Source organism: Phocoena sinus, chromosome 3 (assembly GCF_008692025.1).
Source record: "Phocoena sinus isolate mPhoSin1 chromosome 3, mPhoSin1.pri, whole genome shotgun sequence".
Lineage (NCBI taxonomy): Eukaryota > Metazoa > Chordata > Mammalia > Artiodactyla > Phocoenidae > Phocoena > Phocoena sinus.
Genome location: NC_045765.1, coordinates 16,430,039 through 16,502,127, shown reverse-complemented (window position 1 = coordinate 16,502,127; position 72,089 = coordinate 16,430,039). Strand labels below are relative to the sequence as shown.

The 72,089-nt window shown below is 38.5% G+C and overlaps 1 protein-coding gene across 2 annotated transcripts; it reads right to left on the bottom strand.

Annotated features, from left to right (window-relative positions):
* Window positions 1-28,757: 28,757 nt before the first annotated feature.
* Window positions 28,758-61,907, bottom strand: LOC116750856 (zinc finger protein 354B). Of its 2 annotated transcripts, none has more exons than XM_032626151.1 (5): window positions 61,694-61,907; window positions 60,564-60,776; window positions 57,242-57,368; window positions 56,404-56,499; window positions 28,758-33,889 (listed from the first exon to the last, which is right to left on the bottom strand). In XM_032626151.1, exons 2-5 carry the CDS (start codon window positions 60,594-60,596, stop codon window positions 32,304-32,306), a joined length of 1,842 nt encoding a protein of 613 aa, XP_032482042.1. In that variant the 5' UTR covers window positions 60,597-60,776; window positions 61,694-61,907; the 3' UTR covers window positions 28,758-32,303. The 2 variants fall into 2 exon arrangements, with proteins under 2 accessions (XP_032482042.1, XP_032482043.1); XM_032626152.1 differs by having other exon boundaries at window positions 60,564-60,651; window positions 61,694-61,886.
* Window positions 61,908-72,089: the final 10,182 nt, after the last annotated feature.

Genomic DNA, 72,089 nt, shown 5'->3' with positions numbered 1-72,089 from the left:
GCCTGTTTATGCTGTTTTCCCAGCCTGTTCACTGTTGCTTGTTTTCCTTGTTTATCAGAAAAGTCTCATTTCTATTTTTGCTGCAACAAATTCCCCACTGCTAGTTCATTCCCTCCATATCAATGGAGGAAGGGAAACGGCGCCCTTCTTGTCTGACTGAGGACAAAACTTCAGTTTTGCTCCATTTGACAAACACCAGCTGTCCAGCCCAGAGGCCAATCTATCTTCCATTTCAAATCCCCCCTGAGACATGAACCCCAAGAAATCTTTATTGGGAGGATGAGGGACTACGGTCTGTCTTCTGTAGCTTCATCAGGCTGGCAAGGGGCTCATAGACCCCACCTAGTTGGGGTCATGGAGCTCTTGCCCTGTTTTATAAAGGGGCCCCACGGTGACTTCTGCTGTTATTTTGGCAGGATCTGTTCTTAGAAATAGCTGGAATCTTTGCATCATCATCTTGATGTGAACCTGTTGTACTCTGGAGGAGACAGAATTTAACAAGTAGTTCAAAAAAAAAAAAAGAGGCCAAAGATTAGTAAAAGAATTATTGTAACCAGGGGCCCAAGCAAGAGTAAGAGCCATGTTTCGTTTGGTAGTAATTTTGATCCTAGTCCAGATAAAGTCAGCACTTGGGTTACCCTGTCCAAAGGAATGGAGCCATTTGGCATGATCATGTACATTTTTTTTTTTTGTGGTACGCAGGCCTCTCACTGTTGTGGCCTCTCCCATTGCGGAGCATAGGCTCCGGACGCACAGGCCCAGCGACCCCATGGGGCCCAGCCGCTCCGCGGCACGTGGGATCTTCCCGGACCGGGGCACAAACACATGTCCACTGCGCCATCAGGGAAGCCCAATTTTTGATGTCCTTTTTATTAACCCAGTGTGACTGATGTCGGTGTAACAGACTCAGAAGTAGTTGGAGGAGTGACAACCTGAACATTTATAGACAAAATAGATCTTATCTCTTTTTAGGAGAATAAGCCTGAATCCCAGTCGAGACTTGGTACTTTGAGAACTGTAAGCAGGTAGCCAGTTGGCTAGGTTTATCCAAGTAGGTTTTAATCTTTGATGTGGTATTAACACAAAAAACAAAGCAGTTGTCACCATTAACAATTTTTTATGCTTCCCTAGGTATGAGAAGATGCAAGATTTGGGGCTCATAAAATCTTTTCCTGAAAATATCTAACCATCTGAAGGACTGTTCTGTTTTTCCCAGAGCACAGAGTGCCTCATTCCTGATCTCCACCCTGAATTCTTTTGAAGGAATCAGTGCTGGTCAATAAAACAGCACTGATTTTGAACAGGGGGTGTTGAAGGTCACCAGCTACAGCAGCTCATGATTTAAACCTTGTAGAAGTAGATGGCAAGTGTCAGTTTTTAGTCAGCAGGGCCCCTTTATGGTCATAAGCTCAACCATGGTTTGGTGCATTTCATGACCAGTTTTTGTCCCATGGTTCTAGGAATGCTTGTTCCCAGGTCTGGCAAAGATTTGATAGGGCACTCCATGTGCTATTACTGGACTAGGCCTTTACTGTATCCAAAAGTCTCTGGACCTGTCTTCCTAGTCTTTCATGGTCCAGGAAAATAATCCCTCTTGTTGCTTTTCCCCATATCTAGAGTTAGACTACTGCAATCATTGATCTCATATGGAACTATATATCACCATTTTATCAGAGGATCAGTCACACATTTGGTAACATAAGAAACAACAATTTTCTTTTGAAATAGGCAAAATACAAACAACATAGCTAGCAGGATTAGTAAAGTCATAAGTAAGAATTAAGCCAAGAACTTCCATTAGGTGCAGCCCAGTATATCCCACGTCATCTAACTTATTAGTGTCTTCTGTACCAATCCTTATCTTTCAGGGAAACTACATATTAGCACTGTCCATAAGGCATCCAGTCCAGTTTCGTAGCGTTACTAGACTGATTATCTTTAGTATGATTTATTTGTTCCTAGCATAGAGGAGTCTTTAAACTTAGGTTACCATAGCCTGGTGTTAATTACATAAATCCATCCCATAATTGTGGGAGGTTTTATTCCTTGGCTGAAATTTTGCTTGTTGTTCTGATTGAACTTTGAGTAACAGAGGAAAATTCATACTTATGGTCAGCATCAGAACAGGTACTATTAACTGATCAGGTGAGGGGATCTCATCTAGTAATATCAATAGTGGCCTGAACATGACTATAATTTTCCTTTCAAGATAAATTTCCTAAGAGTCAACCAATTATAGCCTTGGAGTAGAGAAATCCACTCAGGTAACCCGGAAGTACTAGACATAGGTAATTGGCCACAAATCAACAATTGGATTGACTTTTAAAACTAGCATAGGGGCTTCCCTGGTGGTGCAGTGGTTGGGAGTCCGCCTGCCGATGCAGGGGACACGGGTTCGTGCCCTGGTCGGGGAGGATCCCACATGCCGCAGAGCGGCTGGGCCCGTGAGCCGTGGCAGCTGAGCCTGCGCGTCCCGAGCCTGTGCTCCGCAGCGGGAAAGGCCACGGCAGTGAGAGGGCCGCGTACCGCAAAAAAAAAAAAAAAAAAAAAAAAAAACTAGCATAGGATCGTGCCTATGATAGAAAAACATTTGATTCATATACAAAGGTCCAAGAAGACAAGAAAACATTATAAATGGTCATACAAGTTAGGTCCAGGATCATGGGTAAGCTGTCTACTTTTGATGTCTTCTTCTCATCCTGGTGTGAGTGTAGTTTCTCCTCTGTTTGAGCGTTTTTTGTTTGTTTGTTTTTTGGCGGTACGTGAGCCTCTCACTGTTGTGGCCTCTCCCGTTGCGGAGCACAGGTTCCGGACGCGCAGGCTCAGCAGCCATGGCTCACGGGCCCAGCCGTTCCACGGCATGTGGGATCTTCCCGGACCGGGGCACAAACCCGTGTCCCCTGCATCGGCAGGCGGACTCTCAACCACTGCGCCACCAGGGAAGCCCTTGAGCATTGTTTTAAGGTGATTTTGAGGTCAGCCATTCTCTCTGATAAGGGTCCTTTCATCCAGGTTGGAGATAGTCCTTTAAATTGTGTCTTTTCCAGTATGTATAATCCCCTGGTTGTAAGTCATAGGGCATCGATCTTCATCTAAAGATAGACTACTGAGATAAGCTTTACAAACAAACTTAAGAGTTTCCTTTAATAACCTAATTAAACTTTTAGCAATATAACATAACAGCAAGGAACTATCTGGGAAGTGAGTCTTGGTAAACACAGACCTTAATGAACAAAACTAGAATTTAATATTTAGTGAAACATAATTTTTTTTCCATTGTGAGGGCATTAATCTTGTAGCCAGGGAAGGCTTTATCCTATCAAATAAAATGAGATTTATCAGGGAGACAGAAAAAGCCAAGTGGCCATCTTGGATTTTCCACAGCACTGACTGTTTAATTTACAGCTATTGTTTACCCATTTTAAACTTTCTGACTTAGGAACAGACCGTTGCCATGCTACAAAGACATCAGGATAGCAAAAGTCTGACAATGAGGGGTTAATTTGTGTAGAAGCCAAATGAACTTTATCTACGTGTGTCAAAATCTTCATAGATCATTGTGAAATAATACTTATTTACTTAACCAAAATAACGAGAGATTTTAAAAGCACATACAAATCACTTGAAGGCAAAGAAATTTACATAGTCTGTTATTAAAAGCAGCACTCCAAGAAAACTTTGTTCTCTTAACAGAGAGAGAGAACCAAATTTCAGTCTGGTCTCAACAAACTTGGCCTGATGATTTATATAACTGTAATTGATCATATAGGCTTTTTTGCTTGCTGTAATTTTTATAAGGGGTCTCAGAGTGAACTTTTAAAAGACCTCTCAGGAAAGTCACACCAAGGGCTTGTCACAGATTTTGCTTACCAGATCTAGGTGAATTCCTCCCTTTTCAAGTTCTCCGAAATACCTTGAGGTTTCTGTACCTGTGAGATAGCTTTCCTAATTTATCTGATAAAGCGGCTGGGGACCTAAGAGTTTCCAATCTCTGGAGGGAGCAGATAGAGAGAAAAGATAAATGCTTTAATTTTACACACAGATGTAAATTACCAAATTATTGTAAATCATAAGTAGCTTGAGGAGAAGAGCTTCTTTATATCCAGTTTATCGTTATGGTCTGAAAGTTAGAAACTTGTGTTTATCCAAAAGTCCTTTTTATAAATCTTCTTGAAGAGGAAGCATTTTTGCAAAGGCATCAGAGTAAAACCGTGTAAGTGTCTATAATGACAAAAGACTTAAGGCACGTTTAAAATCTGATTACAATGTAATTAACAAGGTAACTTGGTTACTGTTGTGACATATGACACTTACGATAATAACTAGAATTATAACTGATAACATTTTACCACGACATATCAGAATTTTTTGAAATTCCATATATAATTTCTAGAATATCTGTATTAGTAACAATTACCATACAATATAACCTAAGAAGATTTATTACACATTTGACAATACTTCCCATGTACTTTTAAAATACCAAATGAACCTAATTAGTGTAATATCTCTCTTTGGGATGTTTCAGTGGCCCTTTGAAGCATCCCAAAGTTAGCTAGAGGTCAAAGAAACTCCACTACAGTTTGGTTTGGGAAGTTTTATCAAAAAAACAAAAGGGTTTAGAACACTCAGTCAGATAAGATCATATGTCACTGTGAAACAACAGTTATTCACTTAGCCAAAGTAACAGTAAAAGATTTTAAAGGCAAACATAGACCTGATCACTTAAAAGGTAAAGAATTAAAATCTGTCATCCAAGGCAGTTCAACACCTTAAGAAAACTTGTACCATGCACAAAACTTTTTTCTTGGGGTCCACTTTCCACAAACTTTTTTTATCACTTTCTGTATCCATCACTTTATTTTCCCATTCAGAAACAGCCACCTGTAAGTTAGTCCTACTTCCTTTTTCCTTAATAAAATGCAATTCCATTCCTCATACCTTTTTTAAAAATAAATTTATTTATTTTTGGCTACATTGGGTCTTCGTTGCTGCACTCGGGCTTTCTCTAGTTGTGGCGAACTGGAGGGTTGCAGTAAGCAGGCTTCTCATTGCGGTGGCTTCTCTTGTTGCAGAACACGGGCTCTAGGCGCGCGGGCTTCAGTAGTTGTAGCTCGCTGGCTTCAGTAGTTGTAGCTCACGGGCTTCAGTAGTTGTGGATTGCGGGCTCTAGAGCGCAGGCTCAGTACTTGTGGCGCACGGGCTTAGTTGCTCCGCGGCATGTGGGATCTTCCCGGACCAGGGCTCGAACCCGTGTCACCTTCATTGGTAGCGGATTCTTTTTTTTTTTTTTTTTTTACATTTTATTTATTTATTTATATATATATTTTTTGGTAGCGGATTCTTAACCACTGTGCCACCAGGGAAGCCCCCTCATACCTTTTTTACTAAAAACATACATCCTACTTTCCTTAAGCAACCATGAACTATCCTTTAAATCAGCACTCTGTAGGTTGGTAAATATACATCCAAATAATAATTTTTGAAGAATGTGCTTTCTTATAGAAAACATCTCAGTGTGGCACCAAACACATTTTTTAATAGTTCTAAACCTTTTGTTTCTCTGTAAAAGGAAGCCAATGTTCAGTAATTACAGTTTCAGTATCTTATTTTATTTGGAAATGGACTAGTTATTTAATAAACTTCCATCCTTTAACTTAATTTAGCACAACTCTAAATGTTTTAAGTTGTCGAATATCTAGAGAGATTATTCTTAAGTAGACGTTCCTAAAGCATAATTATTCCTAAAAAGTTCACCCAAGGCTCTTATCTTATTTGCATTTTTTTGTCTTGGAAGTTTCTTCACATCGAGTTATTTTCATTGTTGACAAATTTGTAACAGATATAATAAGATCTTATTTAGTTTATATTAAACCTAGGCACAATAAAAGTATTATACTTAATGTTGCTGGCTCTAAAGACATGTCTATATTGATTAGATCAACAAACTTAAACATTAATACCAGGTATTAATATAATATTGAATATTTCCCAGGTCACATGAACCTGAAATTTATTTAGCCTAATTTTTCTTGTATTTAGAATTGTTTACTTTTCTTTTAAGCCAATTAAATAGAGCTCATTTACAAATTAACCAAAGACAAAAACACATACTGAGACATACACATATATTCAGACAGAGAGAGCTCTCATAGTTTTCGCTTGAGATTTAAAATGTCTCTTTGCCTCTTTTTTTTTTTCTTCTTGGCTTGAAGTTCTAATTAACCCAAGGCTGAAGTCTCAGGTAAGTGGGCTGTGTTTGTAGCTCAAGGACATGATAAGAGTTAACTTCAAGCTTTGTCCTAGGTATATTTTTGTTCTCTCAGGGTCAGAATTTTGAAGAGAAGTAGTTTAACAAGGTAGCTTTTTCTAATTGCACATGCCAAAAGGACTGGTTTTTGCAATTTTAAGAAAAAATTTATTTTAACCAATTTTCTCTGGAGTCTAAACAGTATTGTGGCCATACTGTCGAAAATCATCTTTCTCTTTCTGTGGTCATGGTTTCATAGCTAAAAGTTAAACCAGATAGTGCTCAAATTGGCTCTGATAACAGGGGCAGACTGGCTGATAAAATGTCCCAGCAGGGATTGTCCCTCTGGGGAGGTGGGGTCTTAGTTTGATCAGAAGAATCTGAAGGAGTAAGGGAACTTGTAGGAGTGGGGGAAGCTTGGTTCCCCCATCCTGAGAGTTGGGAGAAGTTACAAGGGAATCATTTAGAATGTCAGGAGAGTTGGGTTTTTTTCCCTCAGGCTTTTGATTATGCAGCCACCCAGAGCAGGATTATAATAAAAGGGACATAAATTCCTGAACATAAGGGAACCTCAGTCCATTTTCCCATCCTGTGGCAATAGAGATTTAATTGTAGGAGACCCATTTTCAGGTCATTTTTCTTTGTCATTGGATCATAGCTATAGGTCGACCAGTCATTTAAAATTTTCCCCAAGGGTTCCCACGTTAGGGTGGAACCTTAGGGGAAGCGCTTCTTGTTTTGGCTCGAGCAGTTGGTAACAGACGTTAGATGTTAGCGCGCTCAAATCAAAACATAAACCTTCACCTCGTCAGCTGGAAGTCGCACATAAAACATAAACCGTAAAAGGAAACAGCAAAGGGATGCTCAAAAAGAAAAAGGAGAAACATATGGCGGAGACGCACCCAAACGTGACTTCCGAGTCCCACTCAACCTGGACCGTTGCCCCAAAGCGGCGCCTTACATCAGAATCTCCCTTTGCAAGGAGAATTCCACATCAGAATTTTCCCTTTGCAGGGAGAATTCCACATCAGAATTTTCCCTTTGCAGGGAGAATTCCACATCAGAATTTTCCCTTTGCAGGGAGAATTCCACATCAGAATTTTCCCTTTGCAGGGAGAATTCCACATCAGAATTTTCCCTTTGCAGGGAGAATTCCACATAAGGATTTCCCCTTGCAGGGAAATTCCCAAATTGGAACCGAACCGAAGTTCCCGTACGGGGACAGTCAAAGGTCATGGAGTGCACTCCGGGAGACTCACCGCAGGTGCTGACAGGTGCGTCTCGACTTCCAAACGCCCTCTTTCTGATCCTCCAATATTTAGTGTGTTCTTGGAGTGGAAGTCCAGGCCGACGCGGGCATGAGAAGAGAAGGTGTCCTCAAGGCAAAAGGAGCCTCGGCAGCTGCTAGGTTAGCCTCTCCCCCATTCTATGCCGCGGCCTCGGAGTTCCACAGCCGAGTCGGCGGGCGGGGTGTGACCCGGGCACAGCCCTGTGGCAGGGAGTCCCTGGCAATCTGGACTCAGAGATATTCTCCCACCCTCTGCTCTCCTGAAGGAGGCTGGCGTAGAGAGAGATCCCCGAGATTCCGATCAAGCCCAGCGGCCCTGTGGGGCAACCTGCCCGTGAGCAGATCCCCATGTTACCGTGTCCGAGCTCGCTCTGCTCGCTGCACGACAGGCCAATGAATCGGAGAGGAGGTGATGAGGCAAGGAATACGACTTAATGCGGAATGCCGGCAGACCGAGAAGATAGCAGATTACTGTCTCTGAAAAACCGTCTTCTCAGGGTTTGGATGCCAGTTTCCTTTATAGCACAGAGAGGGGGAGGAGATGAGGAAGTAAAGTAAAAAGGCCATAAGTTTTGCAAATATCTCCTGGAGTGGCCAGCCTCGTTGAGGGGATGTGTAAATTTCTTCTTTCTTGCAGCCATCCACAGGTGGGCGGGGTCAGATTGTCTTCCGGTGAGCTGAACAGAGGCACTTTAGTTTAACATTCAGGCAGAGGGGCAGGGTTCCCTGAGGCCGGCCATTATGTATGATTATAATAACAAAAGCAACGAAAAGCAAAGGTTAAAGTCAAAGAAACAGATCACATAGAGTACAATTTAGCTCTTCCCTGTTACAATTCCCCACTGTCAATGTCCAATCCACAATCTTGTGGAAAAAGGGGTGACAACGCTTTAACTGCTCAGTAAGATGGATCTTTCCAGGAGTGTCTGCCATCGGTGTCAGAGTTCCAAATGTTGAGATTTGTCTTTTGTTCCGCTTTGGAAGAGTCTACTTTACACCTGTAGACTTAAAAATATTTACAGCCTAAAAGTTGAGAGTTAACAGGAATTTTGAGGGCTTCTAGCTTAGGAGGCCACATCTCAAGTTAAGGAATTTAGCATTTTTCTATGTATGGGAAGATGCAAGAGTCTGGGCTCAATGAAATCATTCACAGCTATCTGGGGCCTGTATCCTGTATTTTCATATCCTGAGTTTCCTCAGGACTCACCATAGGGAGTGGTTGCAGTCTGATGGCTGCTAGATGGCAGGTATTCTTCTCCTTCCTGAGTTTTCTCAGGCTTCACTGGCTCACGTTGGAGGGCTGCAATCCCTGATGATTGATCTTCTCCTCTTGGTCAGGAATTTGACCAATATTTGGGAGACATTTTATGACCAAATTTTGTCCCACAGTGCCGGGAGGCTTATCCGAGGTCAGGTGAAAATTCTTGATATGCTACTCCAGGTGCTAATTTTCGGATTAGGCCCTATTGATAATTAAAGAGTCTCTGGATCCTCTGTCTAATTATGATCCAGAAGACATTTTCCCTTGTTGCTTTTTCCCATACCTAGAATCACATTATTACAATTATTTTATGTTATAAATGTGATCTATTTCCTTAAGATGTTTAGCCATAGAAGAAGTTTTGTTGGAGGCCTGGTTACACACTAGGTACTACAAGAGGCAACAATCTTATAAAATAGACAGGATACAAGTAATGTAGCTGGTAATATTGACAAAGACATAGCGCAGCAGGGAGACACAAAGCACAAACAATTTGGAAACAAAGAACAAATTAAAACAATAATTAGCGTAATATTAAGTCCACAGGAGAGCCAGCTAGAGACAACAAATTTTGGCAGGATCAAGTGGAGAGAAAAAAAAGGTTTCATCTTTGTTTACAAAGGTATACTTTATCAACTTGTTGTAGGTCATAGCATAAGAGAAAAGGTTTTTCCGAAAAACAAAGATTAAAGCCAGTATATTTCCCAAAGTCATAAAGTTATAAATCATATTTACCGGTTCATTCAGTGCCATGTAATTAATTCCCGTTGATCTGGATGAAATAATCAGGTTTCCCATTAGTCTTGTCATTTGTTACCCAGTCCAGTGATATTATCTAAAGGCTAACAGAAACTTATATTTGTTTAAAAGTTCATTTTTTATCAGCCTTCTTGAAAATCTTCATTTTGTAAAAGCATCAGGACAAAACTTAAAATAGCATAGTTAAAGATTGGAGTACAATGCAATTAGCAGGAAACTTGGGTATACCATTTTAGAATAACTAGTATTATGATTGATAACATATCAGGACATATCAGATGTTAGGGATTCCATATAAATTTTGGAATATCTATATAAATGACATTTATCCATACACTATAACCTAAGATTCATCTCCAATCACTTGACAATGTTTTTGAAGTAGTTTAACATACCAAATAAACCTAGTTTGACATTTCTCTCTGAGATGTCTCAGAGATGTTCTTTCGAAGTATCCCATAGTCAGCTGGAGGCTAAAAAGCTTAGATTTGATATTTGGGAAATTTGTTAAAAATATCAAAACAGCTTTAAAACACAACAGGTCACTGTGAAACAATACTTATTCATTTAACTAAAGTCACAAAATGATTAAAAGAAAACAAATATGCATCACCTAAGGGCACAGAAACTTATCTAATCTGTTATCAAAAAGAGCACGTCTAACAGAGAGAAATCAAATTCCAGTCTTATATTAGCTTACTTAAAAAAAAATCCACTTACTTAGTTAACTTCAATTTAAATGTAGTTAATCCTGACCAGGTACAAAACTTTCTCAGCAAAATGTAATTCCATTTCTCATACCATCTTAATGGAAAACACACATTCTACCATACTGAAATGTTTTATTATTTTCAGTAGCTTTAATTATGTATTTAAATTAGAATCCCCTACTCTTAAAAACCTTGATTTCTAGTGACAACCAAGAGGCAAGAAATAGTTACTAAAATCTATGTCCATTGATTTTAGTGTTTTTCTAGATATGAGAAGATGCAAGAAATTGGGCTCATAAAATCTTCTCCTGAAAATATCTAACTATCTGAAGGCTTGTTCTGCCGGTTTTTTCCCAGAGCACAGAGTGACTCATTCCTGATCTCCACCCTGAACTCTTTTCAGAGTGTATTGAAGGTCAGTGACTGCAGTGGCTAATGACCTAATTCTTGTAGAGGCAGATGGCAAGTGACAATTTTTAGCTGGCACCACCATACGTTCAAATTAGAATTTTCTGTTTATCAAAAGATAGTTAAGGTAATTCAAATGCAAGACACACAATGGGAAGAGATATTTGTAGCACACTTAACTGACAAAGGACACATCCAGAATATATGAAAAGCTCCTAAAAATAAATGAGAAAAAAAAGCAGAAAATCCAATTTAAAAAGAACAAGTAATTTGAACAGAAAGATATCAAAATGGCCAATAAACTTTTTTAATTATCAGGGAAATGCAAATTTAAATCACAACACATTATTACTACATCCCCAGCAGAATGAGAAACATTAAAAGACTGACAATATCTAGTGTTCATGAGGATGTGCAGTAGCTGGCTGGATACAAAATGTGTATTGTACAGCTTCTTTGGAAAACTCTTTAGCTGTAACTACTCAAATTGAACATTTACATCCTTATGAGCCAGCAATTCCATTAAGATGTCCATAAGACTCTTTGATTTTTAATAGTTTGAGTCTGTCACCAAGGGTATGCTCATTTTTGTTTGCCCTCAGAAAGTCAGTTTGTGAATCTGAAAGAGAACTGGACTCAAATCTGGAAGTGCAGTTAGAAGCTGCCTCTAAGAAGGGCCTTCAACAACAACTAGCATCCCTTCACCAGAAGTCCTCCAAAAGGTAACCTAATTAGTACTTGAGGAAGTGGGCAGACAACTAAGATAATGAGAGGCAGGCAGTTGAGTGGGAGAAGATATTTGTAATACTTAAATATCTACAAAGACTTGAATTCATGAAATATAAAGGACTCCTAGAAATCAGTAAAAAACAGACAACCCAATAGAAAGATGGGCATGAAACATGAACACACAAGAAGGATATCAAAATGGAAAAAAAAAGTAGGATATCCAAATAACCAATAAACATAGGGAAAGATGCTCAACTTGATTAGACACCAGGAAATCATAAAATAAAATCACAATGAGGTACCAATACGCACTCACCAGATCCATTACAATAATAGATAGGCAACACCTTGTTTGCAATGATAAGGGAAATATAAATTGGTACAATCACATTATAAAATTGTTTGGCAGTATTTATTAAATATTAAAGCTGACACATGTCTACCCTACTATTCAGCAATTTCACTCCTATTTCCAACAGATATGGATACCTATACTCTCCAAAACACATGCAGAAAAGTGTTTTGTAGATCTAGTCCTTTTATTTTCTAGGAGGATAGTAATTAATCCTCAGTTAACATCAATTGATATTGGGCTTTGATAAATACTAATGCATGTGGTGCATTTCTAGGCTAATCACTAGAATAAAAATGACAGCGTGAGTAACTTCTGCTTGGAAGAGAGAAAAAAGATAGAATGATTAAAAGTTATTAATCCAAAAGAATCAAGGATGGGGCTTCCCTGGTGGCGCAGTGGTTGAGAGTCTGCCTGCCAATGTAGGGGACACGGGTTCGTGCCCCGGTCCGGGAAGATCCCACATGCCACGGAGTGGCTGGGCCCGTGAGCCATGGCTGCTGAGCCTGCGCGTCTGGAGCCTGTGCTCCGCAATGGGAGAGGCCACAACAGTGAGGGGCCCGTGTACCGCAAAACAAAAAAAAAAGAATTCAAGGATGGAGAAAAGAGAGGGAACACAGAACAGATGGAACAAATGGAAAGCACAAAGTAATATGGCCTATTTAAATATAAACGTATCAGTACTTATGTTCAATGTAAGTGTGTAAGTGGACCAAATCTTCCAGTTAAATGACTTATTAGAGTGGAAGAAGTAAACAATATTTAATTATATGCATTTTATAAGCAAAACATCTAAAACAAGAAATACTGAAAGGTTGAAGTTGAAAAGAGATTTGAGGGACTTCCCTGGTGGCACAGCAGTTAAGTATCCACCTGCCAATGCAGGGGACACGGGTTTGAGCCCTGGTCTGGGAAGATCTCACATCCCACGGAGCAACTAAGCCTGTGTGCCACAACTACTGAGCCTGTGCTCTAGAGCCCGCAAGCCACAACTACTGAGCCCGTGTGCCACAACTACTGAAGCCCACATGCCTAGAGCTCATGCTCCACAACAAGAGAAGCCACCGCAGTGAGAAGCCCGCATGCTGCAACAAAGAATAGCCACCGCTCATCACAACTAGAGAAAGCCCACATGCAGCAACAAAAACCCAATGCAGTCAAAAATAAATTAATTAATTAATTTTTAAAAAAAGAAAAGAGATTTGACTGAAACATTAACAACAACACATAAAGCTTGTGTATCTAAATGAATAGACTCGGAATACCAATTCTGGAACCAGCTGCCTTTGCTGGGTTCCCCAAAGCCAGCAGGAAGACGGCAGGAACATTGGGTGTGTGCCCTGTGGCTGCAGGGGTTGCTGTGCCTAAGACCACTCTGGCCCTGACTCTGACACCAGTGTGGACCTTGAACTTTTAAGATTTCTGTCCTATGCTCTTGCATTTGCCACCAGCTCTCCTAGCAGCCACTCTTCTCTACACAGTGGGGACTTATGCCCGAGTTGGAGCACAGTCTCTATAGGTGATGGCTTTGATGCTCATCAGCTGCAATTATTTGTGATTATAAAAAATAAAACCTTTAAACAACAAACAGTATCAATAACAAAAATTTCCACTAAGAGAACATTGCCTGTCCTCTGGGCAATAGAATAGGCCTTGAAGATGCAGAGAAAAGAAATACAGACTGCTGTCCAGAATTTCGGTGTTAAGTGCAGCTGAAATCTCAGCAATAAAGGAGGTAAAATAGAGCTATCTACTTACTCTGCTTATGGCAGGTCACTGGCTTATGTGTCTTTCAGTTATTTCATATGTATTTATACAGCCCTGAAATATCTTCTATGTTTTTTTTTTTTTTTTTTTGCGGTATGCGGGCCTCTCACTGTTGTGGCCTCTGCTGTTGCAGAGTACAGGCTCTGGACACGCAGGCTCAGCGGCCACGGCTCACGGGCCCAGCCGCTCCGCGGCATGTGGGATCTTCCCAGACCGGGGCACGAACCCGTGTCCCCTGCATCGGCAGGAGGCCTCTCAACCACTACGCCACCAGGGAAGCCCCATCTTCTATGTTTATAACAAATATTAAGTCACTTGTTTTCATAGAAACTTACAAGGAAGGTATTATTACAATCCCTATTTTCCAAAATAGAAAACTAAGGTCCAGCATGTTTTCCTCACTGGAGCAGGACTCCACAGTTGTAATTTTCAGAGCTGGGACTAGAACTTGCCACTTGGCCCTGGAGTGCATGACCTTAACCACTGTGCTATGCTACCATTCTAATTTTAATGAGAATGTGAAGGTGCTTTGATTTTTCAGCTCAGTTTATGTCTTTCACATCTCAGTTATTTATGTAATACTTATTTTCAAGTCCTTGTCTACTAATTCTTTTATAAGTATCACTTATGGGTTTGTTTCTATTGATTGGTATCTCTCCTTGTCATGAATTGGATTTCTTGCATACCTTGTAATTTGGGCCTGGAGGCTAGACATCATTAATTTTATGTTGGTGGTTGGTAGACTGTATATATGTGTGTGTGTGTGTGTGTGTGTGTGTGTGTGTGTGTGTGTATTTGTATTAGGGTTTTCCAGAGGACCTATTATATGTAATATACATATATCCCATTGTTTCTGTAACCAATATTATATTATATATAAAAAGAGATTTGTTATAGGAATTGGCTCACACAGTTTTGGAGGCCAAGAAGTCTCATGATCTACTGTCTGCAAGCTGGAGAACCAGAAAAGCTGGTGGTATAATGCAGTCCAAGTCCAAAGGCCTGGGAAGCAGGAGCTTGGATGTTCAAGGGCAGGAGAAGATGAATGTCCCAGGTCAAGGAGGGAGAAAGAAAATTCACACCTCCTCCACATTTTTTTTGTGCTATTTCGGCCCTCAACAGATTGAATGATGCTCGCCCACATTGGTGAGGGTGGATCTCCTTCGCTGAGTCTACCATACAAATGCTAATCTCTTCTGGAAGCATCCTCACAGAGACACCCAGAAATAATGTTTGACCAGCTATCTGGGCATCACTTCACCCAAACAAGTTGACACATAAAATTAACCATCACAGAATTATTTTAAATATTTTTAGACTATTTAAAATGATGCAGTTGCTTTAAAGAGCTTGGTCTTTTGAGGATACTATAAAAGCTTTGTAAGGCAGGACCAGGATAGGCTAATGTGGCTTTGCTAGTGGGGCAATACATTTCTAAGGACTCTATAGCATGACCCACCAGGTAGGAGGTTTTACATTCTGACTTCTGCGGACACAGAATGACCCACTTGAGTGACCCCAGGGATTGTTCAGCTTGCTCCCCTATCCATGGTTCTTATCCAGCCTGGATAGTTTCCTCATGTGCATATACTCATTAGTGCCTGTGCAAAGAGTTCAGCAAACATCCATGAAGATTTCCAGAGTTCTCTGTGCGCAGGAACCTTCTTTTTATACTGTGGCCCTAGATTTATAGCTGCCTTTCCCTCCTCAAAATTTTATTCCTGTTTCCTTAACTTAATTCACTCTCTGCCTGGATCTCCTCATCACTGTATCCTGGAAGCTCTGCAGGCTCTGAGCTGGGGCAGCTTTGGGCCTCCCCTCACTTGCTACCTGCCTCTAGACCACTGTCCTGCGCTCTTCTCATCCAGTGTCTGAAATATTTCCTTTATATAGTTCATCTGGCTTTTTACTCATTTGATGTTGGAAGGAAGTCTGGATCTTATTATTTCATTACAGGCAGAAGGGGAGGCTCTGAAAGGATTTTGAAATAAATTCTTGATTATTAACCTGGGACTGAGAATCTTTGTTACTTTTTTAAAAAAAATAAATTTATTTTATTTATTTTTGGCTGCACTGGGTCTTTGTTGCTGCATGCAGGAATTCTTTAGTTGTGGCAAATGGGGGCTACTCTTTGTTGGGGTGCGTGGGCTTCTCATTGCTGTGGCTTCTCTTGTTGCAGAGCATGGGCTCTGAGCATGGGCTCAGTAGTTGTGGTTCGAGGGCTCTAGAGCACAGGCTCAGTAGTTGTGGTACATGGGCTCAGTTGCTCTGTGGCATGTGGGATCTTCCCGGACCAGGGCTCGAACCCGTGTCCCCTGCACTGGCAGGTGGATTCTTAAACACTGCGCCACCAGGGAAGTCCTGTTACTTTTATATAATGTAATTCTAGCTTACTTCTTAGTGTTAAGAATGTTAGATTTTTATTTTCAATAGTGTGATTTTCCATATTTTAACAGATTCACAAGCAAGGATTGTGAATTAATAGTGATTACCTCATGTTAAAATATCTTCATTTTTAAAAATTAGGTGACGACTGAAATATTAAAAATTTTAAGTCATTAAGAAAGAAAAGGAAACTCAGGGACAAGAGAAGTTTTCTGGTTACAACATTCTATCAGTCACTTTTCTTTCTCTCTAAACTTTCTGTCTCAGCCTCAGGACCTGCACCAGCTCTAAATTCCCCTCCCAGGCCCACAGGGGCATCTCTGAGGCTGACAGGGCCTGTGGCTTCCTGTACCTACAGCTCCATCTTTGTCTACAGAGTGGTAAGCAGAGGGTAATCAAGGCCCCTTCTGAGGATAGATTACATTCCTGAAACAAAGGATGAGCCCTTTCAGGCAGTGAACTACTTAATCAAAGTCCTTGTGTTCTGTGAGTTTTCAGATTTCGTTATTCATTAGTGAACTTGAACAATACCCAGGCACACCGATGCTTCCTGACAAGCCCTTGAGTACAGGGATTGGATATTACTTTTCCCAATGATGCTGGGTTCTGACCTTCTTGTTAATGTTTTATCCTCTCCCACTGACAGACACAAAGGCATGTGTGGGCCTTGTCAGTGTAGGGGGAGGGTCTCTGAAAACCACTCGAATATACAGAGTGAGTCATGCCAAGGTGCATCCACATTTCTCTGTCCCTTCCTGGCCAGTCCTTGCTGTAAGAATGGGGAATCCTTTGGAAGTTTCATCTTGGGTCAAGGAAGACGAATAATGTACAGCAAAGACAACTGCCCAGAGTCTCAAGCCCAGGGCCACAAAGAAGAACTGGAAACAATGTCTCCAGATTAGTTTGTAAGACTTGAATATTCAAGAGGCCAAGTGAACACTGGCCCGTCATTATGGAGAAGCCCTACAGCAGAACCTGGGCCAGACTGGGAGGAACATATCCCCTCAGGTGTATGTCTCTTCTATATTCCACTTCATGATCCTTAGGTGACCAACATGGGCTGGCCTAGCTCATCACACTGCCCGGAGCAGAGTAGAGAATTATGAGACCAGCCTCTGCCCATGGTCCTGTCTTCACAAGACTGGAAAGGACTTCACACACTGAGCTTGCCCTGCCTCTCTCTCCTAGCTGCTCCTCAACAACTGAGGCCCAAAGCAACAATGCTGAGGGAATCATCTGGGGATATTGTGTAGAATGTTCATGGCCCCTGAGAAAGGCAGGTTCAGAGGCAGAGAGCCAAGGAGTAGGTCTGGGCCACCTAATCCAGCCCTGATGGTGTTTGTTCCAGCCAGCTCTTTCCTGTGCACATGGCCACCTCCCACTTCCCAGGACCAGCTCCAGGCTTGGTCCATCCACATTTCTGAGGGTCAGAGCTCTGGATCTGCCCCCTCAAAAGTGAACTATATTGAGACACTCGAGTACTGTTATGGGTTCTGTGAACCTTGGGTCCTGTCTGGTAATCTCGACACCCATTTCCTGGTCTTCTGTTGACAGACCTCAGGCCCAGCAGCAGTGGTAGACTCCATCAGATTCTGAACCAGATCCTGGTCTTAAAGACAGGACTTAAAGTCACGTAAATCTGGATCCCAATTCTGTTTGAGAGACAAGTGTTGCATCCATTGAATTGTATAATATCAGAAGGTTAACACCGTGAGTGGGGTGTGTGTGTGTGTGTGTGTGTATGTGTGTGTGTGGGGGGGTAGAGTTTGCTAAAATAATCCAGCCAGTCATTAACAGTATAAATATGAACATAAAAGTAATGATCTACAGGTATTAGAAATACTCCAAAAATACAACAAAAGATATTCCAAAATACAACAAAAGATATGAGACACACAAAAAAATAGAAAAGCATGGCCCATATGCTGGAAAATAAGCAGGTACCAGAAACTGCCTGTGAATAGATGTCAGATGAAACAGAAAAATACTTCAAAATAGCTGAAAAAGTACAATCAAGATGAAAAACTTGCTAGAGTGTCTCAATAGGTTTGAACTAGTAGAAGAAACAATTAGCAAACTTGAATGTAGGTAATAAAAATTATGTAATCTGAAAAAGAGAGCGAAGAGAGAATGAAGAAAAATGCAAGGAGACTCACATAAATGTTGGCCATGGTTAAGTACACCAATGAATGTATAATGGGAGTATCAGAAGGATAGGAGAGAAGGGAGCAGAAAATTATTTTGAGGAAACAATAACTGAAAATAACGCAAATTTATTTAAAAAACACAATAACCTACACATTCAGGAAACTCAACGAACTCCAAGTAAAATAAATGCAAAGAGAGCCACAATTATATACATCACACTAAAAATACTGAAAGCCAAAACAAAAACATAATCTTGAAGACAGCAAGAGAATAACCCCTTGTCACTTATAAGGGAAACCTAATAAGAATAACAGCTAACTTCTTATCAGAAACAATGGAGTCTAGAAAGCAGTGGGATATTCAAAAAGCTAAAGGAAAAAAAAAAAAACCAACCTGTCAACCAAGAATCATATATTCAGCAAAGCTATCTTTTAAAAATGATGACAAAATAAAGACATCCCCAGATAAACAAAAACAAAAATTTGTTTCTACCAGACCCACCTAGCAAGAAACTTAAAAGGAAATTCTTCAGATTGTAGTTCAAATCCAAATGAAAAAAACAAAGCACTGGAAAAGGTGATTATGTAATTCTAATAGATAATATATATACATATTTCTTATTTGTCTCAACTGATTTTAAAAAGTAGCTGAATAAAACAGTAATCATGTAATGTACTGTCAAGCCTAACATTTAGAAAGGTATTATATTTGTCAATTATAGTACAAAAAAGGTGGGTGGAAACAAAGCTGTACTGGGATAAGAAGATAATTCCAGATGGTAATCCATAGGAACAAATGATGAGAACCAGAAATGATAAATAATGAGGTTAATATAACAAAAGCTACAAACATTTACTTGTACTCCTTTCTTTTCTCAGCTTCTTAAAAGTCAAAACATTACATAAGATAATCATTATAACAATGTACTGTTGCGTTTGTTATATTTATAGATGTAATATGTATAACAATAATACTGCAAAAGGGGGGGAAGGAGAATATAATTATATAGAAGTAATGTTTCTATACATCACTGGAATTAAGTTAAAATAAATTTGAAGCTTATTTTGATAAGTTAAGATGTGTAAGGTAAGCCCTAGAGAAAGCATGAAGGAAACAACTTTAAAAATTATAATGAAAAAAAAAAAAAAATTATAATGAAAAAAATCATAGAAATTAAAATGCTATTATGGAAAATATCCACTTTAATGTAAAAGACAGCAGTGTAAGAGGAATAGAGGAACATAAAATACCTGAGACATAGAAATCCAAAAGTAAAATGTAGTTTGTAAATAAAATATTTTACATATGAGTAGATTACACAAAACATAATAAAAAGGCAGAGATCATCAGTCTAGATAAAAAAACAAGATCTATCTATATACTACCCATAGGAGACAAATGTTAGATTCAAAGCTACAAAAAGATTAAAAGTAAAAGGATGAAAAATATATTTCATGCAAAGAACAAAGATAATTGCTGGAGTGGCTATACTAAAACCAGACAAGGTAAACTTCAAAACAATAAAGTTAGTAGAGATGAAGAGGACATTTATAGTGATAAAAGAGCCAATCCACTGAGAAGATAAAATAATTCAAGGTGCGTGAACGATTTTTAACCCCTCAGCTGTGTGAGTGTTCTATTGTACTATATCCTTGTCCGCACTTGGTATTATCAGTTTTTAACATTTAAGGCATTCTGGTGTGTGCGTGGTGGTGTCTCATTGTGGTTTTAATTTGCATTTCTCCAAACTTGCCTCCTTAGCAAAGTAGGCACCGTATCAGTCTCATAATTTTCATTTCTCCAATAACTATTTTTGAATAGCTTTTCATGTACTTAATTGACATTTATGTATCTTCTTTGGTAAAGGGTTCAAATAGTTTTTTAGGGGTTATTTGCCTTCTTATTTAACTGTGAATGTCCTTTATATATTCTGTGTTAAAGCCCTTAATCAGAGAAAAAGAAAATATAATAATTCAAAACATATATGAACCTAATAACAGAGCACGAGGCTCAGAGACCTCAGGGACAACATTAAGCACACCAGCATCCGAATTATAGGCATCCAGAAGCAGAAGAAAAAAGAAATGGTCTCAGAAAATATGTCAAGAGATTACAGTTGAAAATTTCCCCAACATGGGAAAGGAAAGTGTCAACCAAGTCCAAGAAGTGCAGAGAGTCCCATACAGGATAAACCCAAGGAGAAACATGTCAAGACATAAATTAATCAAACTAACAAAAATTAAAATCAAAGAAAAAGATATTAAAAGCAGAAAGGGAAAAGCAACAAATAACATAAAAAGGAATCCACATAAAATTAACAGCTGATCTTTCAGCAGAAACTCTACATGCCAGAAGGGAGTGGCAAGATATATTTAAAATGATGAAAGGGGAAAACCTACAACCAAGATTACTCTACCCAGCAGGATCTCATTCAGATTCAATGCAGAAATCAAAAGGTTTTCAGACAAGCAAAAGTTAAGAGAATTCAGTAACACCAAACCAGCTTTACAATGAAGGTTAAAGGAACTTCTTTAGGCAGGAAACATAAGAGAAGGAAAAGACTTACAAAAACAAACCCAAAACAATTAAGAAAATGGTAATAGGAGCATATATATCAATAACTACCTGAAATGTAAATGGATTGAATGCCCCGACCAAAAGACACAGACTGGCTGAATGGATACAAAAACAAGACCCATATATATGCTGTCTACAAGAGACTCACTTCAGACCTAGGGACACATACCAACTGAAAGTGAGGGGATGGAAAAAGATATTCCATGAAAATGGAGATCAAAAGAAAGCTGGAGTAGTTATATCTTCTTCTTCAATCCAAGAAGAAGATATAACAATTGTAAATATCTATGCACCCAACACAGGAGCACTTCAATACATAAGGCAAATGCTAACAGCCATGAAAGGGAAAATCAACACTAACACAATAATAGTAGGTGATGTTAACATCCCACTTACACCAATGGAAAGATCATCCAAACAAAAAATAAATAAGGAAACACAAGCTTTAAATGACACATTAGACCAGATGGACTTAATTGATATTTATAAGACAGTCCATCCAAAAACAACTGAATACACTTTCTTCTCAAGTGCACACGGAACATTTTCCAGGACAGATCAAATCTTCTGTCACAAATCAAACCTTGGTAAATTTAAGACAATTAAAATCGTATCAAGCATCTTTCCTGACAACAACTCTATGAGACTAGATATTGATTACAGGAAAAAAACTGTAAAAAATACAAACACAATGGAGGCTAAACAATATGCTACTAAACAACCAAGAAACCACAGAAGAAATCAAAGAGGAAATCAAAACACACCTAGAAACAAATAACAATGAAAACACGATGACCCAAAACCTATGGGATGCAGCAAAAGCAGTTTTAAGAGGGAAGTTTATAGCAATACAAACCTACCTCAAGACACAAGAAAAAATTCAAATAAACAAACTAACCTTACACCTAAAGCAATTACAGAAAGAAGAACAAAAAAACCCCCAAAGTTAGCAGAAGGAAAGAAATCATAAAGATCAGATCAGAAATAAATGAAAAAGAAATGAAGGAAACAATTGCAAAGATCAATAAAACTAAAAGCTGATTCTTTGAGAAGATAAACAAAATTGATAAACTGTTAGCCAGATTCATCAAGAAAAAAAGGGAGAAGACTCAAATCAATAGAATTAGAAATGAAAAAGAAGTAACAACTGACACTGCAGAAATACAAAGGATCATGAGAGATTACTACAAGCAACTATATGCCAATAAAACATACAACCTCGAAGAAATGGACAAATTCTTAGAAAAGCACAATCTTCTGAGACTGGACCAGGAAGAAATAGAAAATATAAACAGACTAATCACAAGCACTGAAATTGAAACTGTGATTAAAAATCTTCCAGCAAACAAAAGCCTAGGACCAGATGGCTTCATGGGTGAAATTCTATCAAACATTTAGAGAAGAGCTAACACCTATCTTTCTCAAACTTTTCCAAAATATAGCAGAGGGAGGAACACTCCCAAACTCATTCTACAAGGCCACCATCACCCCGATATCAAAAGGAGAAAAAGATGTCACAGAAAAAGAAAACTACAGGCCAATATCACTGATGAACATAGATGCAAATATCCTCAACAAAACACTAGCAAACAGAATCCAACAGCACATTAAAAGGATCATACACCATGATCAAGTGGGGTTAATCCAAGAAATGCAAGGATTCTTCAATATGTGCAAATCAATCAATGTGATAAACCATATTAACAAATTGAAGGAGAAAAACCATATGATCATCTCAATAGATGCAAAAAAAGCTTTCGACAAAATTCAACACCCATTTATGATAAAAACCCTGCAGAAAGTAGGCATAGAGGGAACTTACCTCAACATAATAAAGGCCATATATGACAAACCCACAGCCAACATCATTCTCAATGGTGAAAAACTGAAACGATTTCCTCTAAGATCATGAACAAGACAAGGTTGTCCACTCTCACCAGTATTATTCAACATAATTTTGTAAGCTTTAGCCACAGCAATTAGAGAAGGAAAAGAAATAAAGGGAATCCAAACTGGAAAAGAAGAAGTAAACCTTTCACTGTTTGAAGATGACATGACACTATACACTGAACAGCCTAAAGATGCCACCTGGAAACCACTAGAGCTAATCAATGAATTTGGTAAAGTAGCAGGATACAAAATTAATACACAGAAATCTCTTGCATTCCTATACACTAACAACAAAAATCAGAAAGAGAAATTAAGGAAACACTCTCATTTACCACTGCAATAAAAAGAATAAAATACCTAGGAATAAACCTACTTAAGGAGGCAAAAGAACTGTATGCAGAAAACTATAAGGCACTGATGAAAGAAATCAAAGATGATATAAACAGATGGAAAGATATACCATGCTCTTGCATTGGAATAATCAACATTGTGAAAATGACTATGCTACCCAAAGCAAGCTACAGATTCAGTGCAATCCCTATCAAATTACCAATGGCATTTTTCAAAGAACTACAACAAAGAATTTTACAATTTGTATGGAAACACAAAAGACTCCGAATAGCCAAAGCAATCTTGAGAAAGTAAAACGGAGCTTGAGGAATCATGCTCCCTGACTTCAGACTATACTACAAAGTTACAGTAATCAAGACAGTATGGTACTGACACAAAAAAAAGAAATATAGATCAATGGAACAGGATAGAAAACCCAGAGATAAACCCACAAACATATGGTCACCTTATCTTTGACAAAGGAAGCAAGGATACACAATGGAGAAAAGACAGCCTCTTCAATAAGTGGTGCTGGGAAAACTGGATAGCTACATGTAAAAGAATGAAATTAGAACAGTTCCTAACACCATACACAAAAATAAACTTAAAATGGATTAAAGACCTAAATGTAAGGCTAGACACTACAAAATTCTTAGAGGAAAACATAGGCACAACACTATATGACATAAATCACAGCAAGATCTTTTTTGACCCACCTCCTAGAGTAATGGAAATAAAATCAAAAATAAGCAAATGGAACCTTATGAAACTTAAAAGCTTTTGCACAGCAAAGGAAACCATAAAGAAGATGAAAAGGCAACCCTCAGAAATGGGAGCAAATATTGGCAAACCAAGAAACTGACAAAGGATTAATCTCCAAAATATACAAGGAGCTCATGCAGCTCAATATAAAAAACACAAACAACCCAGTCCAAAAATCGGCAGAAGACCTAAAGAGACATTTCTCCAAAGAAGACATACAGATTCCCAACAAACACAGGAAAAGATGCTCAACATCACAAATCATTAGAGAAATGCATATCAAAGCCACAATGAGGTATCACCTCACACCAGAGTGGCCATCATCAAAATATCTACAAACAATAAATGCTGGAGAAGGTGTGGAGAAATGGGAACCCTCCTGCACTGTTGGTGGGAATATAAATTGATACAGCCAATATGGAGAACAGTATGGAGGTTCCTTAAAAAACTAAAAATAGAACTACCATAGGACACAGCAATCCCACTATTCAGCATATACCTTGAGAAAACCATAACTTAAAAAGATACATGTATCACAATGTTCATTGCAACACTATTTACAATAGCCAGGACATGGAAGCAAACTAAATAAATGTCCATCATCAGATGAATGGATAAAGAAGATGTGGCACATACATACAATGGAATATTACTCAGCCATAGAAAGGAATGAAATTGAGTTATTTGTAATGAGGTAGATGGACCTAGAGACTGTCACACAGAGTGAAGTAAGTCAGAAAGAGAAAAACAAATACCAGATGCTAACACACATATATGAAATCTAAAAAATGGTACTTATGAACCTAGTGGCAGGGAAGGAATAAAGACACAGACATAGAGAATGCACCTGAGGACACAGGAGGGAAGCGGAAGCTGGGATGAAGTGAGAGAGTAGTATTAAAATACATACACTACCAAATGTAAAATGGATGGCTAGTGGGAAGTTGTTGCATAGCACAGGGAGATCAGCTTGATGCTTTGTGACGACCTAGAGGGGTGGGATAGGGAGGGTGGGAGGGAGGCTCAAGAGGGAGGGGATATTGTGATATATGTATACATATAGCTGATTTGCTTTGTGTGTTGTATAGCAGAAAATAACACAACATTGTAAAGTAATTATAGCCCAATAAAGACATTAAAAAACCAACCAACAACAACAACAAAAAAAACCAGAGCTCCAAAAATATGAACCAAAAGCTGACAGAAGTGAAGGAAGAACTAATAGTTAAATATTAATACTTGGAGACTTTAATATCCCATTTCAACAACAGAACAACCAGGCAGAATATAAACAGGGAAAGAGAAGACTTGAACAACACTATAAACAAATTAGACCTAACAGATATTGGTAAAACAGTTCCCCCAGCAACACAGATTATATAATCTCAAGGGCACATGAAAAATTCTCAAGGATAGATCATGTACTAGACAAAAAGAAACAAACAAAAACAAAAACAGAAAACCCTAAATAAATTAAAAGTATTGAAGTAATACAATGTATGTTATCCAACCACAATGGAATGAAATTAAAAATCAATAACAAGAGTATGGAAAACTCACAAATATGTGGATATTAAACTACACACTCTTAAAAAGATCAATGGGTCAAAGAACAATTCAAAAGAGATATTAGAAAGTACTTCGAGATAAATGTTTGTGTTTCAAAGTATACCATCAAAAAATGAAAAGTTTGGGCTTCCCTGGTGGCACAGTGGTTGAGAGTCCGCCTGCCGATGCAGGGGACACAGGTTCGTGCCCCGGTCTGGGAAGATGCCACATGCCGCGGAGTGGCTAGGCCCGTGAGCCATGGCCGCTGGGCCTGCGCGTCCGGAGCCTGTGCTCCGCTACGGGAGAGGCCACAACAGTGAGAGGCCCGCTTACTGAAAAAGATAACTCACACAATAGGAAAAAATGATTGTAAATCATATATCTGACATGGAACTAGTATCTGGAACATACAGAGAACTCACAACTCAATAATAAGACAAATAATCCAATTAAGAGTGGGCAAAGAATGGACTATTTTTGATGGTAAAATAAATTGAATAAGTAAATTAATTCATTAATAAATAATGTCTTCATTTTCTGATATAATCTTTTTAAATGAACACAGGATTTTTAAAAATAAATTTATGTATTTTTATTTATTATTTTTGGTTGTGTTGGGTCTTCGTTGCTGCGTGTGGGCTTTCTCTAGTTGTGGCGAACAGGGGCTACTCTTTGTTGTGGTGCATGGGCTTCTCACTGCGGTGGCTTCTCTTGTTGCAGAGCACGGGATCTAGGCACGTGGGCTTTAGTAGTTGTGGCTTGTGGGCTCTAGAGTTCAGGCTCAGTAGTTGTGGCACACAGGATTAGCTGCTCCGCGGTATGTGGGATCTTCCCGGACCAGGGCTCGAACCTGTGTCCCTTGCACTGGCAGGCAGATTCTTAACCACTGCACCACCAGGGAAGTCCCAGGAACCAATATTTTTAAACAGGACTCAGGAGACTAACTTTAAGTTCATACATATTCTCTATACACTCAGTTCTGTTCTTGAGCCCATACAGTGAATTTTTAAAATTTCTGTTACTGCATGTTTTCAGTTCTAAAATTTCCATTTGTTTCTTTTTTATCTTTTCTACTTCTTTGCTGAGACTTAAATTTCTTTGATAAGGCTCTATTTTTTGTTTCAAACTTTTTTTTTTTTTTTTCAGTACACGGGCCTCCTGTTGCGGAGCACAGGCTACGGACGCGCAGGCTCAGCGGCCATGGCTCACAGGCCCAGCTGCTCTGTGGTATGTGGGATTTTCCCGGACCAGGGCACGAACCCACGTCCCCTGCATCGGCAGCTGGATTCTCAACCACTGTGCCACCAGGGAAGCCCTGTTTCAAACATTTTTGAAATTGCTCATCAAAGTATTTTTATGATGGCTGCTATAAAAATCTTTGTTAGATTATTTTAACATCTCTGTCACCTAATTCTTGATGTTTACTAATTGTCTTTTTCATTCAAGTGATCTTCCTGGTTCTTGGTATGATGAAAGTCTTTTGTTGAATCCTGGAAAACTTGGGTATTATGTTATGAAACTCCAGATCTTATTTGAATTTTTTGCTTCAGCTGACTTGCTTTGATACTGCTACAGCAAATATGGCATTATGAAGTTCCACCTCATCATGGCCATGTGGGGTAGAAGCTCAGTTTTCCTATTTGGCCTCCCTAGACACCCAAGGAGTTAAGGGTCTCCTTTTTATTCCTTGATGAGCGTGGGATTTCTAGTTCCTCACTAAGCCTTCACTGATATCACTCTGGCTGAGACAGATAAGAGTGCCTTGTTTGCTCCCTACTTGGCCTCCTATGGCACTATGGGGTGGGAGTGTGGCCTCATCACTGTTGGGCAGTGGTAAAAATTCTGTCCCTACACTAGGCCCCCTCTGATACCACCCCAGCAGGGAGAGGATGCGATGCTCTTAGTACTGAGTGGAAGGGAGGGTGGTGTCCCAGTTCCCCATGTAGTCTCCACTATTATTGCTGGGAAGAGAGGTTATTACCACCGGGCATGAATGAATGTCCTAGCTCTTGACACTACACACACCAGCAAAGTTTTATGGCCCCTCTTTACAGCCTTATAAGGGTGGAAGTCTAGGCTCTCCACTCAGCCTTTGCTGGTGTGTGTAGTGATGGGACCAGTTTTTTCCGTGTTGTTTGGCTGGAGTAGAGTGTTATTATCTAAGAGTTTTCTGTCTTGCTAGGGCACCCCATTCCTGGTCCTTTGGCTAATGAAAGTAGGCTTTGTTGGGGTTTTGTAAATTTTTTTGTGTCTATGTCTCTTGCTGTTTCTGGGTTCCTGCCTCTTCAGCTCTACACTTGGGATATATGAGGCAAAAAGAACTACCGTATCACCGGTCCTGAGGTTCCTAGCTGGCCTATATGCTTCTCTCCATTCTTCAGAATCTTCTTATGATTGTTTTAAATATAATATACAGGGGTTTAAAATGTACTTAGTGGGCAAATAGCAAAAAGCATATATCTGCCTACTCCATCTTCCTAGAACAATTTGATTTTTAGATTGAAAATTTTAGTTTGTGATCTATAACTTGACTATTTTATCCAACAATATATGCTAATATTGTTACTAATGATGTTTCTACCCCCAAAATACATAAGATGAACATTTAAAAATTTGAGTTAATCTATACCATTAGGAACCGTAAAGCAGTATATGAAAATACACAGTGGAATTTCTAGGGTTGAAAAGGCCAGGGACTATGTAACTTGAACCAGAATGGGGGCAGGAAAACACACAGGTCTCTTGACTTTTTGTCCAATGCTCTCATTGAAAGTTCTCTCTCTCAAAGAAAACAACAACAAAAAAAAACTTTAAAAATAGTTCTTGAAAGTTGTATTCCTTAAACAACTGTTTTTATAACCTGAAGCATACTGACTTACAATACTAACTGAAATTATATGTTCTCATTTTGAAAGCATAACTGCACCTTAATTAAAAAGAAAATAACACTGTCAGCTTGAAGAATTTTAGCATCTGTGGTATGTCAGTTTGTGCAGGACAATTGTCAAGCACTAAGAGCAGAGCTAACCTCTGGTTTTGTTTTTGTTTTTTTATCTTCTCACTAAACATTTCTCACAGACTGTCCCAAACTACTATTCTCAAGAATCCATCCTTCAGCCAGTTTCTCAAGCCAGAAACTTTGAACCTTCTGTCCCATCAGTCTTCCTAAAACAGGTTTCAAATTGGCCATTTGCTCCTCAGAAATATACTGATTTAATATCTAAGGATCATATCCAAATTCCTGTACTCTCAGATAGCATTTAAAGTTTCTAATAACCTAACTCTAGTTTTCATTTCCAATATTATTTTTTCTTTTATCCTACCAGGAATCCTCCACATCAGCAAGGCTTGTTTACCTGCTGGTCTCTACAGATGCTACATACACTCTCCTTCTGAGCCTTTTGCTCCTGTGGTACTCTTGTCCTTGCCATCCCCTTCCTCTCTCTAGGTATTATGATTCCATTCATTCTTCAGATTTGGATGATAAAAAATTTTGCTCTGAGTTCTTAAACACATATTGGTCACTTCATCAAGCTTCTACTTATTAAGGAAGAAACCTGATCTTATAAACACATACAACGTAGATGATGATGTATCATGACCAGGTAGAATTTATTTCAGGAACACATCGGTTAGCATAAAAATTCAGTCCATATAATCACCTATTAAAAGTGTGAAGAGAGAAATTATTATTTCACTAAATGCAGAAAATAAATATGACAAAATACTACTCCCATTTATGATAAAAACTCACAGCACACTGGGAATACAGGGGTATGTTTCTTTTTGATAACAGATATCCACAGACAAATTAAAGGTAACATCATTAAATGGTGAAAAATGAATGCCATCATTCATATTCAACATTGTACTGGCTTGTATACAGTACTATAATGTAAGAAGAAAAATTTTAATGTATTACAACTAGAAGAGAAAAATAAAATGGTCATTATTTACAGATGATCATTGTGTTTGCAGAAAATTCCAAAGAATCTACAAACAAGCTATTAGAAAAAGTCAATTTAGCAAGGTTACTGGCTATACGGTCAATATATAAAAATCAATTTGTTTCTATGTACTAGTAACAAATAATTGGAAAATGAAGTTTAGAAAATACTACTTACAAGAGTACAGTGAGGACATCATGTCCTCTTTTTTTTTTTTTTTCATCATGTCCTCTTATGCTTCCTTTCCATTGCACAAACTTTTCCCCTACGTGAATGTCTTTCCATCTACCTCCACACACTTGTTGAACTCCTATAATCCTTTCCAGTCTCTCTTCAGACTTATCACTCTTTTAAAGCATTCTTTCTTATCCTAAGTACTGTTTAAACTTTAATTTACCAGCAAATTCTTTTCTTAAAAAAAAAACACAAAAAGTAACACAGATATCAAACATATAGAATAAAAGTGGAGCTTTCTTACTGAAACATGAGTATAGAGTGAACTCAGAGCCATGACTTTCTAAAAAGTCTCCAAAACACAGATTGAAACTCATTAACATTTTTAAGCACCCAAAGATCCAAAAATTGCTACTATAGTCAACATCTCAAAAAAGTGAAATCTTTCTCCGGCTTTACAGAAAATAAGGTCAGCAGATAGAAATTCCTTCACCTTCAAATTAAACAGAAACTTATCTGCATTCCTATCTTTCTGTAGGCTACCTTTCTCTCCAGCCTAAGGTAAATTCTTCCACCTATGCTCTAATTCTTTCAGAATCTCTCAGAAAATATGTTCCACACAATGATCTCATTAGTTCAACATGTGTATACATTGCCTCAATTATTAACACAGAAATGCTCCCTAAGTAATTTTCTCCCTTCTAAATGCAACCCTCTTTTCTTCCCTTCATTTAAACTTCTTGAAACATAGTGTAAAACAGCGCACTAGTTCTCATCTTCTAACCTAGAATAATGTGGCTTCTGTTCACCCTAATTAACAGAAATTGCTCTTGCCAAGGTCTCCAACATTCTAGCTACCAATTCCAATTTTCTCTGTTATGTGATCTGTGGCACCCAACACTACAGAGATTCAGTTCTCCTTTGGGCTCAGTAACATCACTCTTCGGGCTTTTCTCCTACCTCTAGGGCCATTCCATTTCATCTTAGTTAAATTCCTTTTCCTCTACCAACTCCTTATTTACTGATATTTTTTGTGGGGTTTATCCATGATCCCTGCTTCTCATTCTAATCTGTACACTCTGCTGGCCAAGTTCACGTAGTGTGGTTTTGACTACCAACTGTGTATTTTAATTACTCTGAATTCTAGTCTTCTGGCTCTAGTCTTCTAGGCTTGTCTGTTCAGCTGTCTTCAACCTCCTAAATTCAGTCTCTACACCTTACTGCCAGAACAATTTCCCTTATATAAAATCTTTCATTGGTTCTAGAAATTTCAGAATCAAATTCAAGTTCTTTAGGATGGCAGTAAGACCTTCAGTTCTGCCTTCTTTTCAAGCTTCAACCTGTCATTCTCACAACTTAACAGATGTTCTACAAACATGCCATGCTGTCACCCACCTTTACCTTTGCTTATGTGGCTCCCTCCCCTTGAAGCACTCATCTCACTCTCTGGAGAATTTCCATTATTCTTCCAAAATTGGGCTCAGGAATGACTGTCCCTGCTCCTTTAGGGCTCCCTTTGTTAGGTCCATTCTTTCTTTCCACATCCTGCACAAATCTCTACAGTATTTGTGTTCGGTAACATAGTATCATCGTATCATCTATTTCTCTGTGAAAACTACTCTAACACGTGGTAATTTACTTACTTTGTTACCTCTTCAACCCCCTCCTTTTGCCCCTCAATTCATGACTTCTTGAAGGCCTGTTCTTTTCTCCTGAACAATTTCCAGTGCCTGGGATAATACCTGGCTCAGGGGTTAAAGAAACATTTACTGAGTAAACTGGCTTTTAAATGGTTTAGAATTCTTTCCCTTCTTTTATTTTCCTTTGGAGTCTGAGATTATAAAAAATTAGAAAACCTCGAGTGGGGAAAACATGCTTTTATTTCATGAAGTTGATCCCTTTTTAAGACTTTGCTACAGGTGATAGGTTCTTAGGAATTCTTCTGCAGTGAACTAAAAAAATAGCTTTAACTTCAAAGTGATTACCTAATCAAAATATATTTTTCCTACTTAAAATAGCACGCTGTATAGAACATAGCAAGTACAGTTATAGAATAAATATGACTTCAATACAACAAAGAAAAATAATTCTAAAAACAAAATTAGAAATTGCATAAAAATTTGGGAAACAGGTGTAGTTTGGAAGCAACTAGAAAAATAAAGGAGGAAGAGAACAGAGGGTTTTGTTTTTGTTTTGCCTCTTTTTTGATGAAAACCATGTACAAAGTTTGACAACAGTTTAAGAAAAGGCAAGTTCCAGACTGAGGTAGTTTGCAGTTTATTTTTATCTATTATTTGGTCCTTGGCTCTATAAATGCATATATTTTAAGATTTTGTTTGCTATTAAAATGTTAGTTGTAATAAATATGCTATTAGCTTATACAGTTAGTTTCTAATGAGAAATCCAGCACCCCTGCACCCAAATTTTTCTGTTTATATGTTGCATAAAGTGTATAATGCTGTATAAGAGAAAAACCTTACCTTTTATCTTACAAATGGCCAAATTCAATATTTTGTGATTTGTCTCAGGATATTTAAAAAAGTGACTGACAGGTATGAAAGTGTCCCTCGTATTTATTACACAGTCAAGGTTTATCCTTAGACTTTAATAACTGTGAGGACTAAAATAGAAATTTTATCATATTCATTACATTTACTATCATTCTCTAGTATGTATACAGTTGTCCCTCAGTATCTATTGGGGACTGTTTCCAGGACCCCCCCCCAACAGATACCAAAATCTGAGGATGATCAATTCCCTTATATAAAATGGTGTAGAATTTACATATAACCTATGCACATCCTCTCTAAATCATCTCTAAATTACTTGTAATACCTAATACAATGCAAATGCCATTAAAATAGTTGCCGATGTGTGGTAAATTTAAATTTTGCTTTTTGGAACTTACTGGAATTTTTTTTCTGAACATTTAAAATTTGCAGTTATTTGAATCAGTGGATGTGGAACCCAGTGATAAGCAAGGCCAACTGTATTCTAATAAGCTTTGGTTTAAGGATTTCACACATGCAAATCCACTTTGAAGGAGTTCTCTTCAATGTGAATTTTATAATGGTTAGTAAGGGACGACCTCTGGCTGAAGAGTTTCCCACATGCATTACATTCATAGGGTTTCTCTCCAGTATGAATTCTTTGATGCGCAATAAGTGATGAGCTCTGCCTAAAAGTTTTCCCACATGTACTACATGCAAAGGGTTTTTCTCCTGTATGAATTCTTTGATGTTGAATAAGAGCTGCACTTTGGCCAAAGGATATCCCACATTCCAGACATTGATACGGTTTCTCTCCTGTATGAATTCTCTGGTGATTACTAAGGGATGAGTTACACCTGAATGTTTTCCCACACTCATTACATTTATAGGGTCTTTCTCCAGTATGCATTCTCTGATGTTGAATGAGAGCTGAACTTTGTCTGAAGGCTTTCCCACACACTTTACACTTACATGGTTTCTCTCCAGTATGAATGCGCTCATGAATAATGAGTGTCGAGTGGGAACTTAAGGCTTTACCACATTCATTACAATTATACAGTTTCTCTCCAGTATGAATTATTCGGTGTCTATTAAGTCGTGAAATAGACGTGAAACCTTTTCCACATTCATTACATCTATAAGGCTTTTCTCCAGTGTGAATTCTTTCATGTTGAATAAGAGATGCACTCTGACTGAACGCTCTCCCACATTCACTACATTTAAAAGGTTTCTCTCCTGTGTGAATTCTCTGATGATAACGAAGAGATGAACTAGACTTAAAGGTATTGCCACATTCATTACATAAATAGGACTTCTTTCTGAGATGAATTCTCTGACATCCAGAAGGGGATGTGCTACAACTGGATGCCTTCCTTCCTGGGTTATATTTGTGGGGATTTTCTCGAGCGTGGATTTTTTGATGTATAAAAAGGGTAGACCTTCTGCTGAAGGATTTACCACATTCTTTACATCTATAGGATTTTTCCACAGTATGGGTTCTTAGGTGTTTACAAAGGGATGCACTATGGCTGAAGGCTTTTCCACATTCTTTACATATATAGGGTTTCTCTCCAGTATGAGTTCTTTGATGTTGAATAAGAGCTGAACTTTGGCTAAAGGCTTTCAAACATTCTTTACATTTAAATAATTTCTCTCCAGTATGGTTTTTCTGATGTTTACGAAGGGATGAATTGTGAATGAAGGCTTTTTCACAAATGTTACATTTATAGCGTTTTTCTGCTGTCTTGATTTTTGGTTGGTTAAGTAAATTTGAATCCTGCCTGAAGCTATTTCTTTGTATTTCATATTTTGAGGGTGTTTTTTCTCTAGCAGTCTTTTGTTGCTTAACAAACACTGATTTCAGGCTGAAATTCTGGCCAAAGTCATTATTTTTATGGCTTCTTTCTACAGTGAGGATCTTTGTATGGGTGACTGAAATTATTTGTAAACTTTCATTTTTGTCCTTCTGTTTCTTTATTCTGTCTTCATATAAGCAGGATTTTTCTGATATGAAGTTCCAGGGTTCATTTTTTTTGAGTCTTTTCCTTACTGGCCCCCAAAATGATGAGTCTTGAGTTTGAGTTGACTTTGTGGTTTTAGGACTGCTCTTACATCCTGAAGAAAACAAAAAAAGAAAGAAATTGCCAATGATCCACATGATTAGCTGAGACTAAATGTGTAGAAGGACTAAATATTAATGATATCTAAATAAGGCATTGCCTTCTGGCTAAAAGAACCTATAGCAAGAGGAAAAAAAAGGAAAGTAACAGTGTCACCGTATAAAATAATAATGGATGAGAGCTGGAGTACTAGAGTGAATAAAACAAAGATGCTCATTTAAAGAAGGTGAGAGTATACACATTACCAGGAGAATGAAGAGAAGGCATCAGAGGAGGAGTATGAATTGGGAAATGCAGTCTAGTATCCAAAGCCTATGACAGACTCATACATTATCTCCATGACATCACTCTCATTTCTGTAATTATTTCTAATCTTGAATGTCTTCCCTACCCTTCCTACATGTCAAACTTCTCTGTAGCCTTCAGATTCAGTTCCAGTGTTAAGCTCCTCTTTGCACCCTTTCCTGACTGTGAGCTCCAAAAATCTATTCCCCTTATTATACCACTTAACCACAGTATATTATAATATGTACCTAAGGGAAAAAATTATGAGTATATCTAGAGATAATGAGAAAGCCTTAAAAAAATTCAGCACCACTGATAATAAAAATATTCAAGAAAAACAGGAATTGAAGGATGCTTCCTCAATAAGATAAATACATATACTTTAGTCCTAAAGCCAGTATCTTATTTAATGAAGAAACTCTAGAGACATTTCCACTATGATCAAGAACAAGGCAAGGATGCCCATTACTTTCACTTCTGTTCAACGTTGTACTAGATGTATCAACCAATACAAGTACACAAGCAAAATCAATTAGAGGCATAAGCATGAGTAAAGAGGAAATAAAACTATCTCTATTTGCTGATGATATAATACTATAGCTGAAATTAAACCTCAGAGAATCAATGATAAACCTTGATCAGTGACATACCAGGATATAAAATTAACACACTAAAATCAATAATCTTCATTTATACAAAGATTTAGGGAAATGAATTCACAAGAAATATGAAAAACTTATGTGGGAAAAAATTTTAAAGTCTTTAAAAAAATTAAAAAAAATTTTTTTTATTGTTGTTGTGGACCATTTTTAAAGTCTTTATGGAGTTTGTTACAATATTGCTTCTGTTTTATGTTTTGGTTTTTTAGCCCTGAGGTATGTGGGATCTTAGCTCCCTGACCAGGGATCAAACACACACCCCCTGTATTGGAAGGTGAATCTTAACCACTGGACTGCCAGGGAAGTCCCTAGAACAGTCTTGAATAACATTAAAGTCACCTGAAAAACCTCTCCTATTCTTGGATAAAACACTTCAATGTTATAAAAATATAAGGATTAAGAAATATAAAGATATTTTAAATCCTGCTGTAATTAACAACATAACTTTACAACTTAAAGAACTAGAAAAAAAACCAAACTAAACCCAAAGCTAGCAGAAGGAAGAAATAATAAAGACAAGAACTTAGATACATAAAACAGAAAATAGAAAAACAGTAGAGAAAAAAATCAACAAATGCAAAATCAGTTATTTGAAAAGATCTACAAAATTGACAAAACTTTAGTGAGACTGACTAAAAATAAAAGAGAGAAGACACAAAGTACTAAAATCAGAAATGCAAGTTGGCAATATTACCACGGAGTCAAAAGAAATAAAAAGGATTACAAGGAAAAACCATGGATAACTGTATGACAAAAAATTGTATAGCCTAGATGATATGGACAAATTCCTAGAAACACAAAACTTACCCAAACTGAATTACGAAGCAGAAAATCTGAACAGACATATAACTAGTAAAACAACTGAACCAGTAATCAAAGCCTCCCAATAGTAAAAATGCTCTGTACCAGATAGTTTTATTGTCTATCAAATATTAAAGATGAACTAACACCACTCCTTCTGAAACTCTTCCAAAAAACTAAAGAGGAGGCAATATTTCCTAACTTATTCTATGGGGCCAGCATTGCCCTGATAATAAAGCCAGACAAAAACCCTATAAGAATAGAAAACTAAAGACCAATATTCCTTGTGAATATTGATTTTTAAATCCTCAATAAAGTACTAGGCAAAGAGAATTCAGAATATTAGAATGATTATACACCATGAGATTTATCCTTGGAATGCAAGAATGGTTCAACATATGAAAACCAATTAAAGCAACACATCACATTAACAGAAAGAAGACACAAAATCACATGATCATCTCAAGTGATGTAGAAAAAAGCATCTGACAAAATTCAAAATTCAACACCTTTTCATGATTAAAAAAACCCCAAAACACTTAATAAACTGGGACTGGAAGGAAAATACCCCAACACAATAAAGACCATCCTTAAAGAACCCATAGTTAACATCATACTCAATGGTTAAAGACTATAATCTTTTCCTCTGAGATCAGGAACAAGATAAGGATGCCCACTTTTACCACTTCAACCCAACACAGTATTGGAATTTCTAGCCAGAGCAATCAGGCAAGAAAAATAAATAAAAGATATCTAAATTGGAAAGTAAAATGATCTCAGTCACAGATGACATGATCTTTCTTAAAAATTTATTTTTTTGAAGTATAGTTGATTTACAATGTTGGGTTAATTTCTGCTGTACAGCAAAGTGATTTGAGTTACACATACATACATTCTTTTCATATTCTTTTCCATTATTTATGGTTTATCACAGGATATTGAATATAGTTCCCTGTGCTATACGGTAGGATCTTGTTTATCCATTATATATATAATAGTCTGCAACAGATGACAACAGATGATCTTATATGTAGAAAATGTAAAGGTTCCACAAAAAATTGTTAGAATACACAAATTCAGCAAAGTAGCAGGATAAAAAATCAACACAAACACAGTTGTGTTTTTATCCTCTAACAATGAACAAGCCAAAACAGAAATACAGAAAAGGATTTCATTTACGATAGCATCAAAAAGAATAAAATACTTAGGAATTAACTCAAAGGAGGTAAAAGATTTGTACACTGAAAACTACAAACACTGCAGAAAGTAAAGAAGACATAGGTAAATGGAAAAACATCAGGTATTTACAGACTGTAAGATTTAATACTCATAAGAAGGCAATACTACCTAAAGTGATCTAGAGATTAAATGCAAGCCCTATCAAAATTCCAATGCCGTTTTTTTTGCAGAAATAGTAAAACTCATCTTAAAATTTATATGGAATCTCAAGGGACCCTGAAAAGCCAAAATAATCTTGAAAAAGAAGAACAAATTTGGAGTACTCATACTTCCTGATTTCAAAACTTATACAAAGTTACAATAATCGAAGCATTGTGGTACTGGCATAAAGATGAACATATAGATCAATAGAATAGAATAGGAAGTCTAGAAATAAACCTTCACATATATGGGCAAATGAACTTTGCCCATAAAAAGGTGCCAAGACTATTCAATGGGGAAAAGACAGTCTTTTCAACAAATAGTGCTGGGAAAGCTGGCTATCCACTTGCAAAAAAAATGAAGCTGGACCCTTTACCTAACACCATACACAAAAATTAACTCAAAATGAATACATGACTTAAATGTAAGATCTAAAACTATAAAATTCTTAGACGAAAACATAGGGTAAAAGCTTCACGACTTAGGATTTAGCAATGATTTCTGGGATAGGATACCAAAAGCACAGGAAACAAAGGAAAAAAATAGACAAATAATTCGATTTCATCAAAATTAAAAGCTTCTGGGGGAATTCCCTGGCAGTCCAGTGGTTAGGACTCAGCACTCTCACTGCCAGGGCCAGGGTTTTATCCCTGGTCAGGGAACTAAGATCCTGCAAGCCAAGCAGTGTGGCCAAAAAAAAAAAAAAAGAAAAATTAAAAATAAATAAAAGCTTTGGTACATCAAAGAACACTATCAGCAGAATAAAAAGACAACCTACAGAACAGGAAAAAATATTTTCTAATTATGTATCTGATAAAGGGTTAATATCCAGAATATATAAAGAATTCCTACAATTCAACAATAAGAAAACAAACAATCCAATTCAAAAATAAGCAAAGGACTTGAATAGACATATCTCTATAGAAGACATACCAATGTCCAATAAGCACATGAAAAGATGTTCAACATGTCAGGAAATAAAAATTCAAACCACAATATTCCACTTCACGTCTGTTAATATGGCTAATATATATGTGTGTGTGTATATTTTATATACATGTGTGTATGTGTGTGTGTATACACACAGAAAATAACAAATGTTGGCAAGGATGTGGAGAAACTGGAACCCTTGTGCACTGCTGTTGGGAATGTAAAATAATATAGCCACAGTGGACAACAGTATGGCAGTTCTTCAAAAAGTTAAGCAGAGAATTACCATGGGATTCAGTAATTCCATTCCTACAGATATACCCAAAAGAACTGAAAGCAAAGACTCAAAGAGATATTTGTATACCCATGCTCATAATAACATTATTCACGGTAGCCAAAAGGTGGAAACAACCCAAATGTCCACTGACAGATGAATGGATAAACAAGAAGTAGTATATACATATAATGGATTATTATTCAGCTTTACAGAGAAATGAAATTGTGATAGATGCTACAACATGGATGAACCTTGAAGACATCATGCAGCGTGAAATAAGCCAGACACAAAATGACAAGTGTTATATGATTCCAATTCTGAGGATTCTAGAACAGTCAAATGCAGAGACAGAAAGTAGAATAGTGATTACCAGAGGCTGGGGAGAAAAGCAGATGGAGAATTATTATTTAATGGGTAGAGAGTTTCAGTAAGGGATTATAAAAAACTTCTCCAGATGGATAATGATAATAGTTACAACACTGTGAATGTACTTAATGGCATCAAAGTGTATACTTACAAATAGTTAAAATGGTAAATTTTACATTATTTTTATTTTACCACAATAAAAAAAATAATTAGGGGACAATAAAATGTTTTGTCGAGAATTTGGGTAAACTGGAACCTACATACATAGCTGGTGGGTATGTAAATTAGTAAATACAACTGCTCTGGGAAACAGTTTGGTAGTTACTTAAAAAGTTAAACATAGCCTAAACATATGACTCAGTAATTTCATCCTAAGTATACACCCATGAGAAATGAAACATATGTCAAAATAAGAACTTTTACACAAATGGTCATAGCAGCATTATTTGTAATAACCAAAAATGGAAACTCAAATGTCCATCAACAGATGAATGGATAAACAAAAGGTGATATATCCATACAATGGAATATTAGTCATCCATAAAAAGGAATGAGGTACTGATACATATTACAACATGAATGAATCTTGAAAATATGCTAAGTAAAAGAAGCCAGATAGAAAGAGCTACATATTATATGATTCCACTTACATGAAATGTCCAGAATAGTCAAATCCACAAAGACAGAAAGTAGATTAGGAGTTCCCAGGGGTTAGGAGGATGCAGGAATGTGGAGTGATTGCTAATTGGTACAGGATTTCTTTCTGGGGTAATGAAAATGTTCTACAATTAGTGGCAATAGTTGAAGATCTTTGTGAACATACTTAAAACCATTAAATTGTACACTTTAAAAGCATGAATTTTATAGTATGTGAATTATACCTCAACACGGTTGTTTAAAAGAGAGAGAGAGAGAAAGCAACAATTCCCAGCATCATAGCCCCGTATGCTCCTGATCCTCACTTCCCCAGGTAAAAGGCTCTGTGATGAGCAATGGTAGACTGAAAAAAAATGCCAGAGAAAGGAAGAACTCTAGCAAAGAGCCTGAAGAAGAGCTGAAGTGACCACCAAAAAGATTAATCCCACTTTGAATTGAAAAATATGAAAAAAATAACCAAGAAGATCGGAACAGGAGCACAGGAAACATGAAGTACAGCTTAATTTAAATTTCCAGCTCACAACACTAGAAAAACTAAGTAAATGGAAAGAAAGCCATGGAAGAAAAAAGTAAGGATAAAAACAGGAATTAATAATGAAGAGAACAGATATCTCTATTCAAATCTATGAAAACCTATATGAAACAGATAATTCTCTAGAGAAATGCAGGCTACCAAAACTGACCCCATTACAATTAGAAATCTGGGACAGACCAAGTATAATTGAAAAAATTAAGTTATTAAAGAGCAATCCTATAAAAAAGCACTGCAGAATTCTACCACATCTTGAAGGACCAGATAGTCCCAAGGCTCTATAAATTATGCCAGTGCATTTAAAAGAAAGGAAAAGTTCCTAGTTCCTTTTATGAAGGAAATATAATATGAAAACAAACCAGATAATAATACAAAGAAAGAAAACTACATAACAGTATCAGTTATCAATATTAGTGCAAACATTCTAAGAAAATTATCTTTAGCAAACAGATTCCAACACCGCATTATTCCAGGAATGCAAGCAAAGTTGCTTCAATATTAGTATATCCATTAATATCATATAGTTTCCTCTTCTACCTTGTGGGTTATGACCAGAAATCATCTCCTACTCACTATAAATTCCTCAATATGGCACTCAAATTACAATTTTTGTTTTACTAATCTTCTTTAAACACAGTTTTTTAATCTTTTTGAACAATGTCAAATACTCTTAGTTGATATACACACATCTTTTAAACTCATATTAGAAATTGTATTATAGAATAGTTGGGTTGTGGGGAGGTTTCAGGACCAATCCAAGCAGGGAAACAGGTAGGCGTTATTGAGGTAGTGTATGGAAGTGTCAAAATATAAGATGAAGCCAAAAGTTGTGAGCTAGGAAAAGCCAGTATGTGCCTCAAGCAAGAGGCAATAATGAATTGCACGCAATACTGAAAAGTCAAGGGTCAGTAATATGGACAGCCAAGGACAGAAGGAGGTAAAGGAGGGCTAACATGATAATAGTAAAAAACTGAATTAAGGCCGTAATTCAATGATTTCAGCTAGAATATTTATATGGTTCACTGAACTATAAAAGATAGCACAGGGTTTCCCTGGTGGTGCAGTGGTTGAGAGTCCGCCTGCCGATGCAGCGGACATGGGTTCATGCCCCGGTCCAGGAAGATCCCGCATGCTGCGGAGTGGCTGGGCCCGTGAGCCATGGCCATTGAGCCTGCATGTCCGGAGTCTGTGCTCCACAACGGGAGAGGCCACAACAGTGAGAGGCCCGTGTACCGCAAAAAAAAAAAACAAACAAAAGATAGAACAGTTTTAGTTTACAAAAAGTCAAATTTCAATAGGTAAGTTTTAAAGTAATGTTAGAACTAAAATGGAAAATAAAATATCCTGTAAATAAATCTCTGGCTCTGTTTTCTAAAGGAGCTCTAAACAATATCATCCCACCAGTACATGTGTGTTACAGTCTTCAAGATTTTGATCTCTAACACTAAAATGAGTGAGGACTCCTTAGAAGGATGGCTATTTCCTTGATGGCCTATGAGAGGTACAAAATATGTGTGAGATTTCTTTGTATGGGCTCTGGAAGGTGGTACACAGTGAGTGTGGGACATACTGATATTAGTAGAAAGCAAGGATGCTAACAGAATTTATAAGGTTAGTAAGATATGCATTAAATTCATTAGCATGTTTGCCTATCGTGGTGTGGGGTGAGATAGGGAATAGGGAAGAGAATGGAGTAGAAATATAAGAATGAAAAAATGGGCCTTGTAGACATGAGTGTAAAAAATGTGCTACTAAACAGAGTATGGCTAACTCAATCCTCTGCCCTTGAGATTCAAAACCATATATACACAAACATATACGTGTGTGAGTGTGTGTGTGTAAGGGCTGTGTCAAGGGACATAGGACCTGCTTTAAAAGAGTTCCTGATGACTAAGTCGACAAGCTGTATCAAAAATACTACATCATAAAAAGCCATGAGTTCATAATGATAATAGAAAGAAAAAAATACAATTCTTAATTTAAAAAAAGAACTATAACTAGATTAATATTTTTGAGAAAATTATTCAGTTTTAAATATGTTATCAAGATTGACAGATGACTACCCACACATAAAGACTTGTATATTCATCATTAATAAAAAGTTTGAAGGAAAAAAAACAGCTTCAAAAATCTAAAAGGAATAGTGTCAAGGACACTCACTTTATATGCCAAATTATAAAGGTGTAGACTATTACAAAGCATTAAAAAACCATATCAAGACATTCCATTCAGATAAGAGGCCCTATCAGTCGGCTTGGATGAAAAAAGGTCATGATCTGCAAGATAGGATGACAATCTTGTAAGCCTAGCTACAAGGAGCTGTATCAGTTCTACTCATCCCAACTACACCATCAAGTGCTAACACCAGAGTCCTAAATTCATGCAAAGAAGAGCCTTGGACCATGGACCTCCTAAGTGTTCCTTATGACCAGCTTAGGGTTTTCTTCCTTTTATTTTGGTTTTAGCGAGGCCTACAAATCTATCTCCTGAAATGCAGATCAAACATTGGTCTATCTTAGACCAAGCCTGAGCTACCTCATGAACAAGTCAGAAGTTTATAGAGACCAAAATGATCTTGCTTATCTCTCCTCTGCCAGGGGGCAGAAAGTCTAACAAATGACAAACAGTTGTCATCTGTGCATGGTTACCACCCTGACTAGTTTCTGTCATTAGGTCTAGATTCTCTCTCCTTGGCTTTTAAGACTCTGAGATTCTATCTTCAACCTTCTTCTTCCCCTAGTTGATTTTATCCACTCTAAATCCTGCTGCATGAATGACTATCCCAACTTTCCTCAAAATACTTTAAGTGGTATTTCTAACTGCCTACTAGCATTTCCATTTTAGTATTTTTCTTATGCTTCAAATTCAGTCTGTCCAAATCTGAACCTGGCACATGCTTTTTCAAACCTTTTTACTATTTTCCCTAGTTCAGAATGACATCTTAACCTTACAGTTGCTCTGCCATAAGTTCTTAATCCCATCTCAAAACTTTCTGCCCCCTGCATTCCAAGCCTAGTCACCAAATGCTCTTAATTAAATTCCATCACTGAAATGTCTCTAACAGCCATCCCTAAAGTATGCCTAGGTTGAGGGTCTCATTACCGTATAATAGTTACTGCTACTGACTCTCACTATGTTCCTTTGATCCCAGTTTCCTACCTATCCAGTATTATTTTCCACTGTTTTTATCCTTAGAGAACTCATCTTGTGTATTAGTTTCCTATGGCTGCTGTAACAGAGTATCACAAACTTGGTGGCTTAAAACAACGCATTTTATTCTCTTACTGTCTAGAGGTCAAAAGTCTGAAATCAGTTTCACTGGGCTGAAACCAAGGTGTTAGTAGAGCTCAAGGGGAGAATCCATTCCCTTTCTTTTTCCAACCACTAGAGCTGCGTTCTTTGGCTCATGGTCTCTTCCTCCACCTTGAAAGCCAACAGCATAGCATCTTCATATTTCTCTTTGCTTTCATCATTATACTACCTCCGCTTTCTTGTCAAATTTCCTTCTGCCTCTCTCATAAAAAGTCAACTGTGATTACACTTGGGCACCCCTAGATAATCCAGGATAACTTCACCATCTCAAAATCCCTAATTCAATCATATTAAGATAACTTAAGGCAATATTAAGGTAACATCACAAGGACTTCCCTGGTGGCGCAGTCATTAAGAATCCACCTGCCAATGTAGGGGACACGGGTTCGAGCCCTGGTCCAGGAAGATCCCAAATGCCGTGGAGCAACTAAGCCTGTGTACCGCAACTAGTGAGCCTGTGCTCTGGAGCCCGTGAGCCACAGCTACTGAGGCCCACGCTCCTGGAGCCCATGCTCCACAACAAGAGAAACCACCGCAATGAGAAACCCATGCACCCCATCGAAGAGTAGCCCTGCTCACCACAACTAGAGAAAGCCTGCGTGCAGCAAAGAAGACCCAACACAGCCCAAAATAAATAAATTAAAAAAACAAAACAAAAGGTAACATCACAGGGTCCCAGGTATCTTTAGGGGCCATTATTCAGCCTATCACATTCTGTTATTTAAAAGACACTGATTACTCTTTATTTTATTCATTCAACAAATATTTACTGTGTTGCTACAATGTGCCAGACTCTATTCTAGGCACTGGTGCTCTGTAAGACACCAGAGATCTAGTAATGAAAAGAATTCATTTCCTCCAGGAGCCTAATTTAACATTAGAAACGAATAATTCAACATGCAGTCACAACACAATGTGATCATTTCTAGAACAAAAACAAAAGATAGAAACAGAAGCAAATGTGAGCTTTGAATAGTACCCAAACTATCCTTAGATAGTGGAGGATGTAGGCAGGAAAGAGGTACAGGCAGTGGTTACAGTTTTCTAGGATTTTAGGGGATTGGCAGTTTGCTAGTGAAAACTTAAAAATTGAATCTTCCCTTTTGCCAAAAGGGAAAGATATGTGCCGCCACCCCTGCCCTTTTTCTTAGAATATTCTTTGAGGAAATTTGTATTTGTAAACCCTTCCTCTATGCCTTTGATATGTATGTAAACTTGTAAAGCCTCTGTGAGCATTACAAACCAGGAATGTTTTTCTTGAGAGCCTGGGAGCCATCTCTTTGAAATGTAAACATCAAGAAAGATAGTGATCCTATCTCCCTGTCATTGTGGAAGTTTACCTAGTGCCGAACTCCAAACTGTTACCACCTGCTCATCATACTATACCAGTTTTCTTTTCACTAGCACAGATAGCCCAACTGCCAGGTGAATTTAGGATAAATATGAAAGAATGTATACACTGTATACATACTGTACATTTATTTCTGTGTTGTCAGTCCCCTTAAATGAGGACAAATTACAATTAACCTCGAGAACATGTATATAATTGCTCAGCTACATTACAAAAACAGAAAGAGGGCTTCCCTGGTGGCGCAGTGGTTGAGAGCCTGCCTGCCGATGCGGGGGGCACGGGTTCGTGCCCCGGTCCGGGAGGATCCCACGTGCCGCCGCTGAGCCTGTGAGTCCGGAGCCTGTGCTCCGCAATGGGAGAGGCCACAACAGTGAGAGGCCTGCGTAAAAACAGAAAGAAACCCCACCCTTTTTAATCTCATCAGCAGGTTACCTATGATGCATGCGGAAATCTGGTTTAATGTTTATTCAATAGTAACTGTTTTCTGTCTTTTGGAGAGGTTTTTCTGAGTTGGCAGGAGATAAAAAAAAAACTCTCCCCAATACTACATGAAGGAATACGGGTGAGGGTTGAAGGCAGAATCAATATATTTTTTTTTTACCTTAAATGGCTTTTTGGCCTTATTTCCTGAAGTATTTCCCTGATTTATCCAATAATAGTCAGATTCAATGTCATAGCTCAATAAAAATGTGACTTTAATTGGCACTCTCACAGGGCTTTCTTGAGAACCAGAGGATTGAAAGACTTAAAATTGGTATGCTGGGAATTACACATAACAGTATAATTATAGATGGGTGTGGTACTGCACATTTGTGAACATCCTGTGTCTTACTGAAAAAAGGAATGCTGGTCTAGACAATTTGTTTTTCGTAACTCCAATTTTTAAAACTTTTTATTATGGAAAAATTTCAATATATACAAAAACAGAGAGAATTGTACAATGCAACAACCACCACCAACACTTCATATATAAGCTCTTACTCCTCCATCAGACTGGCTAAAGCAAATCCTAAACATCATATCATTTCATCTAATAATGTTTCCAAATGCATTTATCAAGGATAAGGTCTTTAAAAAAAAACAAAAAAAGCAAAACATCTCACAGCCAATGAACTTAACACTACTCACTAGTAGCATCTTATATACATGGAAGTGTTTGAACTTCCCTAATTGCTTCATAAATTTTTTCAATTAGGAAACAATCAAGGTTCACCCACTGTACTTGGTTGGTATGACTCTTAAATCTCTTAGTCACTATGTTATAAATGTAATCTGCTGAAGTGAAGGTCATTTGGCCTCCCAGAAAAATATCTTAACCTGATAAAGAGCATCTGCAGCAATCTAGAGCTAACAGTATACTTGATGGCGAAAGGCTAAATGCTTTATACTTAAGATTGGGAACAAGGCAAGAATGTCTGTTCTCACCACTCTTAATCAGTATAGTACTGAAAGTCTACTTAGTACAATATGGTAAGAAAAGGAAATAAAAATCATACAAATCAGAAAGGAAGAAATGAAACTATCCCTATCTTGAGATGACAGTACATTAAAAAAATCCCTAGGAATCTACAAAACATTTCCTAGAACTATTAGGAGTTTAGGAAGGTCACAGGATATAAGGATAAACATACAAAAATCAACATTATTTCCATATACTATGGACATGTGGGCACTGAAATTATATTTACAATACCATTTATAATTACTCAAAAAATACTTAGGTGTAAATGTAACAAAATATGTACAGGACTTGTATTCTGCAAACTACAAAACACTGATGAAAGAAATTAAGTAAGAGCTAAATAGGGAATTCCCTGGTGGTCCAGCGGTTAGGACTCAGCGCTTTCACTGCTGAGGGCCTGAGGGCCCAGGTTCAATCCCTGGTCGGGGAACTAAGATCCCATAAGCTGCACATTGTGGCCAAAAACAAAAACGAGCTAATAAATACATGGTAAGATACACCATATTGATGGATTGGAAGATTCAGCATAGTAAAGATCTCAACTATCTCCAAGTTTACTTGGTTTACTGCAATATCTCAGCAAGATTTTTTCGTAGATACAAATAAGATTATTCTAAAATTTATATGGAAAAGCAAAGAAACTAGAATAGTTAAAGCAACTTTGAAAAAGAAAAAAGAAATAATCAACCCATCCAATATTAAAGCCTATATATAGCTACAGTAATCAACACTGTGTGATGTGCGTGGAGGGATAAACACACAGATCAGTGAAACAGAACACCTAGAAACAGACTCACAAATGGGCTCAACAGCTTTTTGACAAAGGTGTAAAAGAACTGAGTGGAGGAAGATAGCTTATTCAACAAATAATGCTGGGACAACCGACTGTCCATAAGCAAAAAAAAAAGAATCTTGACTGAATCCTACATCTAATACAAAAATTAAATGCAAAAGAATCACAGAAATAAATGTACAGTGTAAAACTACAGCATTTTTAGAAAAAACACAGAAGAAAATCTACAAGATCTGAGGATAGGCAAAGAGTTCTTAGACTTGACAACGAAAGGACAATCCATAAAGGGAAACACTGATGAACCAGACCTCTCAAAATTAAAACTTTTGTTCCTCAGAGGATGAAAGGAAACTAAAGACTAGGAAAAAATATTTGCAAACCACATATCCATCAAATGACTACCATCTAGAATATATAAAAAACTCTCAAATCTCAACAGCAAAAAACCAAACAATTAGAAAATGGACAAAAGACATGAACAGACATTTCATCAAAGAAGATATACAGATGGCAAAAAAGCACATGGAAATAACATCATTAGAACTTAGGAAGATGCAAATTAAAATCACAGTGTATATCACCATATACCTATCAGAATGGCTAAAATAAAAGTATTGACAACACAAAATGTTGGCAAGGATGCACAGAAACTGAATCACTCATATGCTGCTGCGTTGCTGGTGGAATGTAAATTGGTACAGCCACTCTGGAACACAATTTAGCTGTGTCTTTCAAACTAAACATGCAACTACAACATGACCCAGTAATTGCACTCTTCCGCATTTATCACAGAGAAATAAAAACTTACTTTTGCACAAAAACCTGTACACAAATGTTTATAGCAATGTTACTTGTAATTGTCAGAAACTGGAGACACCCATATGTCCTTCAACAGTGAATGGTTATGTAACTGTGGTATATGTGTTTTACAAAAAACTATTCAGCAATCAAAAGGAATGAAATATTGATAAGTAACAAGGAAATACTGACAAGGAACTACTTGAATAAATTTCCAGAGAATTATGCTGAGCGAAAAAAAAAAACAGTCCTAAAAGGTTGCATACTGTATGACTCCATAACATTCCTGAAATGACAAAATTATAGAAATGGACTAGTGGTTACAAAGGGTTAAGAATAAGAGGAGGTGAGGAACAGGGACAAGGAACAAGATGAAAGTGGGTGTCTAAAAATGAGTGACAGGAAGGATCCTTATGGTGACAGAAGGAATTCTTCCATATCTTTGCTGTATCAACATCAATATCTTGTTTGCAGTCTTGAACTATAGTTTTGGAACTGGGTAAAGGACCAATGGGATCTCTCTGTACTACTTCTTATGTGAATCTAAAATTATCTTAAAATCAAAAAAAAATTTTTTAAAGTAAAATTCCCTCTAAAGTAAAAAATCAAATTGGTATCATTCCTCCAAATCTGATCTCCTACTACCACTATCTCAGTGAATTATATCATTATCCATCCCTGAACAAGTCACAAACCAAGCAACCATCCTTGACAACTCAATCTCCTTTATCTTCCATATCCAATTCATCTTTAAGTCCTGCTGCATTTATCTCCTAAATGTCTCTGAAACTGGTTCCCTTCTTTCTGTGTCCATCACCACTAACCTAGCCAAGTCATTCATGCATTCATTAACTGGAAGCCAACTCTGACCGAGCACTATTTTAGGTACTGGAGAAATGGGTACAAATGAAACAGACAACCCAGCACAAGAGAGTTTATAATTCAGAGGAAGAGCAGATTATAAATAAATATGTACTATTTTGCAGTGATAAGTACTCTGAGAGAAAATAACACATGGTGAGGGCATAAAGACTGTGGAAGAATGCTGGAGAGGGTGTGGAGAAAAGGGAACCCTCTTACACTGTTGGTGGGAATGTAAATTGGTGCAGTCACAATGGAAAACAGTATGGAGGTTCCTCAAAAACTAAAAATAGAGTTGCCATATGATCCAGTAATCCCACTCCTGGGCATATATCCAGAAAAAACTATAATTTCAAAACATACATGCACCCCTAGTGCCCACTCTTGCCACTATTATTCAACATAGTTTTGGAACTCCTAGACACGGCAATTAGAGAAGAAAAAAGAAATCCAAATTGGAAAAGAAAAAGTTAAACTGTCACTATTTGCAGATGACATGATACTATACATAGAAAATCCTAAAGATGCCACCAGAAAACAGCTAGAGCTAATCAATGGATTTAGTAAAGCTGCAGTATACAAAATTAATACACAAAACTCTTGCATTCCTATACACTAACAATGAAAGATCAGAGATAGAAATTAAGGAAACAATTACATTTAGCATTGCAACAGAAAGAATAAAATACCGAGAAATAAACCTACCTAAGGAGACAAAAGACCTGTATGCAGAAAACTATAAGATACTGATGAAAGAAATCAAAGACTACACAAACAGATGGAGAGATATACCATGTTCTTGGACTGGAAGAATCAACATTGTGAAAATGACTATACTACCCAAAGCAATCTACAGATTCAGTGCAATCCCTATCAAATTACCAATGGCATTTTTCACAGAATTAGAATCAAAAATTTTACAATTTGTATGGAAACACGAAAGACCCCGAATAGCTAAAGTGATCTTGAGAAAGAAAAAGGGAGCTGGAGGAATCGGGCTCCCTGATTTCAGACTATACTACAAAGCTATAGTAATCAAGACAGTATGGTACTGGCACAAAAAAAGAAATATATATCAATGGAACAGGATAGAAAACCCAAAGATAAACCCCCACACATATGGTCACCTAATCTATGACAAAGGAAGCAACAATATACAATGGAGAAAAGACAGCCTCTTCAGTAAGTGGTGCTAGGAAAACTGGACAGCTACACGTAAAAGAAGAAAATTAGAATACTCCCTAACACCATGCACAAAAATAAACTCAAAATGGATTAAAGACCTAAATGTAAGGCCAGACACTATAAAATTCCTTGAGGAAAACATAGGCAGAACACTCTTTGATATTAAGTCATAGCAAGATCTTTTTTAACCCACCTCCTACAGTTATGAAAAGAAAAACAAAAGTAAAAAATGGGACCTAATTAAACTTAAAAGCTTTTGACAGCAAAGGAAACCATAACAAAACGAAAACCCTCAGAATGGGAGAAAATATTTGCAAATGAAGCAACTGACAAAGGATTAATCTCCAAAATATACAAACAGCTCATGCAGCTCAATATCAAAAAAAAAAAAATTAAAAATTAAAAAATGGTCGGAAGACCTAAATAGACATTTCTCCAAAGAAGACATACAGATGGCCAAAAAACACATGATAAGATGCTCAACATCACTAATTATTAGAGAAATGCAAATCAAAACTATAATGAGGGGCTTCCCTGGTGGCACAGTGGTTGAGAGTTCGCCTGCCGATGCAGGGGACACGGGTTCGTGCCCCGGTCTGGGAAGATCCCACATGCTGCAGATCAGCTAGGCCCGTGAGCCATGGCCGCTGAGTCTGCACGTCCGGAGCCTGTGCTCCGCAATGGGAGAGGCCACAACAGTGAGAGGCCCGCGTACCGCAAAAAAAAAACAAAAAAAAAACCCCAAAAAACTACAATGAGGTATCACCTCATACTGGTCAGAATGGCCCATCATCAAAAAAATCTAGAAACAATAAATGCTGGAGAGGGTGTGGACAACAGGGAACCCTCTTGCACTGTTGGTGGGAATGTAAATTGATGCAGCCACTATGGAGAACAGTATGGAGGTTCCTTAAAAAACTAAAAATAGAACTACCATATGACCCAGCAATCCCACTGCTGTGCATATACCCAGAGAAAACCATAATTCAAAAAGACACAGGCACTCCAATGTTCACTGCAGCACTATTTACAATAGCCAGCACATGGAAGCAACATAAATGTCCATCAACAGAGGAATGGATATAGAAGATATGGTACATATATACAATGGAATATTACTCAGCCATAAACAGGAGTGAAACTGGATCATTTATAGAGACTTAGATGGACGTAGGGACTGTCATACAGAGTGAAATAAGCCAGAAAGAGAAAAACAGATATCATATATTAACACATATATATGGAATCTAGAAAGATGGTATAGATGATCTTATTTGCAAAGCAAAAATAGAGACACAGACGTAGAGAAGAAACATATGGATACTGAGGGGGAAGGGGGAGTGGGATGAATTGGGAGATTGGGATTGACATATATACACCATTGAGACTATGTATAAAATAGATAACTAATGAGAACCTACTGTATAGCACAGGGAACTCTACTCAATGCTCTGTGGTGACCTAAATTGGAAGGAATCCAAAAGAGAGGGGATATGTGTATACATACAGCCGATTCACTCTGTTATACAGCAGAAACTAACACAACATTGTAAAGCAACTATACTCCAATAAAAAATTTTAAAAAAAAGTAGACAGCTAGCCCTCCCCTCCACAAAAAAAGGAGTCAAGCCACTGAACTGTAAAGGAAATGAACAAAATTAAAACTATAAGTGAAATGGAGATTACACCACTAAAATTCATGTCCACATTTATTTTTTAGCTCTCTGAGAATGGAGACCTTCTTATAACATTTAAGTCTGTTGCTTGGATTTTACACGTTTAACTTGCATGCATGTTTTAAAGAATGCATTAAGTATAAAAATGTTGTGTTTCCTTTGTCAAAAAAAAAAAAAAAGAAAGAAAGAGGCGATACATGCACCCCTATGTTCACAGCAGCACTATTTACAATAGCCAAGACAAGGAAACAACCTAAATATCCATCAACAGATGAATGGATAAAGAAGATGTGGTATATATACAGAATGGACTACTACTCAGCCATAAAAATGAATGAAATAATGCCATTTGCAGCAACACGAATGGATCTAGAGATTATACTAAGTAAGCCAGAAAGAGAAAGACAAAGACCATATGATATCACTTACATGTGGAATCTGAAGTATGACGCAAATGAACTTATCTATGAAACAGAAACAGATTTGCAGATATAGAGAACAGACTTGTGGTTGTCAAGGGGGAAGGGGGTGGGGGAGGGTTAAATTAGGAGTTTGGGATTAGCAGATGCAAACTATTATATATAGAATGGATAAACAACAAGGTCCTACTGTATATAGTACAGGGTACTATAATCAATATCCTGTGATAAACCATAATGGAAAAGAATATGAAAAAGAATACATATATGTATAACTGAATCACTTTGCTGTACAGCAGAAATTAACATAACATTGTAAATCAACTATACTTCAATAAAATTAAAAAAAAAAGAATGTGGAGGACAGAGGGCCATGTTCAGATGTGCTGTGTCTAATAGACAAAGTGCCATCTTAACAGAAACCTGTGCAACTCAAGGAAGTCAGTCATGTGGGCTTGTGGCTCAGGAAGAATGGTCCAGGAGAGGAAAAAACAAGTGCAGAGGCCCTGAGGTGGCCTGTCTGAAGAACTACAAGGAGACCAGGGGATGAGAGTTCTTGAATGAAGGGCAGAGAGGAAGGAGGTGAAGGTGAAAAGGTAGCCAAGACCAGACCACAAAGGCCACACTAGGGGCTTTGGATTGTGTTCTATGTGATAGAAGCTACTAAAGGTTTTGAGCATGGGAGTGAGATAACCTGATCTACCTTTTAAATAGACCATTCTGGCAGCTACAAGGACAACAGATGTTGGTGGCAGGGGATGAGAACAAGACTAAATCAAACATATTAAACAGGACTACAGAGCATTTGGGCTCAACTTTCACCGTGTAAGAAATTCACTCTTTAAAATTACTGCATGTTATTTCATTAGGCTGCCGCTATAACCCCTACAGCACCTTTCTGCAAATTAAAAAAATTTGCAGGTGCAGCCTCATCAAATCTTGGTGGGTGGAAGGCAGCCCACAAGGGACCCCTCAGCCAACCACCCTGCCAGGTTCAGTCTGCCCTGAATTCTAGCATAAATATAACAAAGAGAAAAAGACAAACACTTTTTCATTGGAGGTAATTTACCTAATCATCCCTGAATTTTTAAATTTTTGATTTTAAGAATATTTTCACATTGAGTGTCAACCAAACTCATGAGACGTTCAAGTTGATTTAATCACATTATCCATATAATATATATATGTATATATGTATACATATACATATATATATATATATATATACATATAAAATATTCCAGAAAAGTGATTAGACTTTGGGTTCATTTCTTTTCTCATTTTTTTTTTTTTTGTGGTATGCAGGCCTCTCACTGTTGTGGCCTCTCCCGTTGCGGAGCACAGGCTCCGGACGCGCAGGCTCAGCGGCCATGGCTCACGGGCCCAGCCGCTCCGCGGCATGTGGGATCTTCCCAGACCGGGGCACGAACCCGTGTCCCCTGCATCAGCAGGCAGACTCTCAACCACTGCGCCACCAGGGAAGCCCTGGGTTCATTTCTTAAGGAAGAGACTCAGATGAGTCTCTTTGAGCCATTTCCTCCCATTTCTCAATATAAAACATACAGAGCCAGGGGTGACACAGTTTGTTTTTTCTGTTCGTTTTATTTTTCCTAGTTGTAAATAGTTTTGATGTGAAAATAATATTTTAAAAGCACATTTGGAGGCAATTAGAGGTTCTAGGAGTCCTATCCTGGAAGCATAAGCTTTTCCGTCACCGGCTGTTCAAAGGGTCGGTTTTTGGTTCTGGTCTAGAGTTAATGATCAAGGTGCTTCCAAGAACATCCAGATCCTTCACCTGAGCTCAGAGAACTGAGCTCCCCTTGGAAGGGAAACTGTTCTGAGGGCACTTTAGTCCAGGCTGATGGGAGACTCACCAGGGTTGCAGGAGAGACACAACCACAGGCCAGCACTCCCAGGATGCTCCATCTGACTGTCACCTTTGACCAAAGAGAGGAGGTTCATCCCATCCAGAGAAATGCACACACTGGTTGGCTCTGATGTCCTTACTTCCTCCAGACACCCAGAGTTTTCCTTCAGGGACAGCTTCCCAAACCTGAGAAGGACTTGACATCACCACTAGGTGTCTTCAGGGTCTCTCTGGACAGCTTTCGACTCCAGTCATACTTTCTATTCAGTTTAATGCAACTAACACTTCACTCAGGAAGGGGGACTCCTCATGGATCCAACTAACACTTCACTCAGGAAGGGGGACTTCTCATGGATCAGAGGCTCCCGAGGCGAATGGAAAGTGAACAATTCTTCCTTCTCTTCCTTTAATCTTCCACGCCATACTCAGTCCACACCTGACGCCCCTCCTAAACTCTCCACTGGTTCCCTGCTGCCTGCATTCTCTGTTTACATTGTGGTGGTCTCCAGCAGTTCCCACAAAATTAGAATATTTCTCCCAAATGACAGTTAAAAGACATAAGGAGAGATAAGTGTGGTTCCCACCTCAAAAGATCTCACCTTATATGGGAAAGAATGAGCTCTACTATAGGTGTGGGCGCCTTAGGGATTGAGACAGCCTGTCCCACAGCCCTTCTGCTGGGCCCCCATTGTGTGGGGGCATCACTGACCCGTCTGGACCCAACAGCAACCTCAGACAAGTCCTACCACATCTAGGCCAGGTGGCTCCACATTGGTTGCAGGCTGATCCTTGCAGAATATAAACCTGGGCCCGTGGCCAGGGTACTTCAACTCCTCAGGGGCTGTGCCTGGCTCTCAGGTCCCGGGCCCCTCTCCCCGCTCCCGTCTCCACACGCCGGCTTCCTTTGTCTGGACTCTCGGACATGCTCTTCCTGTGCCTGAACGCTTCTTACAACGTGGGATCCGGCCCTTCCTCGGGAAGCCTTGCCCACAGCACCCCTCCTGTTCCACGTTCTCACAGCACCTGTGGCTCTTCTCCCGAGGTCCTCACTGGAGTCTGTCATTCCACAGCCCTGTGTGCGCTTAGCCTCCCCCTCCACTGAGCTCCGCCAGGGCAGGACCTGCGTCCTTCTGTCCAAGGTTGCACTGCTGTTTATCACGGGACAGGAAAGCAGTGGGCAAGGGTTAGAACTTGGCTCCCTCAGAGCCCTGGCCTCCCCAGTTCAACAGCTCTCAGTCCTCAACTTCCATGACAGCCAAATCTGCCAGTTTTCTCCTCTGGTGACTTCCTCTCAGGCTCAGCCACAGATTCTTCCTTCTTAACCCACCTCATAAACATTGAGGTTTCCTGGGACTGTCCTCTCCTCCGTTCCCTCGTCTGCTCAGCTCAAGGTTTCAAATGCTACCTTCTCATTGACGGCTCCCTGACCTCCCTGTTGAGTTCCAACCCTGCATACCTTCTACAGCTGTCCACTGGCGACCTCTACCCATATTTCACTCACATCTCAAATGAAACCCATGCCACACTGAACTCGTCCTGAACCCTTAACAAAGGGACCTCTCTCCTTTTTCCTTTTTTTAAAAAAAATGTTATATTTATTTATTTTTGGCTGCATTGGGTCTTTGTTGCCACGCACGGGCTTTCTCTAGCTGTGTCAAGTCGGGGCTACTCTTTGTTGCAATGCGCAGGCTTCTCATTGTGGTGGCTTCTCTTGTTGTGAAGCTCGGGCTCTAGGCACGCCGGCTTCAGTAATCGTGACGCACAGGCTCAGTAGTTGTGGCGCACAGGCTTAGCTGTTCTGCGGGATGTGGGATCTTCCCAGACCAGGGATCGAACCCATGTCCCCTCATTGGCAGGCAGATTCTTAACCAGAGTGCCACCAGGGAAGTCTCTCTCTCCTCTTTCCTGAACCCACTGCACGTGCCTTCCTGCAGGTAACGTCTTGCCTGCATTACACAATAATCTCCAGAAGGTTCCCACCTCTAGTTTTTCCTCACTTCAAATCTAAGACCAACAGTGTTTCCAAAGTGACCATTCTTATTAAATTGAAATTGCATAATAAGGACTTTATGAATATATTCTCTGTGAAAATTTTAATAACATTACATGTAAATAAAGTCCCCTTTCATCAATACTCATTCTCGATCCTAATCCAAATGTAACTAGTTACCACCTTAGGTGTCCCGCGACCTTTCTCTCAGCACTTACATGCATATTATGCATATAGACAAACACCCACGTAATTTTCTTTACACATAAATGGCGACATGTCATAATCATGCACCGTAACTAGTTTTAGTCCTTCACGTGCCTTGGAGCTCCACCCACACCAGTGCTTCTTGTTTCTGACTGTGGTGCTGTGTGCCAGTGTAGGGACCCACCTCAGCTTCTTTAGCTATGCCTTTACTGAAGGACATTTAAAGTGTTTCAGACTCTGACCATTTTTTCTAAAATATCAAGGACCATATAATTCTTCTGCTTAAAATCCTTGAATTATTTCCAGTCACCCACGGACAGTTCCCATCTCTAAGAACTGTACCAAAGCACTTCAGAGTGTGGCCCCCACCTGGCTTTCTGACCTCATTTCCTTCCTCATCTCTTTCTTTTCCCACAACCCTGGGCTTCAGTCAGAATGAATTATCTGTAGTTCCTTAAATGGACTAAGTTTGCTCAATGAATACATGAAAATGTAGCCCTCCTCCAAAACAACAGGAAAGAATAAAGATCCTGAGAGATTTACCTGTGAAGTGATTATCAGAGATGACGCAGAAGTTTGTGACCCTTCTCCAAAACTTCTTGAGGACTAAGAACTTGAAAAATTTCCCTGACCAACATCTCCAAGTTGCACATGTACTCATTTACCAGACTGCTGCCTGCAGAGATTCCCCACCCACTCACCTACAGAGGAGCCTCCAGGGCTTTCTTTCTCTACCTTCCAGGGATCTTCTCCTTGCTGCAACAGGGAGATCACCTCAGGTTTGGAAAATAGGAGTCCTGCTCATAGAAAAAAAAAACAAAAAAATAAAAACAACAACAAACTTGGTTTTGACATGAAGAGGTATCTGAGATCTGAGTGGAAACTTACAGGATGATATAAAGAGCTCCTTAGGGTGCTCAAGTTCTGCCCCCATGATGTGAGGGGTGTGTTAGGGAAAAAGCAAGGGACTTGTAAAACATAACAATGTAATAATTAGTTGCATGTTAGGAAAATACAATAAACATGTACCCTTGAAATAGGGTACCATTAGCTTTCTATAAAAGAGGAAATATATGAGATGTACAGACTAAATTCATATTTATAAACAGGTATCTATGGAGAAGATACCAGGTAGACTGTTTAAAATGAGAAAACACTATCTGGTTCCCTTTCAAATATGGATTATACAGTGTTCATCTAGCTGGAAAAGTGAACGGGAAAGGCAAGTGGTGGGTCAAAGAAGAGGGATGAAAGATGCTCTCTGCTTAGAGACGAGCAGACACATCATAGAACAATCATAGTGGGAAATGCCTGAACTATGAGGGAATTTCTAATGTGCAGCTCTGTAGACTGTCCCATCTGTGGGGCATGAGGCATCCATGCCTATTAGCAGGAAAAAGTTTTTCAGATTTATTTGTGGAGATCCAATTTGTACAGTGCTAAGGCAAAACTCAGCTAAAGTTTTGATGATCCATGGCTTTTATCCAGGGAATCAGATGCTGAGTTATCCCAATTTCTAAACAGAGGAAATTTCCTTACCCAATGACACCAAGTTGCTATAGTTCTCCAGCATCACATCTTGGTACAAGTTTCTCTGTGAAGGAGCCAGCTTTCTCCACTCATCCCGCGTAAAGAGCACAGCCACATCTTCGAACGTCACTGACAGCTGTAGAGACAAGCATCCCAGCTCACCCAAGACCACCCATCACACAGGGTGAAGAGGGCGGCAGTGGGAAGTAGACAGGCTACCATGAAATGCTTCTATATTATTCTAGGTTCTTAAGGTTTCAAGTCACTGGTTTAATGAACACTTGACCTGTGACAAATACATACTGAGTACCATGAAGTATGAACCAGGCCCTGTGTTAACCACACAGAGATGTGTGGAGGTATTAAGACCATTAGTGGGAGTGTTAATTAGAATAATCTTTCTAATAGCAATTTGGTAATACATATTAAGAGCTTTAAAATGTGCATACTTTTTAACTCTCCAATTACTATATTTGTTTGATAACGAACAGTGCAAAAAAATGCACACAAAAGGACATTTATTATGGTGCTAGTTAACAGCAGAGAAACAGAAACACCTACAACCTAAATAATCACTGACAAAGGCTCGGTTAAATAATTTTTTTTTTTTCGGTTAAATAATTTAAGGCACTATCTGTGTGCTCTCTGCAGCCTGAGGACAGTAATAATGGAAATTAAAACAGCTATCATTAACTGAATGCTTTCTTCAGGACAAGTACTATTCTTAGAGCTTTATATTAATCTTTAGTGTAAATCTTTATTTTACCTTCACAACAACGCTAGGAAGAAGGTACTATTATTGTCCTCGTTTTACACAAGAGAAGTGACAGAGAGGATAAGATATTTGTCTAAAGTCACACAATTGGTCAGTGGTAGTGCTGGGATTCCAATTCCAGGTGGATGTCTAAGGCTCCATTCTTAACCACTCTGTAAAACTGCCTCTCAAAACCTACCAAATAGTTAATAAATAAATGAAATAATCCATACAATGTACTTAAAACCATACATGGCTCATATTAAAGGTTCAGATCTTACCTATTATCATGTCAATATAAAGTACTATGAATCATTAAAATTGATGGTGTAAGTCAGTATTTTTGACTTAAAAAGGCATTCATAATAATGTTAAGTATAAAAAGCAAGTTACATATCAGTATGTATAGTTTGGTCCCATTTTTGAAAAAAATTATATATGTACATAGTAAGTGATGCTGAGAGATGCCTAACAAATGGCTGACAGCGATCATCTCCAGATGGTGGGATTAAGGGTGATTTTACTTTTTTTTTGCATATACGGAAAAAATATATAGACAAATACATGTACATACACACATCTATGCACATATGTACATTTACAAGCATATATACCTATACCTATATATATATGTGCATGTTTTATTCTCTATAAAGTTTTTTGCCAGGATCACGCAATATTTTTATAGTAAGAAAAGGCATTAAATTATTGGCACATTGGGAGGAATACAAGAAATGATCTCTGCTCTCAAAGAACTTACAATCTAACTAGCAGACAAGAAAAGTGCATGAATTTGAACACTAAAAGGAAAATGTGTAGCTGGATAGGACCATACACCATATCTGCTAATCCTCATTTTAGAGACGAGGAACACAAGATCCAGGACAGTCAAGATTCCAGGTCACATACTTTATTAATGGCAGAGACAGGATGATAACTGAAGTTTTCTTCCAACACAGCACTTGGTATACTCTCTCTCTTACCTTAAACATCCTATTACTGAGTTTTACACACAATTCCACACAGCAGGTGAGGTTAGGGAGAAATGTCACATAGGACTCACACACAGGGACAGAGAAAATTCTGGGCAAGAGAGCAGCTTGGCTCTGTTGGAATGGAATGTGAAAGCCTTAGAAAAAAGCAGCCCAAATATGCAAAGGCAGGTCCTGGCCATAGCCTCAGAAGATCAACCACCATCACATTTCGTGGGTCCAAATGATATACAACATTGCACTGCAGAGAGCTCTGGTAACACAGGGGCTGGGCCTGCCATGTGTTCTGAGAGATGCACCAGAGGAATGGCTGGACAATAACCAGCATGAACTCAGAGGCCAGACATACCTGGGTTTGATTTCAGGTCACTTGACTTCTTAAAGCCTCAGTTTCCTCATGTGTAAAATGGGGGTAATAACTGCTGCGCTGTTATGAGAGTGAGAACAAAGGTAAAGCCCTCGGGATATTCCCCCAGCAACATTAACTATTATTGTTAGATGAAAATGAGTACAGAACGCACAGTATTTTCTGGGTCCTAAAAACACTGTACAGTTAATTTTTATCTATCAACAGTAATAGTATCATGTACTAGAATAATATTGTTCAGCTACCACAACCACCACATATTCAACATCAACTATGTGCCCGGCCCCTATTGAAACACTTGCCATGCTGCAATTCCTCTCATCTACCCTATGAGGTACGCATGGTTGTTATTCCCATTCTACAGGTGAGGAAACTGAGGCACAGAGAGATGCAATTGCCTAAGGCCCGTAAATGGTAACAGAAGATACTGGTTCAAACTTGGCTGTCTGGCTTGAGAGCCCCACTTCTAACTGTACACCCTGTATACCTTGCTTCTCCACTACTGATATCCCACAACACCCTCCCTGCCACTTCCAGAGGAATCTTCTCTCAGCTCTTAAAGTCAAGAGACCTCTCCATCTGTGTCCCCACCAAAATGGCTATCCTTTGTTCACACACCACCTCACCTGGATGGGGTCCCACCCTCATTCCCACAGAATAAAGATGACAATGGCAGGTCAAGATCAGTTTTCAAGAGAGTGATAGAAGCAAGGCACATGATCCAGAAAGTTAAGAGGGAGAAAAAACTAAAAACTCTGGACTGGGAAAAGCCTGGGTAAGGTATCATGAAGATTCTCAGGGGTGGAAAGAAAAAGAAAAGCATTCTGGCCAAGGGTAGGGAGGGGGACATGACTGAGCAAAGGAGGCAGGCCAGAAAGGAACTCTGCCAAGTGCGCACGTTTGTTTGTTCTGACCCCAAGTGGTATAAAACATGTGGCATCTTACCTGTCAACTCAGTAATCATACAGTGAATTGAGATTAATGAATAAAAGAGTGTCTATCAGAAAAAAAAAAAAAGAAACACAACACATGGATTGGGGGGTTGGAGGCAAGCAATCCCTATGCAATTCACCATCTACCAGGATGGACCAACTCTTCAAAGGGAGAAGGACATGGGCTCCAAATCCTGGCAAAGACTGTACTGGGGACAGAATTTCAGTTTGAGGATTAAAAAACAAAACTATTTGTCCGTAACACTTGAGATGGTAATGCACTCACCTGAGACCTTGCTTCCCTCTGTTCAGTAGCCATGTCCTCTTTCTGGGCAGTTTCCCCTTAGGATGGGAGAAGTCTCCAGAAGCCAAATCTGAGAGAAGAAAATGGGAGCCAGGAGGAAGCCCCTTCTGCTTTGCACCCCTCAGAATCAGCAGCTCTGAAACCTTTACACCACCTGAGAATGATGCCATGTGCCCTCAGGAAGGAAGTCAGGAGCTAGGAGTAGACAGGACCAGAGAGAAGGGCTGGGTCCTGGTCCAGGCCCAGCTCTTTCCCTGGCTCAGAGGAAAAGGTCCTAGGACTCCATCAGCAGTAGCAGCAACTCCCTGAGCCTCACCGCGTGCCAGGCACTACCTATCAATACATCATCGAGTCCCACAGCACAGTTGGCACTGTCAGCACCCCATTTTATAGATCAGGAAACTGAGGGCAGAGTGGGAGCAACTTGCCCCAGTCCACACAGCCAGGGAGGGTGGCACCAGGATTCCAAGCACCGCGGGCTCCAGAGCACCTGCTCTAACCTCCCTGCGTGCATGTGACAACTTTTCTCCACCTCAAGCCTTCCCACCCAATTCCTCCCCCTCCTGTCAAGGAAACAATTTCCAGATTTCTAGAGAAAGCTGCTTCGGAAAGGGAAAACATCAGCTCTCCTATGGCGGGGAGGGGGCTGCTGTCTTGAGGAAAGGGCACAGAAAACCAAAAACCTGGGTTCCAGTCCTGGCTCTGCCACTGGGTGAAGCCGGCGACTCACTTCTCGCGCAAAACAAGCCTGTCACTCGGGAGTGCAGGAGTGATGGTTAGGGGAGAAAATTTCTCACGTTCACTGCCGGCCCGAAACAAATTCAAATGCCATAAGGCGCTGGGCAGGTAGCGCACTGGGAACGGGTCGGGAGGAAGCAGAAGGGTGGCTGGGTCCAGCCAATCGGGACGAAGTGCCCGACCTGTCTCGTTCAGGGGTACTGTGGGATGGCTGGTGGCGGCAGGCGGACAGAGCCGGGGTGCCCGGCCCTCGGCCCGCCGGCGCCCACAAAGGCCCGGCTCGCGCCTCCTGGGCCTTTGTCCCATACCCCGGCGCCGCATCCTCCCGAAGCTCGGTCCTCCCTCCCGCATCCTGCCGAGCCTCCGCCGCTCACCTCACCCAGGCCTCGGGTGTTCCGCGGGCCGCAGGCGGGAGGCTCCGGAACTGCCACGGCCGAACAGCAACTTCGGGTCGGGACTCCCCGGGGTGCTGTCTGTGCCGACCTCAGCCCAGAACGCCGCTCACGCCAGCGACAAACGCCCAACTCCCTGTGCAGGTCCGGAGCTGGGTAGTGCGGTGGAGGCGGGGGAACGGTCGCTAACCCCTCTGGGAAATGTAGTCCACGCGAGAACACAAGGATTCTGGGAAGTGTAGTTCTCCGCGCTTGCTGCGTGGAGAGGCCCGGCTGAGCCTGTCACGTGCCCAGGTACTCATTCTGGGCTAGTGGCCGCGCTCCGTGAGTTGCCGGCTCCTGGGTTCCCGGTTCTTCCCAGAGGAAACGGAGTTTCGCCGAGGACAGTGTATTGTAGCTCTGCATCTGCGTAATTGATAGTAAGGCAAGTAGACAACCTTCAAAAAACAAACCTATTTCCTCTTCAGTCTTTGAACAAGTATATTGGGCACCTGCTACGCGCCAAGCCCTATTGTAAAGGATTTGAAATACCTCAGTGAGCAAAACAGAGATCATTGCTCTGGAGAACTTTTTTGGGGGGTGGGGGTGGGGGAAGGAGGGAGGGAGCAGACAGTAAGCCATGAACATAATTATATAGCATTTTAGAAAATAAGCATTAACGGAAAAAGCGAAAGGAAAGCAGGGTTGGAAGTGTCTGGGGTAGGTACGGAGGCAAGTTGCAGCACGGAATAGGGTCACGAATACTGCTCTTTGTTAACATATTAGGAAACAATCTCGATAAAGTAGAATGAGTATCCTTCCATAAGTTCTTGTTCAACTGCCTAGGCTATAATCAACTCATATGAATAATCATCATCGTGTCAACTTGTAAATAAAAATGCTGAGACTTTGGATTCTTTGAATCCATAAATCAACCTGAGGAAAATTAATATCTAACAATATGGACTTTAACAATCCATTACTATGGTACAGCAATCTTTTTATTTAGGTCTCCACATATTTTCTCCATAGCAATATTACATATTTTTTGAGTTTTATTTGAGTATGTTTCATACTTTTTGAAGCTATTGTAAGTGGTATCTCTTTTTGAATTTCATTTGTAAAGTACCGGTTTTGTGTATAGCTTACTGCCTGAAGTCTTATAAATTCCAATAATGAATTTATTGTGTGTTTTGGATTTTCTATGTAATATACTATGTGAATGACAGTTTTGTTTCTTTTGCGAAACTTTTGCTTCTTTTATATTTTATTTCTTTTAATCGCCATATTGAGTGGGCTGTGATTTCTAGTACAATGTTAATATGAAGTCAAAGTAGAGGCACGTCAGCAAAATGGCTTAGCACGGAACTCCAAGCCCACAGCCCCCCTTGGAAACATAAAAAGCAACTAGAAACTGGCTAAAATAACCATATGAAAGCTCTGGAAAACAGTAAAATATCTACAGCAAAAAACCCCCGAAAACTCAATCAAGGAAAAAACCACATTTGAAATCATGGTAATACTGTGATGTTTTTACTTGCCCTTGCCCCATCCCTTCCTCAGTGTAGCAAAATCTTTGTCTGGAGTGGCCAAAGCTAAGTTCCCAGTTCCCTTGCTCCAACAGAGAGGGAACAGAGGAGCTTTTATTTGTAAAGTTCTACCCTGTCTGAGGGCTGCCAGAAGTACTGGGCTCTATCTTGTCTATCTCGGAACTGAGATGGGGAGAAGCAGTAGGCACTGCTCCTAAAAGTTGTGGGTGGACTACAGTCCCACAGACACCTGGGGCAAGACAGTGAGGGTAGAAACATAAGATAGACCATCTAAAACCCTGAGGAGAGACTATGGTTAAGCTTTGGGAAATCAAGACTTAAAAGCAGCTGAAAAACCAACATAAAGCCCAACCACAAAAGACCTAAGGAGCTCTTAAGTTTTCACCTCCATCTGATCCCTAGGCTGAGAACAAGCCAGCTAATTAGTAAAGGACTGCTGTAGCAGAGAACCAGTCTGCAAAGACTGGGAGAGGTGACTAGTTTCTCGTTTTGTTCTGTTTTTTAAGAAAAGACAAAAAAGTATTAAAGAGCAGTTTTAGGTTCACAGCAAAATTGAGAGGAAGGTATAGCGATTTCTCATTTATTCTCTACCCCAGCACATCATAGCCTCCCGCATTATCAACATTACTCACCACAGTGGCACATTTGTTACAATTGATGAACCTACACTGACATATCCCAGTTACCCAAAATCCATAGTTTAGGGCTCACCCTTGGTGTTGTACATTCTATAGGTTTGAAAAAATGTATAATGAATGACATGTCTGCCATTACAGGGTAGTTTCACTGCCTTAAATCCTCTGTGCTCTGCCTATTCATCCCTCCCTGTTCCCTAACTGGCAACCACTGATATTTTTACTGTCTCCATAGTTTTGCCTTTTTCAGAATGTCATATAGTTGGTATCATAAAGTATGCAGCCTTTTCAGATTGGCTTCTTTCACTCTGTAATATGCATTTAAGTTTCCTCTGCGTCTTTTCATGGCTTGATAGCTCGTTTCTTTTTAGAGCAAAATAATATTCCATTGTCTGAATGTACCACATTTTATTTATCTGTTCACCTACTGAAGGACATCTAGGTTGCTTCCAAATTTGGGCAATTATGAATAAAGCTGCTATAAACAGCCATGTGCAAGTTTTTTTGTGGACATAGCTTTCAACTCTTTTGAGCATGACTTCTGAATCATATGATAAGAATATGTTTAGTTTTGTAACAAACTGCCAAACTCTTTTCCAAAGTGGCTGTACCATTTTGCATTCCCTTCAGCAAAGTATGAGACTTCCTGTTGCCCCACATCCTCCACAGCATTTGTCAGTGTTCTGGATTTTGGCTATTCTAATAGGCATGTAGAGGTATCTCATTGTTGTTCTAATTTGCATTTCCCTAATGACATACAATGTAGGGTATATGGCGATCTTTTCATATGCTTATTTGCCATATATCTTCTTTAGTGAGGTGTCCATAAAGGTCTTTGGCCCATTTTTTAATCTGGTTGTTTATTTTCTTATTGAGTTTTAAGTGTTCTTTGTATATTTTGGATAACATCTGATAGGTCCTTTATCAGATATATTCTTTTGCAGATATTTTCTCCCAGTCTATGGCTTGTCTTCTCATTATGTTGACAGTGCCTTTCACAGAGCAGACATTTTAAATTTTAATGAAGTCCAACTTAACAATTATTTCTTTCATCAATCATGTTTTTGGTATTGTATCTAAAGTCATTACCATACCAACGGTCATCTAGATTTTCTCCTACATTATCTTTTAAAGTTTTACATTTTGTGCTTTACATTTAGTTCTTTGGTCCATTTTGAGTTGATTTTTGTGAAGGGTGTAAGGTCTGTGTCTAGAGTCATGTTTTTTGCATGTGGATGTCCAGTTGTTCCAGCACTGTTTGTTGAAGAGACTATCATTGCTCCATTGTATTGCCCTTGCACCTTGCCAAAGATCTATTGGCTATAGTTATGTGTGATTTCTATTGTGTTTCACTGATCTATTCTTTCACCAAGATCATGCTATCTTGATTACTGTAGCTCTATACAGGCATATCTCGTTTTATTGTGCTTTGCTTTATTGCACTTTGCAGATATTACATTTTTTACAAATTGAAGGTTTGTAGCATTGTGCCTGGAGCAAGTCTATCAGCGGCATTTTTCCAACAGCATTTGCTCACCTTGTGTCTCTGTGTCACATTTTGGTAATTCCCACAATATTTCAATTCATTATGAATGCACAGTCATATTCATTACGATTATATTTGTTATGGAGATCTCTGATCAGTGATATTTAATGTTACTATTGCAAAAAGATTATGACTTATTGGAGGCCCAGATGGGTTAGCATTTTTTAGCAATAAAGTATTTTTTAAACCTAAAAACAGAACTACCATATGACCCAGTAATCCCACTACTGGGCATATACCCAGAGAAAACCATAATTCAAAAAGAGTCATGTACCACAATGTTCATTGCAGCACTATTTACAATAGCCAGGACATGGAAGCATCCTAAGTGTCCATCGACGGATGAATGGATAAAGAAGATGTGGCACACATATACAATGGAATATTACTCAGCCATAAAAAGAAACAAAATTGAATTATTTGTAATGATGTGGATGGACCTAGAGTCTGTCATACAGAGTGAAGTAAGTCAGAAAGAGAAAAACAAATACCAGTTGCTAACGCATATATATGGAATCTAAAATACTGGTACTGATGAACCTAGTGACAGGGCAGAAATAAAGACACAGACATAGAGAATGGACTTGAGGACACAGTGGGGGAAGGGGAAGCTGGGACGAAGTGAGAGAGTAGCATGGACATATATACACTACCAAATGTAAAATGGACGGCTAGTGGGAAGCTGCTGCATAGCACAAGGAGATCAGCTCAATGCTTTGTGACAACCTAGAGGGGTGGGATAGGGAGCGTGGGAGGGAGGCTCAAGAGGGAGGGGGTATGGGGATATATGTATACTTATAGCTGATTCACTTTGTTGTACAGCAGAAACTAACACAACATTGTAAAGCAATTATACTCCAATAAAGATATTAAAAACTATTTTTTAGTTAAGGTATGTACATTGTTCTTTTAGACATAATGCTGTTGCACACTTAATAGACTACAGTATAGTGTAAACATAACTTTTATATGCACTGGGAAACAAAAACATTCATGTGACTTTATTTTGATATTCAGTTTATTGCTGTGGTCTGAAACCAAACCTGCAATATCTCTGAGATATGCCTGTAGTAAGTCTTGACGTCAGGTAGCATCAGTCTTGCAACTTTGTTCTTCTCCTTCAGTATTGTATTAGCTCTTCTGGATCTTACACCTTTCCATATAAACTTCATACTCAGCTTGTCAATATGCACAAAATAATTTACAGGCATTTTGATTGGGATTGCACTGAATCTATAGATCAATTTGGGAAGAGCTGACATCTTGACAGTACTGAGTCTTCCTATCCATGAAAAAGGAATATTTCTCCATTTATTTAGTTCTTCCCTGATTTTGTTCATCAGAGTTTAATAGTTTTCTTCACATAGATCTTACACATATTTCGTTAGATTTATACCTTAGTATTTCATTTTGGGGGGTGTCAGTATAATGGTATTATATTTTTAATCTCAAATTCTACATGTTCATTGATGGTATAGAGGAAAGCAATTGATTTTTGTATATTAACCATGCGTCCTGCAACCTTGCTATAGTTGCTTATTCTAGGAGTTTTTTGGATTTTCTACATAGATGATCATGTCATTGTTGGAGGAAGTCATCAAGAAGATGTGACTGCTAGTTGACCCAGGCAATCAGAGGCTCCTTAACCTCTCCCCCGTCCTTGGAATTTATATTCCACCTACTATTTCCATACCAGCAGCCGTTTTGAGGATGCAGCCTTGAGAGAGTAATGTGTTGTTGAGACCATCTGGACTGGATGTGTGATGAATCCTGTTAAAGCCTCTTTATAAACTTTTAAGATTCTGGCGGGAGGATGCAAAGATCTACTTGTCTTGCAACTGACGAACATAAGCCTCATATGTAAGTTCTGTTGTTTATTAAAACTGCCACCTACTAGCCTGGAGTGGTCTGCCTCATCAGTCTCTCCTTGCCCTCTGTGTATGGGGCCAGTTTTCAATTTCAACCAGTGAAGTCCTGACTTTGCAAATGAACAGTCATCTGTGAACAAATATAGTTTTTTTCCCTTCCTAATCTGCATGCCTTTTATTTCCTTTTCATGTCTTATTGTATTAGGTAGAACTTCCAGTATGATGTTGAAAAGCAATGGTGAGAGGAGACATCCTTGTCTTGTTCCTGATCTTAATGGAAAGCTCTGAGTTTCTGACCATTAAGTGAGTTAGCTATAGGGTTTTTATGATAGTTTTTATTATGAGTGGGTATTGTTTTTTGTCAAATGGTTTTTCTGCATCTATTGATATGCTCATGTGATTTTCTTCTTTAGCTTGTTAATATGATGTATTACATTAATTGATTTTCAAGTGTTGAGCCAACCAACCTTGTATACCTGGGATAAATCCCACCTGGTACTGGTGTGTAATTCTTTTCATACATTGTTATATTTGATTTGCTAATATTTTGTTGAGGATTTTGCCTGGTATGAGAATCTTCATGAGAGACATTGGTCTTGTTTTCTTTTATCCTGTATTTTCTTTGTCAAGTTTTGGTATTGGGGTAATGGTAGCCTCATAAAATGAGTTACCATTTTATGAGAAATAGAAGTATACCCTTCTAATCCTATATTGTGAAAGATATTGTAGAGAATTGGTATAGTTTCTCCTTAACTATGGTAGAACCCATCTGGGCCTGGTGCTTTTCATTCTAGAGGGTTATTAATTATTGACTCAATTTCTTTAATATAGGCATATTCAGATTGTCTATTTCTTCTTGCATGAGTTTTGGCAGATTGTGACTTTCAAAAGGAGTTAGTCCATTTTATCTAGATTATCAAATTAGTTGGCATATAGTTGTTCATAGTATTCCTTTATTATACTTTCAATGTGTTCTGTAGTGATGTCCCCTATTTCACATCTCATATTAGTAATTCATGTCCTAGCTCTTTTTTTCTTAGTTGGCACAGCTGGAGACTTTTTGATATTGATCTTCTCAAAGAACCAGCTGTTGGTTTCATTGATTTTAACTATTGATTTCCTGTTTTCAACTTCATTCTGCTTTTTTATGATTTCTTTTCTTTTGCTTACTTTGGATTTAATTTGCTGTTCTTTTTCTAGTTTTCTAAGGTGGAAGCTTGGATTATTAATTTTAGATCTTTCATCTCCTCATAGATGTATTCAGTGCTATAAATTTCTCTCTAAGCACTGCTTTCCTTATACCCCACAGATTTTGATAAGTTGTGTTTTCATTTTCATTTCATTCAAAATATTTAAGAATTTCTCTTGAGATTTCTTCTTTGACCCATGTGATATATAAAAGTGTATCATTTAATCTCCAAGAACTTGGGAGATTTTTTCAGCTATCTTCTGTTACTCATTTCTGGTTTAATTCCATTGTGATCTGAGAGCAGACATTGGTGTTATTTTAAATTTATTAAGTGTGTTTTATCGCCCAGAATGTGGTCTATCTTGGTGAATGTTCCAGGTTAGTTTGAGAAAAAAGTATATTCTGCTGTTGTTGGATGAAGTGTTCTGTAGATGCCCATTATATCCAGTTGATCCGTGGTGTTACTGAGTTCAGATATATCCTTACTGATTTTCTGCCTGCTGTTTCTGTCCATTTCTGATAGAGGAGTGTGGAAGTCTCCAATTATGATAGTTGATTCATCTACTTCTCCTTGAAGTTTGATCAGTTTTTACCTCATGTAGTTTGATGATACATTGTTATGTGCATTCATGTTAAGGATTGTTATGTCTTCTTGGAGAATTAACCCCTTTATCATTATGTAATTCCCTTTCTTTATCCCTGATAATGTTCCTCACTTTGACATTTCCTCTGTCTGAAATTAATAGTTACTCCAACTTTCTTTTGATTAGTGTTAACATATTATGTTTTCCTCCATTTATTTACTTTTACTTTGTGTGTCTTTATATTTAAAATGAAAACAACATATCTTACAGACAACATACAGTTGAATCATGTTTTTGATCATGTTTGATCCATCTGACAATCTCTGTCTTGGTGCATTTAGACCACTAACATTCAAATTGATGTAGATTAATATTATCATATTTGTTACTGTTTTCTATTTGTTGCTTATGTTCTTTGTTCCTGTTTTTGTCTTCCACCCTCTTTCTGCCTTTGAGATTTTAATTGAGTGTTTTATTTAGTTAAAAGTTTTTCTTTTAATTTTACATACTGTTTACTGTTTTTTTTTAAAGTTTTAATTTTTTCAATTGAAGTATAGTGGATTTACAATGTTGTGTTAGTTTCTGGTGTGCAACAAAGTGATTTGGTTATTTATATATATATATATTCTTTTCATATTCTTTTCTATTATGGTCTATTACTGGATATTGAATATAGTTCCCTGGTCTATACAGTAGGACCTTGTTGTTTATCTATTTTATATATAGTAGTTTGTATCTGCTAATCCCAAACTCCTAATTTATCCTTCCCCCACCCCATTTCCCCTTTGGTAACCATAAGTTTGTTTTCTATGTCTGTGAGTCTGTTTCTGTTTCATAAATCAGCTCATTTGTGTCATATTTTAGGTTCCATGTGTAAGTGATAATCATGGTATTTGTCTTTCTCTTTATGACTTACTTGACTTAGTATTATAATCTCTAGGTCCACCCATGTTGTGGTAAATGGCATTATTTCATTCTTTTTTATGGTTAAGTAGTATTCCATTGTGTATATATACCACATCTTCTTTATCCATTCATCTGTTAATGAATGTTTAGGTTGTTTCCTTGTCTTGGCTATTGGAAATAGTGCTGATATGAACATTGGGGTACATGTATCTTTTGGAATTATAGTTTTCTCCAGATATATGCCCAGGAGTGGGATTGCTAGATCATATGGCAACTCTATTTTCAGTTTTTTGAGGAACCTCTATACTGTTTTCCACAGTGGCTGCACCAGTTTACATTTCCACCAACAGTGTAGGAGGAGTCCATTTTCTGCACACCCTCTCCAGCATTTGTTATTTGTAGACTTTTTAATGATGGCCATTCTGACTGGTGTGAGGTGATGCCTCATTGTACTTTTGATTTGCATTTCTCTAATAATTAGTGATGTTGAGCATCTTTTCATGAGCCTATTGGTCATCTGTATATCTTGTTTGGAGAAATGTCTGTTTAGGTCTTTTGCCCATTTTTTGATTGCGTTGTTTGTTTTTGCTGTTGTTGTTATTGAGATGTATGAGCTGTTTGCATATTTTGGAAATTAAGCCCTTGTTGGTTGCATTGTTTGCTAATATTTTCTCCCATTCTGTAGGTTGTCTTTTCATTTTGTTTATGATTTCCTTTGCTGTGTAAAAGCTTGTAAGTTTGATTAGGTCCCATTTGTTTATTTTTTATTTTATTTCTATTGCCTTGGGAGACTGACCCACGAAACTATTTGTACTATTTATGTCAGAGAATGTTTTGCCTGTGTTCTCATCTAGGAGTTTTATGATGTCATGTCTTATATTTAAGTCTTTAAGCCATTTTGAATTTATTTTTGTATATGGTGTTAGGGAGTGTTCTACCTTCATTGATTTACATGTGGCTCTCCAGCTTTCCCAGCACCACTTGCTGAAGAGACTTTTCTTCTTTTATATTTTTGCCTCCTTTGTCGAAGATTAATTGACCATAGGTGTGTGGGTAATTGAGCATTATATATGGTTTCATTTTCTCGTTTCATAGCATTTCAGTAATACTTCTTTTTTTTTTTTTTTTTTGCCGTACATGGGCCTCTCACTGTTGTGGCCTCTCCCATTGCGGAGCACAGGCTCCGGATGCGCAGGCTCAGCAGCCATGGCTCATGGGCCCAGCCGCTCTGCGGCATGTGGGATCTTCCTGGACCGGGGCACGAACCTGTGTTCCCTGCATCGGCAGGCGGACTCTCAACCACTGCGCCACCAGGGAAGCCCAGTAATACTTCTTTTATTATTTTCTTTAGTGGTTGCCCTGGAGTTTGCAATATACATTTACAACTAATACATGTCCACTTTCAAATAACACTGTACCACTTCATAGGTTGTGTGAGTACCTTATAACAATAGCAAAATAATTCTAATTCCTCCCTCCTGTTCCATGTATCATTGCTGTCATTCATTTCACTTATATATAAGCATACAGAAGCATCTATCTGTCTTTTTATCTACCTATCTATATTATGTACACAAGCATACAAAATCAAATACATTGTTAATATTATTGTTTTGAAAAAGCTGTTATCTATTAGATCAATTAAGAATTAAAAAAACAAAAGTTTTAGTTTTATCTTTGCTTAATCCTTCTTCAATGCTTTTCCTTTCTTTACGTAGATCTGAGTTTTTGACTTATATTATTTTCCTTCTCTCTAAAGAAGTTCTTTTAACATTTCTTGAAAGACAGGTGTCCTGACAGCAAATTCTCTTAGTTTTGTTTGTCTGATAAAGTCTTTATTTCTCTTTCACTTCTTAAGGATAGTTTGCAGGGCACAGAATTCTAGGTTGGTGGGTTTTTTCCTCAACACTCTAAATATTTCACTCTTCTCTCTTTTTGCCTGCACGGTTTCTGAAAATATGCTGTATGTATTCTTTGTTCCTCTAGGTAAGGTGTTTTTTCACCATAAAAGTTGCAGGGGCTCAGCTCTATTTGTAAAAGCTGGTTGATGTGAAAGCTTCTTCCCACAGAAGGGTAAAGACTGTTTCCCATAGAGAAAATGTATTTGTCTTACAGAGTGGT

Excerpts from the sequence above, each read along its gene's own strand:
- LOC116750856 (XM_032626151.1), bottom strand. The coding sequence starts at position 60,596 with ATGGCTACTGAACAGAGGGAAGCAAGGTCTCAG. Across the intron at positions 57,369-60,563 it reads AGAGGGAAGCAAGGTCTCAG|CTGTCAGTGACGTTCGAAGA; the intron begins GTGAGTGCATTA and ends TTGTCTCTACAG. Across the intron at positions 33,890-56,403 it reads CCCTGGAGGCTCCTCTGTAG|GATGTAAGAGCAGTCCTAAA; the intron begins GTGAGTGGGTGG and ends TGTTTTCTTCAG.